General features: G+C 25.9%; 3 protein-coding genes across 9 annotated transcripts in view; 2 read left to right on the plus strand and 1 right to left on the minus strand.

The window, feature by feature from the left end:
• The first annotated feature begins 7613 nt into the window (after window positions 1-7613).
• Window positions 7614-28051, plus strand: LOC117167509 (docking protein 3). Its single transcript, XM_033352507.1, has 4 exons — window positions 7614-8042; window positions 12744-12917; window positions 22154-23061; window positions 26995-28051. The coding sequence occupies exons 1-4, from the start codon at window positions 7971-7973 to the stop codon at window positions 27491-27493; spliced, it is 1653 nt and encodes a 550-aa protein (XP_033208398.1). The 5' UTR covers window positions 7614-7970; the 3' UTR covers window positions 27494-28051.
• On the minus strand, window positions 23194-45632 carry LOC117167510. Of its 2 annotated transcripts, XM_033352508.1 has the most exons (3): window positions 44967-45632; window positions 40505-40654; window positions 23194-23320 (listed from the first exon to the last, which is right to left on the minus strand). In XM_033352508.1, exons 1-2 carry the CDS (start codon window positions 45493-45495, stop codon window positions 40518-40520), a joined length of 666 nt encoding a protein of 221 aa, XP_033208399.1. In that variant the 5' UTR covers window positions 45496-45632; the 3' UTR covers window positions 23194-23320; window positions 40505-40517. The 2 variants fall into 2 exon arrangements, with proteins under 2 accessions (XP_033208399.1, XP_033208400.1); XM_033352509.1 differs by lacking the exon at window positions 23194-23320 and having other exon boundaries at window positions 40139-40654.
• A 3686-nt stretch (window positions 45633-49318) lies between these two features.
• The window catches only part of LOC117166878, a 50650-nt gene continuing 27879 nt past the window's right edge, over window positions 49319-72089 (plus strand). For 3 of the 6 annotated variants that reach the window (XM_033351293.1, XM_033351294.1, XM_033351295.1), the window contains exons 1-3: window positions 49319-49900; window positions 59198-63133; window positions 69441-69612. In XM_033351293.1, coding sequence (XP_033207184.1) covers window positions 49688-49900; window positions 59198-63133; window positions 69441-69612 — 4321 coding nt within the window. In that variant the 5' untranslated portion in view covers window positions 49319-49687. Of the gene's footprint in view, window positions 49901-59197; window positions 63134-69440; window positions 69613-72018; window positions 72068-72089 lie in introns of all 6 variants that reach the window. The other 3 variants (XM_033351292.1, XM_033351297.1, XM_033351296.1) reach the window with 2 other exon arrangements.

A 72089-nucleotide genomic window follows, 5' to 3' on the forward strand; every position in this document is an offset into this window, starting at 1 on the left:
ATTGCTTCAGACACCTATTCTTAATATCCCTATTATAGCTCTACTTATTAGGGGTTTGACTATACGATATCCCTGGTAAATAGAAAATGGTCAAAGATATTCATTTTCGCTAATCCAGAGATTTTTCTTAATTCCTTCGTTCGTTTTCAGCCTAATGTTTGGCTATAATAAGGAATAATGTCCCTGTCACAGCTCAATTTTTGTTACCGTGTAGGTAATTAAAAACCTCCGTCTCTGAGGAATCAATTTAAATCTTTGTTAAAACATCAACTATTACACTATTCATTAAAAATTAATCTCCTCGGTTAAAAATGTTTCTTATATTGAACTGCAACTGTTTAGTTGAAAATTAAAATTTTAAGTATAGATTCAGATATTTTGTAGTAAATTTGTCTTTTTGATTAAATATAACTGTTTTTAATTTAAAACAAAAATATTTTTTGTTTCATATATTAACTATTACATTTTTTATTAAAAATTCACCTATTTTTCTAAAAGTAAATTTTTATGTTTGAAAGATTATTTTTTGGTGAAAACATAATTCTTCGGGTTAGAAACTTATTTCTTCAGTGAAAAATGTATATTTTTGGTTCAGATAATTTTTTCGCTAAAATTATGACAAATTTGATAAAAATTCAACTGTTTGATTGAAAAGTAACCTTATGCTGAAAAATTTATATTGTTGCGATGAAAATTAAACTTTTTGTAGAATACTCGTCCTTTGGCTTAAAATTCAACATTTTCCACAGGTTTTTCCTTTTTTATTGACTGAAAAATATTTCTTATTTGAAAATTCAACTCTTTTTGAAATTTTATCTGTTTGACGTTCGATGTAAAGTTTATCTTTTGTTTTTTCTGTGTTTGATTGCAATTGAATCTCTTTTGGTTGTGGATTCAACTATTTTGTCAAAAGGTCGTCTTATTTTTTTTATTTTTTTGTTTAATTGTACTGTCTTTGGTTCAAACTGATTTTTTTTTAATATTAATCATTGTATTAGTTATTGTGAATTCAGATTTCTTTGGTTGAATATTGAACTACTTGGTTCAAATTTTAACTATTTTCTTCATTCATAAGAATTAGATTTAAACAAACTTCCCCAAAATTGTCTTACGTAATTTTTCGATGACCATTTAATAAATTCACGACAAAAATTTATTCGGCAAAAATTACGTACGTTGTTCAAAATTTCAGAAAGTCGAGGCGTAGCTGAGACGAGACAAGTACTGATATCTATACGAGGCAAAGTGCCACTTAGGGGCCGAATGTGACCCGCTATTTTTTATCACATCAGTCGATGATGAGGTCAAATAGGTTGCCTATAGTCCTAATCTAAAAACACGAGAGGAAATCCAATCTAATTCAATTCAATCCAATTCAATTCCATTTTCGAGGCGAAGGACGAGTACTGCAATATACAAGAGGCAAAGTGTCAATCAGGGGGCGAGTATCACACACTAATTTTTATCAGACCAGTCGATCATAAGTGCAAATAGGTTGCATAGAGTCTTAATCTAAAAACCCGAGAGGGAATCCAATCCAATCCAATTCAATCTAATCAGATCCAATTCGATCCAATTCAATTCCCAATGCGAAGGACGCGTCACACACTATTTTTTATTACACCAGTTAGAGCAAGTTCAGAACGTCTACATGCCAAAGTTGGGGTCACTGCACACATTGCACCATAAAGAACCTACATAAATTTCCGTCAGTCAATCAAGTCACAGTGTCAGCCCCTTTATAGTACGCAGTACCCTATTTACTTCCTTCTCGCTACGTCATCACTTTACCTCGCTAGAGAAGAAAGCGGATTTGAGTTCTTCTTACGTGAGATCGTCCAATGAGCGACGACTTGAGCTTAGCATTCCGAACTATTGCGCATGCGTTCAGCAGAACTGCTATCGAAAGTTACGGGTGACTTTTCATAAATGTCCGTAAATTACCATAAATACCATAAATTTTCATAAACTTCGTAAATTTCCATAAATTTCGAAAAATTTAAAAAATTTTCATAAATTTTCATAAATTTGATAAAATAACAAAAATGTCCATCAATGTAATAAGTCACCATAAATTTCATCAGTCAATTAGATCGTCGCATTTATCCAATAAAAGGACATGTTGTTTTGGGATTAAATAATCACGATTACATAGTGCGAATAGTCATAGCTGAAGTACTTCGTCCAGTACTTGATACTCATCGCCAAATGATTATAATACGCATTCGGGAAAATTTTAAGTTTCAAATAATCCAAGCTTCGCGCTCCTGCCATTCTTGACACAATTACTTAACCCCGTTAATTCAAGTCAAGAAAAGTTTTTTTTTATAATTAAAAGTAGTGCTGAACAGTAAAAATAATTTCCCCAAAGACAATAAGCAATCAGGAGAGAACTTCAATATTTAATAAAATGACGATACGAAGTAATATGGGTGTAATTATTTGTGTTAATTTCATGAGCACTTTGCTTCCTCATTAGAGTGGTCCAAAAATGCATTGGACATTTTTTTCGAGTTTATATGCATGTCGCTAGGAAATTTATTATTTTGTTTTTTAAAAACAAACTATATCGCTATAAATTATGTACTATGGTATGATAAGGAATTTCTTGACTGTGAATTATCATTGTGGGATTTTCCCAGGATGTAAATAGATTCTATTGACCGAATTCATTCCAAATCACAAAGGCAGTCTATGCTCAAGGAACATTCTATGGAATTGCGGAAAAAATTTGTTTCACCAATTTATCAGTATTTAAATTTTTTAAATTTAAATTATGGAAATATTATTCAAAATTATTATCTACAAATGGTCTAAGTTATTGTTTGAAGTGTGATAATTTAGGTTTATCTTTACCTTTCAGATTCTGATTTAATTTCTCGTCCTTTTTCGAAATTCATTGAATTTTTTTTAAAGTTCTCGAGTAATATCTCTTGAATTTTTCGAGATTATGCAAAAATATTGATACACTCCTATAGAATTTATTTTTTTCAACAGCCCAATATTAAAGTGTCATAAAGAACAATAAAGGGCATAATTTAACAGTTGCAACAACTTTTGCATCAAACTTTTTCCTTTAAAGTCGGAATTTTGGAAATAATCGATACTCTGAATTTTTTTACTTACTTTATTATTTCTCCACTAAAAGATTGTCAAAGCTCTTAAATTATTTCCATTTTAGTTTTTCAACGCAACATAACATTGTATTCTTGATAAAACCCAAATTTTAAGGAGTTTATACATATTTTCAGAAAATGCGACGAATCTAGAAAAAATTAAGAAGAAAAAGGTGGGCTTTTTCAATAAATTGACTTTAAATGTTTCCAGAAGAACCGCCGCTATTTTATCACAATTAAACTTTTCTTGAATTTTTGAACGGATTTTGAAAGGGATAAAGATTTCTATCAAAATAAAAAAGAAAGAGTTATGTAACTATATTATATTTAAAAATTACACAACGCTAAAAAAATTGAACCATTCCATGATAATCCGCTTTTTCAATTTTTTAAATTCGAATATTCACAACTTTTCCATGATCATAGATCCTTAAAATTTCGTTAACATTTTTGCTTCATATAAATATTAATAATTTACAAGAATTAACATAATCTTTCAGAAACTTTCCAATAATTTCCATACATTTTCTGGTAAGTTTATAGAAATTTTCGATAAATTTACAAATATTTTTCTAAATTTCTGGTAATTTTTCAGAATTTAATTTTCTTTCTCTCTTATTCGCTGATTTACTAGTTAATTAATAATTTATGGTAACGAGATATTTGTGTGCACATGAAAATTGGCGAGATGTGAAAAAAACTCTTTCATGTCCTAAAAAATCCTAATAATGAAAGAAAGCAGAAGAAAACAGCTTAAAATGTTTTTAAAATATTTTTTTCTACTTTTCTAATTAAAGTTAAAATCATATGCTTACTAAGTTTAGATAGTACTTTGCATGTCTATACAAATGGGAAAATCGAGAAAATAATTTAAAATATTATTACAAAAGAGGTTTCCGAACCTAAAAAGATTTTTAATGGTTTGATTAATGTTTATTAAGAAAATAAAAAAATACTCTTAGTATGTTTTTAATAAATGGTAATTAGGCGACACGTTTATTTTCGATTTGAAAAAAATCTCATTAAGTTACTGATATTTGAATTTTGACAAGGTGATAGCGACTTGTTCCGAATTATAAAATGTCGATTTTCACAAAAAAAAACTTATATTTGTTGCTTACTTTGGTTTAATTTGACCTTCTATATAAAAATTAATCCTGTGAGTTTTATGTAGACTAAACCATTTTTGTGACCAGAGCAATTTTTGTCATAAAATAGAATTACCGCATTTTTCTCAGAAACAATGAAAAATACAAAAAATATAAGAGAAAACTTTGCACACCAAGAAAGATTCGGAATAAAATGCTTCTTGCTCTATTATGATATCTTGAATGGTTTACAAGAAAAATTATATTTTGAGAAAAAATTCTTCAGACTTAGAATGATTTAGCCCAAAACAATGTAGAGTTTTCTAAATAAATCTTCTTTTAATATTTGCAAAAGTCAAAGAATAAAATTTCAATATTTTAATTACATAAACAGAGGAAAATTAAAAAATGATTAGAACTTTATTTCATGCTAGAGAGTTCCAAATTTTTCTTTAATTTTCATGCATATTTTCCGGCAATTTGTTTGAATCCACACAAAAATAAATGCATTTTTTAAATGATATTTAGTGGTAGCACATATTACCCATAAGAAAAAATACGTTTTTGTAAATTTTATTTTTAAGCGTCAATATTAGGTGAATCTAGTTGAAACTCATTAGTTCTTTTTAAAATTTGCCGTGGAATATGAATCAAATTTATTTTTTAAACATCATCACCATAGGTCTGTTTTATATTGTACCAAAAACCCCATTAGTGATCAAAAATTTGATAGAAAATTAGACAGAAAATCGCCTTTTTTAGTTTTTAAACTTATTGACAACTTTTTAGTGAGAGGGAACCAATAATAAATTAAATTTAACATAAATAACTGTTTGAATAATTTATTATTATTTATCACCATATTTAATAAGAATAAGGCTAGAAAGGTGTCGTTTTTACTATCGTTTTCCAATTTTTAGTTATTGTGAAAGAATGAGCAATGCCATTCTGCAAACTCAATTGTTCAAAAAAATAATTGTTTTTTTATAATTATCTTCCCCAGAGTAAGACAAGACAGTTCCATTTTTTCAAAAATCTTAAGTTTTTCATTGACCTTTCAGTTATCATTAACAAATAATAAATTAACATCCACCAGAATCATTTTTAAATAGTAATTTATTTTCCCCAAGGGAATTATTTTCACTATTTTGCCAAGGTAGGTGAAAGGAACAAGTCTATGAATGACTTGTAAAAATTTTGTTCTAAATTACAATAAGAAATTTATTGCAAAGCCTAAACGATAGATTTTAAGTTGCAAACAATAATAATTTATTTAAACAATTAGGTTTGTTAAATTTCATCTTAAGTAAATATCTAGTTATCAGTAGAATTTATTATTTTGATGTATTACACACAATTTCAGTTCAAAAACCATTCAAAAAATCACAATTAGCAATAAAAACTCGTAAAGCTCAATTTTTCACTTATGGGATATTTTTGAGACGCTCTAAAACAGACTTATGGGGGTCATATAATACTGATAATTCTGAATACAATTTACGAAATGGTATTTTTCTTATGGGAAATGCGTCTTAAACTTCATGGGGAACTTCTAATTACAATTTTCTTGTACTTTTTATTTTAAATAAAAAAACAATGCAATTTAAACAAAAGAGACGAATTTTCAAACTAAAACAGATATTTGCTGTAAAGAAAGCAGCAAAATTTTCATCAAATTGTGAAAATTTCTACAAAACAGTTGAATTTGCAATCAGTTTGATGAATTTTGAATAGAGAAAGATTAATTTTTGACAAAACGGTTCAATTTTGTACCAGAAATTATAAGTTTTCAGTAAATTTGTTGAATTTTCATCAAAATAATTAAATTTTCAACCAAACAATTGCATTTTTTACTATAAAAGGTCAACTTTCTGTTAATAAACAAAAATTTAACCATATTGTTGAATTTTCATCAAAACTGTTAATTTTCAACCAAACAGTTGAATTCGCATCCCAGAAAGACAAATTTCCAATTAAAAAATTGAGTTTAAGAAAGTAATTCAACTTTAATCGATATATTTCAATTATCTAATTTGTGAATTTTATTATTGATGTAGGATTTTGACCATGGAAATTAATAAATAATTTTATATGATAATTTTGTTTTTTTACTGGTTTAAATCAATATTTTTAAATTTTTGATTAATCTCAAGATTGACTGAAGGGCCTGGGTTTATATCCCAGCGGAGCTAAAAAGCATTTTTTTAACAATCATAAGATTAATCAATATTTTGATAATATTTATTTGGACCAGTAAGACACACAAAATTAACATCTAAAATTAATAAAAGAATAATATTCAACAAAAAATGTAATAGTTTAATAATTCTATAAAAAATCTTTTAATATTACCCTGGCGGACCGAAAGAACCAAATGGAGCCTCTACAAAGTATCCGTAAAGACCCCATTCGGTTCCTTTTTAAATGACTCGAAAAAACAGCAAAATGAACTTTGAAATTGTTGAAATTCGGATTCTACGTTAAAATTCCCTATATAAGGTCACGGAATAATCGCAATAGTTTTTTTTTGCAACGGTAAAAAGTTTTTAAAAATAAAGACGTATAACGCCTGTCAACTGCTACTTATAGGCGATGCGTTTGAAGTGTAGCAGTCAATAGGCGTTATACGTCTTATATTTTTTTAAACTTTTTATCGTCGCAAAACAAACTTTTACCGTAGAATCCGAATTTCAACAATTTAAAAGTTAATTTTTCTGTTTTTTCGAGTTTTTTAAAAAGGAACCGAATGGGGACCCAATGGAGTCTTTACGGGTACTTTGTAAAGGTTCCATTCGGTTCCTTCGGTCCGCCAGGGATAAATAAAAAAAAACAATTGAATTACACCAAACAAGGTGAGTTTTTAACCAAACACCGCCAAACACATTGACGATTTTGTATAAAATGTACAAAAACGCATTTTTTTCTTATAGGAAATACGTGTTAAACTTCATGAGGCTTGCAATACCTCTTAATATCATTTTTGCACACAAAAAACGCATTTATTTTTTTGTGGATTCGAACTCTAAATTACCATTCGCATTGCTTCGATTATCGTTAGTCATAACAGGTTTATTTGAAAACAGTTTCAAATGAAAAAAACGCGTTACTCTTCACTGGTAACGTCTCACTGACAAAAAATATTTTATTTAGTATTAGTGTATGATTTTAAAAGCCGTTTTTAAACAAAATATCTACTATACGATTCACGAATGCTGCATAGCAATCAAAAACCGATTTATTCCAAATAATAATTCCCTCTCATGTCTACCAACGCTCTCTTCACATTTAAATTGCGCGCCAAAAGATGTCGGAGCCGAAGATTCAACTTTCGTGAAACTTCGGGAATCTTCGTGCGGCAAAGTCAGTTCGGAAGTTAGTCGTGATCACTCGTAAACTATGTGGTATGTGTGTAGATAGAAGGAACGGTTTATTATTTTTTTTAAAGCAAAAATCCACGTAATTAAGAGCTTATGCAGTAGGAATATTTGACTGCTGACCCGAATCAAATTGATTGTGTGCTTCTCTCAAGTTGTCATATTTTTGGAGCTTGCGATGGGTTGAAAATTCGGAAATAGTTGCTCCGAAAAGTGTCAAACCTCTAGGAAGAGAAAGACAGAGAAGAAAGGAAATATGTGCCAGACGAGGAGAGATAAATAGTGACAGGAAAAGGTGGAGTGAAAGTCAAAAAGTTGATTTTCGTCAAAAGAGGGATTTAAAATCATTCCGACAGTGTTGTACATTGGTGTCCTCGTTCTTTTTTTGAACGATGAAAGTCGAAGAACCTGTGCAACAAGGGATGTTGCTTTTTCCACCACAAGGAATGTTAGGCCAGCTCAAGGTTAGCGATATCTTTGAATAGGTGCATGCATGACATTATGGGCTTTTGCTTTTATACTACATACAAAGGAAATTCCTATCTTTCTTTATCTATCAAACGTTCCACAATTAGCATAAGACCAGCTTCATGTTTAACTCAACTTCACGGATTTGATAATAGTGTAATATTTAATTCTCAAATCTTCAAAAGTGTTATTTTTATAATTTAATACAATCTTTTTTTTGTAAGAAAAGGCCTCGGATTCGCCACGATGTTGACATTATTTTACACCTTTTTTGGACAAAATGGGACTATTATACTACTATTTTGAAAAAATTACACTTAAATCAATATTTTCTCAGAACCGTCTGCTAATGCCTCTATTTCTTTACGTTTTCTTAAAAATTATTTCTTTTTCGTTAATTACCTACAAATTTTCTCAATTTTCAACCAAAAAGATATATCCACAAGAAATTAGATAATTTTTATACAAAACAGATGAATTGTCTACAAAGGAATTGAATTTTTGCAAAAAACTTTAATAGTTTATATTTAAAACAAAAAATATTTTTGTCTTAAATAAAAAACAGTTGAATATAACAAAAAAGGGCGAATTTTCAACAAAATACTTGATTCAACTGAAGCAGATTAATTTATAAACTTTTATTATGAATTTAGAAATTTATTAATAAGTTTATAAATTTATAATTTATAAACCAAGAGGATTAATTTTCTACTAAACAAAAAATGGAATAGTTAAATATTTAGTTAAAACAAAAAGGGAGTATGCTCAACAAATTATTTAAGTTTTCAAACAAAGAAGTAAATTTGAACTAAAATAATAAAGCTTCAACCCGAAAAAAATTAGTTTTTAACGAACTTGTTCAAATTTCAAAAAATTAGTTGAATTTCTAAGCCAAAGGGACGAATTCGCGACAAAAGAGTTGTCTTTTCAACGTGAAAATACTAATTTTCAACAACAAATGTTATAGTTGGTATTGAAACTACAAAAGATTTTATTGTTAAATGAAACACAGTTTAACATAACCAAAAAAGACAAATTTTCAACAAAATAATAGAATCCTAAACTAAAAGAGATGAACTTCTAACCGTGCATTGCCTTATTGACAAACAAAAAAAAGTTGATTTTTACAAAAAAAAATACGAATTGTAAATCAATCGAATATATTTTTTATTAAATATAGTTCAATTTTTCACTAAGAAGATTAATCTTCTGTCGAAAATGATGTATTTTTAACAAAATGCATACATTTTCCAAAATATAGTTCAATTTTCTACCAAGAAAATAAAAATGTTCAACGAACGAAATAAATTTTCAGCTAAATCTTTTGAACAAGGAATCTGTTGTTAATCGAAATTTTACTCTATATTTTAGTCCAGGCATAATTTTTGTTTTAAAAATTTGTAACCAAATAATTGAAATTCTAAGCTAAAAAAGATTATTTTTTAACCTAAAATGATGTAGTGTAATTATTATGGAGAAGAAAGAATTTAAATTTAAAAAAAAACGAAACTTGAAGATAACAGCTTAATTTTTTACCAAATATTTGAATTTTCTAAAAAATAGTTAAATTTTAATACAAGTTAATGAATTTTTTACTAAAGATACGAATATTCTACTAAAAAAGATAAATTTCTAACAAAAAATGGAATAATTGAGATGAAAGTTGAGTTAAAATTATGAATCTGCAACCAAAAACATGAATTTTTAAGAAAGTAGTTCAACTTTCGACCAAGTAGTTGAAATTTTAAGCCAAACAGTTGCATTTTTAGCTTGGAAATACTATTTTTCAACACAAAATGTTGCAGTTGATATTTAAACCACAAACTATTTTAATTTTAAATGAAAAACAGTTCAGCATAACAAAAAACATGAATTTTTAACCATAAATTACATTTTTAATATATAAAAAAACGAATCTTAAACATACCTGTTTAATTTTGTACCAAATAGTTGAATTTTCTACCAAAAAATACTAATTATTAACAAAATAGGTATATTTTCTACCAAATAGTTGAATTTTAAACCAAGCGAATCAATTTTTTAATAAAAACAAAAAATTTTAGCAAAAAATTGAATTGTTAAATTTTCAGCTAAAACCATTCATTTTAAAACCAAAAAATGTGAATTTTCAATAAATGAGTAAAGTTTTTAAAAGAATAGATGAATTTTGAACCAGAATTATGTGTCTTCAACCAAAAAATTAGTTTTTAACAAAGTAGTTCAACTTTCGACCAATTAGTTGAATTTTCAAACCAAAAAAGTTTCATTTCCAACCTGGAAATACCAATTACCTGAAAAAAATGTTCTAATTGATATTTAAACAAAAAAATATTTTAGTTTTAAATAATAAACAATTGAATGTAACATAAAAAATGAATTTTCAAATAATTACTTGACTTCTCAACTAAAAAAAATTCTTGTTTTTACCATAAATTGCATTTTTAACAACGAACATTTGACTTTCTACCAAAAACATGTATTTTAAACTATATACATATACTTTGTACCAAATATTGAAATTTTCAAATAAGAAAATTAATTTTTTGCCGGAAAAGATGAGTTTTTAACGAAATACATTCAATTTTAATCAAATTAGTTTAATTTTCTACCATATATTTTGTACCAAATAGTTAAATTTTCAAATAAGAAAATTAATTTTCTGCCGGAGAAGATGAATTTTCAAGAAAATACATAAAATTGTTATCAAAACAGAAGAATCCTGTACTAAAAAATAAGAATTTTCAACAAATTACATACATTTTCAACTAAATATTTTTTATATATTAAAAATGTAACTGTTTGATAAAAATTAATCGGTTCTGGTTGATGATTTTTCTATTTTCATGAAAATTCTTCTTTTTTTATTAAATATTAATTTTTTCATTTCAAATTTAACCTTTTGATTTTTTGTTGAAAAATAATTATATTTTTTTTTTGAAAATAATATTTTTTAGTTAAAAATTCAACTATTTAGTGTAAAATTCCTGTTTTTTAAATATATGACCTGTTTGTAAAAATGTAATCTTCTTGGTTGAAAATTCATCTTTATATTTAAAACTTGAACTTTTTTTAATTGATCTATTTTGTTGAAATTTCTTTTAAATAAAAAAAAGATTTGAAAATGATGGAAAGTTTCCTCGATTGAATTTTTTTACGATTTAAATGTCTTATCGGTTAAATGTAAAAAATTAGTTTTATTTATTTTTTCTTCAATTTTCAACGTTGGAAATCTCAGTTTTAAATTTTATTTTATTTTTAACTGTGGAAGATTCAAAGAAAAAGTGAACTTTGCGTTAAAAGCAAGTCTAAAAATGGTATATTCACATAATTTAATAAAAAGCTTCATAAACATGATATATAGGCGTCCAATTGAAACTTTGTAAACTATTTTCAATTTTTAAATCATTTCAGATTTATAGATCCAGGATCAAAAATTTTTTTTCAATTTCAGATCCTATTCCAATATTGTTTCATTATAAATTATTCCGTTTTTAAGGCATTTAGTGTGAAAAATTTTAATTTAAAAGGACAATTTTTCAGTATTTATAAATGTTTGACTGTTCGTTTGAAATTCGCAATTATAAAATATTAGAAATTGTACTATTTGAAACTGAATTGTTTAAAACAGCCTTAAATCGTTAAAATTTCAGAGTTTTAATTCAAAGTTTGAGCGTTACATTATTAATTGTGCCATTTTTAATTAACATAAAACGACTTTAAATAAAAATACATAATTTGACTTCTAATTTATAAGTTGTTAATTTTTTTTTAATTTCCTATTTTTAAAATGTCGTGCTTAAACTTATATAATTTTGAAAATTATGGCGTGGATTTCCACTTTTTAACCTTTTTATTGCTTTAAATGAACAAATTTTCAGGTATAAAAGTTCGAATTTTTTCATTTCAATGGCCGTAAAACATTTGTGCAAAACGGGAATTTGAAATTGAATTTTTATTTCCATACCAAAAGTGATTATATAAATAAAATGAAATTTTTGTAACCTTATAAATTTTTATTTATAGCTATAATGCAAATTTATGTAGCTCATATAAAGAGAAAAGTATTTTTATGCGATCATTATCTAAAATTTTACTATCGGCACATAAATTTATTGCACACTAAAATCTTAAAAAAGACTTCAAGAAATCATATTTGCATAATACAACGTACCTTTTCCATCAACTAAATTTTATTTTTATCAACTCTTGAATTCTTATAATTTTATGAGAATAAAAAACTGCTAGTAAATCACTTTTTCGACACTTTTTTTCTCAATTTCTCTTTTCCTTTTTTTAAATTTCGATTTAAAGTCTAAAAATTAATAAATTTAAAATGAGTTTTTGTTTTTTTAATTATATTTTTGAAGCGTTTTAAATTCACAACATTTTCAATCGAATTAAAAAAAAATTAAACTTTCAAATTATACTGTTAAAAAATGATTCGAAATTGTATGATTTCAAATTAATAGCCTTAATATTTTTCAATTCAAAGCTTGCAAAATTTAATATCGTAAAATGTTAAAAGTCCCACAATTTTGAATATAAATCATTAAAAATAGTTTCTAAGTTAAATATAATAATTTAAACAAAGATTTCTATGTAAAAATTAAATTAAAATCATTCTTTATATTTAATTAAAATACCTCTTTCAATTTCTGATCTAATTTTTTTAAATATTATTCTTTTCTTATTCACAGAAAAGTTGGCACAAAAGGTTTTGCCAACTATTTAAAGCTAGTAGTTATGGAATCGACAGACTGGAAGTATACGATAACCAAGATGAAGCTTTAACACAACAACTCACTCAGCGAATTATAACATTAGAAGCTTGTGTTAAAATTGCACCAAGCAATCAGCCTAATGTTTTCACCGTAAGTTTCTTCGAGAAATATTCTGATTAATTCTAGCATAAGGAAACGGATTTTCCGAATAATAATTTATTATACAATTAGTTTTTAATGTTTTTAAATAGAACTCAAAGAAAAATATCTAAAGCAATTTTAAGATCTTATTTAATTTTTTTTTTATTAAATGATAATATTTTTTTATATAAACCATTTACGATATTTTTTAAGTCATATTAAAAATAATATCTGTGGCTCGAGTCTGAAAGTATAAAAATTATTTTTTATAGTACAATTAATTAAAGAAATAATAGCCAGAATAGATTTTTTTAATTTTTGAAGCCATTTTTGTTTGAAAGTCAATTTTTTCAAATTGAAAAGTTCAAAAATCATCTCTTTTGATTGAAAATTTAAAAGTTTTGTTAAAACTTCGTATTTTTGGACACAAAATTTCTTCCTTAGGATTGAGAAGTCCATTATTAAATTTTCGGTTAAGAATTCATATTTTTTGGTTAAAAATTTAATTATTTTGTTGAGAATTCAACTATTTTCTTAAACAGTGGCCCTTTTTGGTTGAAAATTTAGCATTTTCAGTTGAAAGTAAATTTTTTTTGTTTGAAAAGTCTACTACTATATTTTTTGTGAATAAATCATCTTTTTGGGTCGAAAATTCAACTACTTATGGTAGAAAAGATATATTTTTGTTTGGAAATTCATCTTTTATAGTTAAAAATTAATTATTTTGTATTAAAAAATCTAATACTATAATTTTGGTCCGGAATTAATCTCTTTTTGTTAAAAATTCTACTGTTTGGCTCAAAATATAATTAATCTGTTGAAAATTCAACTATTTTCTTAAAAAGTTACCCTTTTTGGTTGAAAATTTATCATTTTTGATTCAAAATTAATTTCCGTTGGTTAAAAAATCTACACATTGGATTGAAATTTAATTATCTTTTTAAAAATTCAACTATTTTTTTTGTAAAATCACCTTTTTGGCTTAGAATTCAACTGCTTTAGATAGAAAAATCGTTCTTTTGTATTCATAATTCATCTTTTGTAGAAAAATTTTTCTTTTTGGTTAAAAGTGAATTCTTTTCCATTAAAAAATCTACTTTTAAATTTACAGTCAAGTATTTGGTTGAAAATTGAATTATTTTATTGAAAATTCAAATACATTTGATTAAAAAGTCATTTCTTCTGGTTAAAAGGTAATTTAAAAATTAGAAGCGCAGCTGGGGATACATTTTTCACAACTTATAAAATCTATATTTAAATAAAATTATTTTAATATTGAGACGAGACAATAAATGTAGACCTATATAGGATAAACTTATAATATCTTTAATTATTCAACTTTATCTGGTCAAATACCATTCCATAAAATTCTATATTTTATGTTCATTCTTTTTATTTGAAAAGTCTACGATTACATTTTGAATTAAGAATTGAACTCTTCTTGTAAAAATTCCACTATTTGATGGAAAACTTAATTATTTTGTTAAAAATTCAACTATTTGGTTTAATAAAAATTTATCCTTTTGAGTTGAAAATTAAACGTTTGATAGAACACCAATCTTCTTGTTTTGAAATTCGTCTTTTGTAGTTGAAAGTTAATTTTTTTTTTTTTATTAAAATTCTTCCATTATCATTTTGGCCAAAAAGTAATTTCTTTTGTTAAAAATTCAATGGTTTTGTTGAAAATTCATCTTTTTGGATAGAAAATTTATCCTTTTGGATTGAAAATTAAACATTTGAAAGAACACTAATCTTCTTGTTTTGAAATTCATCTTTTGTAGTTGAAAGTTAATTATTTTTTTATTAAAATTCTTCTATTATAATTTTGGCCAAGAATTAATTTCTTTTTTTTTTTAATTCAACTTTTTAGATAGAAAATGTATCGATTTGGATTGAATAGTCAACTTTTAGTAGAGAAGTAATCTTATTGTTTGTAAATTAATCGTTTATAGTTAAAAGTTAATTATTTTATATTAAAATTCTACTATTATAATTTTGGCCAAGAATTAATTTCCTTTTGTTAAAAATTCAACGGTTTTGTTAAAAATTCATCTTTTTGGATAGAAAATTTAACCTTTTGAATTGAAAATTAAACGTTTGATAGAACAGTTATCTTATTGTTTGGAAATTCATCTTTTTTAGTTGAAAGTTAATTATTTTTTATTAAAATTCTACTATTATAATTTTGGCTAAGAATTAATTTCTTTTTGTTAAAAATTCAATGGTTTTGTTGAAAATTCGTCTTTTTGGATAGAAAATTTATCCTTTTGGATTGAAAGTTAAACGTTTTATAGAACAGTAATCTTCTTGTTTAAAAATGCATCTTTTATAGTTAAAACGTTAATTAATTTTTATTAAAATTCTACTATTATCATTTTGGCCAAGAATTTATTTCTTTTTGTTAAAAATTCAACGGTTTTGTTAAAAATTCATGTATTTGGATAGAAAATTTATCCTTTTGGATTGAAAGTTAAACGTTTGATATAACACTAACCTTCTTGTTTTGAAATTTATCTTTTATAGTTGAAAGTTAATTATTTTTTATAAAATTCTTATATTATAATTTTGGCCAAGAAATAGTTTCTTTTTGTTAAAAATTCAACCGTTTGGTTAAAGATTCATCTTTTTGGATAGAAAATTTATCTTTTTGGATTGAAAATTCCACTTTTGGTAGAAAAGTAGTCTTATTCTTTGGAAATTCATCGTTTATGGTTGAAAGTTAATTTCCTTTTGTTAAAAATTCCACGATTTTGTTAAAAATTCAACGGTGTTTAATTAAAAATTCATCTTTTTGGATAGAAAATTTATCCTTTTGGATCGAAAATTCCAGTTGTGGTAGAAAAGTAATCTTATTGTTTGGAAATTTATCGTTTATAGTTGAAAGTTAATTTCTTTTTGTTAAAAATTTTACTATTGGGCTAAAATTGTAATTATTTTTTTGACAATTCAACTGTTTTCTTAATAATTCCTTTTCTGGTCAAAAATTCATCCTTTTGAATCAAAAATGAATCTTTTGGTAGAAAAGGCATCTTTTCTAGTTGAAAATTGATATTTCATGGTGAGAAATTCAATTATCTTATAAAAGATTCTTCTTTGGCTTGAAAATTCAACTATTTAGTTGAAAAAAAATTTTTGTTTGAAGTTTAATCTTTTTTGTTAGAAAATTTGATCATTTGGTTGAAGATTCATCTTCTTAAGTTGAAAATCGTTTACTATTCATATATTTTCTAAAACTTTCGTCTTTTTATTTTAAAACTAATTTTTTTGTTTCAAATTCGTCTTTTTGAGTTCAAAATTCATATTTATTTGTTGAAAATTACAATATTTAAAAAAAAATATATATATTTTGAAATCTTAGTAGTATTATACGCACATTAATTTGATTTAAAATGATTTATTCCCCAATCATTCCTCTTTTTTAATTATCTAATTTTTCCTGTCTTAAGTTTGAGTAGGAATCCTTATTTGGTTAATTTTTAAAGAAGATATAATAAAAATATTGCATATTTCAATGTTTTTAATTTTTTAAATCAATTTCATAGAAACTTCATCATTACTCTTTTCATATATTTTAAAAATATTGCATATTTCAATGTTTTTAATTTTTTAAATCAATTTCATAGAAACTTCATCGTTACTCTTTTCATATATTTTACAAAAAATATTTTTCTCAGCAGAAAAAGTATTCAACTGTTTCGAAATTTTTTGTTTGAACTTTAAATATATTGCACCATGCAAGCAGAAATTTTCACAATCTTTTTCGTATGAAAATTCGATCATTTGATTGATGATTCATCTTCTTAGATTGAAAATCGTTTACTATTCAGATATTTTCTAACACGTTCGACTTTTTATTTAGAAAACTCAACTCTTTTGTTGAAAATTCGACCTTTTCACTTAAAAATTCATCTTTTTTGTTTGAAAATTCAATATATTTCGACTTAAAATCTTAGCAATATGGTACATTAATTTTATTTAAAATTATTTATTCCCCAATTATTCCTCTTTTTTTATTATCCAATCTCCCCTGTTTTAAAAGCATTTTTGGCCCTGAAGTCTGAAATCACTTTTACAATAATTTACATTACACATTTTTTCTTTGATTTCTATATTTTTTAATTATGTTTAAATTCAATATCATAAAACAATTAATATTGAAGAATTATTATTATAAACTCAACCTGAAAAATTGTAATTTTTGAACGGGAAACCCCGGAAAGATCCTAGAGTCTTTTCTTGAAGTTTGAGTAGAAACCCTGATTTTGTCCATTTTTAAAGACGATATTATAAAAAGATTGCAAAATTTAGATGTTTTAAATTTTTGTAATCTAGTATAATAAACATTTTACAGCGTTACAACAAAAAAATTTTAAAAAATCTTAAAATATATGATTACTCATTTAATATATTTTCCAAACAATATTTCTCTCAGCAGAAAAAGTATTGAAATGTTACTAAATTTGTTGCTTCAACTATAAATATGTTGCACCATGCAAGCGGAATTTTTCACAATAATAATGATAATTTGGTACGATACGATATAAATTTACCTCATAAATTATCCCAAGAATGTTGGAAAAAATTACTGAATCAAATCTCATCTAAATTTTATAAAACATTGAAATTTGCACGATTTTTGCAATATCTTATTTAAAAATTTTACATAATAACCTCACTTTGGCTGGTTGATTCGATAATACCGATAACTTTCAACTGATATATTCAAGAGAAAAGAATCGAAATTTCATAGAATTTACATTAACCGAACTTAAGCAAGCATCGATAAGCAGGCGGTGTCATGCTCGTGGTCGATAAAATATTTACGTTTCGATTAATATTTATCATTTAAGTCTCTGATTGAGGCTAAGTTTGGCGCGTGTAAATACATAATTGCCAAATTTCAAAAAACGTCTTTAAATAGGTAGCCAGAGAAAAATTTGTTCGGGACCAATCCGTGAATTTTAAATTGGCTGCTCGCTATACACCCTAAGTTATCCTAATACTTATTTTTGTCATATTTTAAGGGTGGCCGTACATAACCAGAATCTAGATTAGAAAATTTTTCGAAAATGGGCTTACTGCCTGATAATCCCTAAAAAATCATGCATGTTGCGATAAAAATATGTTTTTGAATTCTCATTTTTGGTTCGGAATTTATATCTTTTGATTTATAATACTACTATTTTGTTGAAAATTTAATTATTTTATTGAAACTTAAACTATTTTACAAAGTCACCTATTTCGTTGGAAAGTTAACTGTTTTTATTTGAAAACTCTATTATTATATTTTGAGTCAGAATGCATCTATTTTGGTTAACATACTACTATTTGGTTAAAAATGTAATTATTTTTCTTGTGATTGAAAGTTAATCCTTTTTAATTGTAAAGTGTACTGCCATATTTTTCGTTAAAAATTCGACTATTTTTTAAAATTCTTTTCTTGAAAATTCAATTACTTTCTTTAAAAAATCGTCCTTTTGGGTTGAAAATTTATCTTTTGGTAGAAAAGTCATCTTTTGGATTGAAAATTTATCTCTTACGATTTAAAGTTAATCCTTTTTAATTGTAAATTCTAGTGTCATACATTTTTTTAATTCTACTATTTTTTAAAAAATTGAATTCTTTTCTTGAAACTTCAACCGTTTTCTTTAAAAAAATGGTCCTTTTGGGTTGAAAATTTATCTTTTTTTTAGAAAAGTCATCTTTTGGATTGAAAATTTATCTTCTACGATTGAATTTTAATACTTTTTAATTGTAAAGTCTACTGTCATATATATATTTTTTAATTCTACTATTTTTTTGAAAATTGAATTCTTTTCTTGAAAATTCAACTACTTTCTTTAAAAAATCGTCCTTTTGGGTTGAAAATTTATCTTTTGGTAGAAAAGTCATCTTTTGAATTGAAAATTGATCTTTTACGATTGAATTTTAATCCTGTTTAATTGTAAAGTCTACTGTCATATATATTTCTTTAATTGTACTATTTTTTTAAAAATTGAATTCTTTTCTTGAAACTTCAACCGTTTTCTTTAAAAAAAAATGGTACTTTTGGGTTGAAAATTTATCTTTTACGATTGAATTTTAATACTTTTTAATTGTAAAGTCTACTGTCATATATATATTTTTTAATTCTACTATTTTTTTGAAAATTGAATTCTTTTCTTGAAAATTCAACCGTTTTCTTTAAAAAATGGTCCTTTTGGGTTGAAAATTTATCTTTTTTTAGAAAAGTCATCTTTTGGGTTGAAAATTTATCTTTCACGATTGAAAGTTAATCCTTTTTAATTGAAAAGTCTACTGTCATATTTTTGGTAAAAAGTCTACTATTTAAAAAAATGGAATCATTTTTTGAAAATTCATCTTTTGCTAGAAACTGAATCGTTTTTGGTTGAAAATTCGTTTTATATGGTTAAAAGTTAATTCTTTTTAATTGAAAAGTCTACTGCGTATGACTTTTCTGTTCAAAATGCTACTTCTTTATTGAAAATTTAATTATCTTATTTAAAATTCAATTATTTTGTTTAAAAGTAATCTATTTTTGCTGTTGTTAGAAAATGCAATTGTTTTGTTGAACATTTGTATGTTTAGCTAGAAATTTCGTCCTTTTTTATTGAAAATTCTTTTTTCTGGATTGAAAATTCATCTTTTTTAATTGGAAAGTCTACTATTACATTCTTGGTCCATAATCTATTTCTTTTAGTGATAAAATCGACGATTTAGTTTAAAAATAAATTATTTTGTTGAAAGTTCGAAAAATTTCTTAATAGTTCATCTTTTTTTGGTCGAAAATTCAACAGTTTTATTGAATATTCGTCTTTTTGGATGCGAAATTCATCTTTCGGTAGAAAATCATAATTTTTTGTTGAAAATGTATCTTTTTTGGTTGAAAATTTAACTGTCTTCTACAATTTTCATCTTTTTGGCTTGAAAATGTTACTTTTTTTGTTTGAAGTTTAATCTTTTTTTATTTCAAAACTCGAGCATTTGATTGAAGATTCATTTTCGTGGTCACAAATTCAACTTTTTTTCTCGAAAACTCACCTTTTTGGATTTAAAACAAAAATATTTTTTCTACAAAATTTAACTTTCAACTAGAAAACTGATCTTTTTGATGGAAAATTCGTCTTTTTTTGGATTTAAAATTCATTTTTTATAGAAAATTCCTCTATTTGGTAGAAAAACCGTCTTTTTGGGTAGAAAATATTCATGTTTTAGTAGAAAAATTGTTTTTTAATTGTTAACAGTGAAGTTATTTTCATGGAAAACTACTCATTATTTTTCGGTTTAGCATTAAAGTTTTTTGGTTAAACATGTTATTATCTGCTTGAAAATTCAACTATTAATTTCTTGGTCCCAATTCAACTATTAATTTCTTGGTCCCAAATTCTACTATTTGGTGAAAATTTTTATTATTTGGTTAAAATTTCAAATGCTTCGTTCAACATTTTACTTTTTTGTTGAAAATGCCTTTTTTCGGGTTTAAATCTCAATTGTTTTCTGGGCTGGGACACCGGGAATTTTATAAGACCGGGGAAAACAGGAAATGACAGTAAATTAATAGTTTATTAAATAATCAGTTGAATTTTTAGTTTTTCAATTATGATATGATTCAGTTTACAAAGCGAAAGTCGAAAATCTTTCACTTACAAATGTTTACGATTCGGATTCAATACAAAATTTAATAAATCCCCGTTTTTTCCAGTTTCCAAACATTTTTCCCCTGTTCGCAAACCTTGTTCCAGTAAATAAAATTAAAAAATTAAAACTCTAAAACTAAAGATTTTTCTATTTTAAATAATAAAAAATAAACTACAAATTAAAGCACTCGAAATGGAACTGTGGAATTTTGAACTTTTAAAATTGAAGTTTAAAAGTTGTGTAATTCTAAAAATTTTTATTCTAATGCTGAATAATTTATGCGTATACAGTAATAACTCTTTTCAAATAAACAATTTTAAAATAAAAAACTTAAAATTAAAATATTAAAAATTTTAATTAAAATTTAAAGCTTCCAAATTTAGAATTTTTAACTTTGATAAGCTATAGAATTCAAAGATTCAATTTCTAAAATATAAAAAAGGTTTTAAAAGATTTACAAAATTGTCGAAAATTACAAAATTTTAAGATTTTTTTTAAATTTAAATTTGATTTTGCATCCTAAAGTTACTTAAGTTTTGTCTACAAATAATAAGTATTCAATTGTTACTTATACATCAAAATTAAACTATTTTATTTACAAATTAAATATTTTTTAAATACACAATTCTATGTCAAACAATTTAGTTTCAAATTTATTAATTTTAAATATTTGTTTTCAGTTTACTTGTCTTAAATAAACAGTCAAATATTGCTAAATAATCAATTTTCTTTTCTTAATTCAAATATTAGAAATTGAGTGGGTTCAAAATTAAATATTTAAGATTGAAAAAATATTTTATAACAAATACACTATTTGAAGTTATTTTTAAGTTTAAAATATTTTATAAAATTTTAATCTGACATTTGAATTTTTTTAATGACTAGGACTGTCGAATTGAAACAGTAAAAATTTTACCGTTAAAATCTGTAAATTATTAAGTTTGAATAGATTTCGAATGTTTTTGTCAAATGAATTATTGTTCCCTTTTAATTTATTATTAATTGTTATTTTCAAGTTGAAGATACTTTTAATTTTTAATTGTTCAAGACTTCGAGACAGCATTTTAAAATTCTTTAAATTAAACATGTAAGCTTCAAAAAAATCAAAAATGGAAAATGTTTCAAGTAAAAGATTTTCGAATTACGCATTTTAAAAAATTGAGAAAGATAACAATTGACGTAATTATTTTTAAAAACTGTAAAAATCTAGCTTCGACACATTTTTCAAATTTTAGGTTCAAAAAGTTGAAAACCTCTAGAAAAAATTTTTATATCATATCAAAATCTTTACTTACGTAGAGTCATCGATTCCAGAACCATATAATGTGTCCTCTGCCTCATCTTCAACCCAAAAAGAGGTAGGGACCCCTACAGAAATTAACACTCTCAAAACCCCTTCACTTTAAATGGTATATCTCCCTAAATAATGCTCGATTCTTTATGAAATTTTCAGAGAATACTTTTGAAATGTTACACTTTTAGAAGATGTAATAAAAAAATCGATTTTTCAAAACCCAACAAGGTGGGGGGGGGGGCCTTAATAAAATTGTTTCAGAGAGACGATTATTAAACTTTTTGATTTTCATCCATACCCTTTTCATGCCCAGGTCGTTACCAAATCGGGTGTCCATCACTTCGGTTGTGTCTCTGAATCCGAGATGACCAATTGGATGAGTGCCTTTCAATCCGTAGCATTTAAAGACAACATTAAAGACAACGCCTCTAGTTTCGAAATAGAGGAAGACAACGACCTGTACTGCACAAGTGGCGAAGGAATTTTTTCCGTAAAACTAGTTGAAACCGATGCCTCGAAACTCTGTGGTCTTGAATCAAAAAACTACACTTTAGTCGTCGCAGCCGCGGAAATTAAACTCCTCGATAATGAAGTTCTCCTCTACACCTGGCCGTACAGGTACATTAGAAAATACGGTTACAAAGACGGATCTTTTACCTTCGAGGCCGGGAGAAAATGCGATTCGGGTGCAGGATCGTTTCACCTAGAGCACAAAAATCGCCAGGAAATTTTCCGATGCATCGAGTCGAAAATGAAGTTCATGAAGAAATTGCTCAGTGGTGAAACGAGTCCAAGTATAGAATGCAATGATGCTCAATTTCACGCCGCCTTATCCATGGAAGCTGGATCTCGATCTCCTTTACCGCCATCTCCAAACTGCTCTGGTCATCTGATCGACATCGATTTTTCCTCGTCATCTCAAAAACATCTGATCTCTTCGACTTCTAGTGTCGCCTCCACCACCTTGTTCAAACATCCGCCGCCAATTCCAAAACAGAAACCGTCAAAGCCACCCCGGAAGGCGATTCTCACACCCTTGGACAAGAAGTATCTTGAAATTGAGTTTCCGGAAGCGTCAACGAGTGGCAAATACAGAAGGTTACATTCAATCGCAACTCCGGATCACGACAATTCCAGCAGCACAACTTCCAAGGATGAGAACAACTCTTATGATCTCGTTGAAGTGAGAAGTGATGCCTGGAGGACTCATGGAATTGATAGGTGAGGAGATGATTTTATTTCTATTTATATGGGGTTACACCACTCTAGAGCACGAAAAAATAGGCATATTTCTGGAATTTTTTTTTTTTTGCTCAATAAAGAGATTAAACGAAATTTTGTAAAATGGGATTTATAATACTTGTAAAAAAAGTACAAAAGTTTTTTTTTTCAAATTCGTTCATGAAACAATGGCGGCTGCGCAACGGCGACTTTTTTTTAAGGGTCCACAGCCGGAAACCTAACTCCCGCAAGTTTTGACCTGGAATAAAAAAAAAAAAATTACACATGGTGCACTTTTGAAGAAAAAGTTTCAATTTTCATGAAAAAATCGTTATAAAATTGTTTATAAAAAAAACTATGCAATGTAAAAAAAATCCTACGTACATCGATGAAGAAAGAAACAGGGTGGCCGCTGGATCGGAAAACCGGGAAATGAGAGGGAATTGTTTTTTACCGGGAATTTGACAAATTTGTAGAAGAAAAATCTATCCACGTTATATTTCAGCAGTTTTTGCATAATTAGTTGCATTGTTATGTTTTTTAATTATGCTATTATTTAGCTTATAATACCTAATTCAAAATTTTTCATAACTCTTAAACTTCGATTTCAAAAGTTTAAAATTCAAGAGTTCCACATTGAGTGCTTTAATTCGTAGTTTATTTTTTATTACTTTTAATAGAAAAATGTTTAGCTAGAGAGTTCCAATTTTTTCTATTATTTTTTTTAAACTCTTCTCTACAAATAATAAGTGTTCAGTTGTTATTTATAGATGGAAATTCAACAATTTTCACTTTTTTTTTAATTTATATTTTGGCGTTGAAAAATAAACTGAAATCTTTTTTGGATGAAAGTTCAACTCATACAAAAAGTTGTCGTTTTTTATTAAAAATTCATCTGTTTTAGTAAAAAATTTAATATTTTTTGGATAAGAATGCAACTATTTAGTAGAGAATTCAACTATTTTGTTAAAAATTCATCCTTTTTGGTTGAAAAAATTCGTTTTTTTTTTTTATTGAAAATTCAATTTTTGTCATAGAAGCTTATTTTTCTGTTACAAAATTTCCGTTTTTAATCTTACAGAGAACTGGAATCTTTTGTGAATGAAAACTCAACTTTGTTTTTGTGATTAAAAACTCTTTAGATTTAAAATAAATTTCATATTTTTTGATAAAAATACAGCTATTGGGTAGGGAATTTAAAAATGTTATTAAAAATTCATCTTTTTCGATTAAAAATTGTGGAAAATTATTTCTTGTTTAAAAATTAATATTTTGATCGTGAAAACTCGACTAAAATTTTGTTCGACAGAAAAGTCAACTATTTTTGTGAAAATTTATCTTTTTTATTAAAAACTTCATCTGTTATAGAATAAATTTCATTTTTTAATGAAAATTCAACTTTTTGGTTAAAATTAATTCTTCTTTGGTTGAGTATTCAACTAATTTGTTTGAAACATTTGGTTGAATCGTTTTGTTAAGAAATCACTTTTTTGTTAAAGATTTATATTTTAAGTTGAAAATTCATCTCTTTTGTTGAAAGTTTAATTATTTTGTTGAAAATTAATCTTTTTTAATTGAAAATTAAACTACTGGGGTAAAAATTAAACCACATTGTTAAATATATATTTTCTTATTGAAGGCTTATGCCTGGTTGAAAATGTAACTGTTTAATGTAAAATACTTTTTTTTCGTTTGTTTAAAATTCCTTTTTTTCACTTGGAGTACTTTAATTTGCAGCTCAGTTTTTTATTATTTATAATGGAAAAATTGTTAACTTTAGAGTTTCATTTTTTAAACTTCACTGACTGTGAAAAAAGTTTGCGAACCGGGTAAAAACCGAGAAATTTTGTCTTTGATTAGAAGCGTCACCCTGTAAAGTGAATCAGAGAATTTTCGAAAAAAAATTCTCGTCAAGATCTCTTTTTTTATTTAACATCTGAATACAGGTCAAAATATCTCAAGTGTGCCAATTTTAAATCGATAGTTCTATTTTCAATGAATTTATACAGTTTTTGATTCGTTTTTATATCAAAATATCTCCCCTAAAATATTTCTGCAAAAAATGTATTTTTTAAAAAGTTAATAACAATCAAAATTCTTGATCATTTTTTTTCAAAAATAGATTACTCGCAAACGATTCATCGAAATTCAATAATTGAGTTATACAAGTTTTTGTTGCGAAGTATAATTTACGCTAAAAAATTTTTCGGTGTAAAAAACATTCTTTTTTGTTTAAATAATCGTTTGTTTTAAACAATTTAAAATTAATTACAAAGTATGGTGAAATTTTGATCCTAGAAGATTAATTTTCTGCCAAAAAAGTATTTTTTTTTAAATCGGTTGAAACTTTTAACCTAGTAGTTGAATTTTAAACCAAAAAAGATGAATTTTCAAGAAAAAAGTTTGTAGTTGGTATTTGAAATAATGATTTAAAAAATAATTTAAATTGAAAATCTCCATTATTTGAAATACCAACTACTAAATTTTTTAAATTGAAAATTAATCTTTTTTGGTTTAAAACTCAACTACTAGGTTGAATGTTTGAACCGCTTTGTTAAAAAAATACTTTTTCGGTAGAAAATTAATCTTTTTGATTAAAAATGTCGCTATAATCTGTTGAAGATTAAACTATTTTATTAAAAATTTAGTTCTTGGGTAGGAGTTTCATTAGTTCAGTTAAAAATTCATTTTTTTTTTGTTGGAAGAATTAGTTTTTTCGTTGAAAATTATTATTTTTTTATTCAAAACTAATCTTTTCAATGATAATTTGACTATTCAATTTTCCTTTGGAAATTCACATTTTTTTATACAAAATTCAACTACGTGATTGAATACTTAACCACTCTCTTAAAAAACAACATTTTAGGTTGAAGATTCCTTTTTTTCGTAGAAAATTTATCTATGCTTAATTGAAAATTAAACCACCTTATTCTTTTTTAGTAGAAAATTAATCTTCTTGGTTGAAAATTCATCTTTTCGACAAAAAAAACTATACCTGATAGAAAGTTGACCCGCTGGATTAAAAATTCATTTTATTCAACATAATTACTACCCAATTGTTCCCCAATTTCTTGGCTTAAAGTTGATTCACTTTATTAAAAAATTAATTTTTTTAAATGATGCTTCATTCTTTTAATTGAAAATTCATCTATTTTGTGGAAAAGTGAACTATTTTGATAATATTATTATTTTCTTAAATTAATCTTTTTAACTGAAAACTTAACCATTCAACTTTTGTTTGAAACTCAATTTTTTTAGTTAATAATGGATCTATTTTGTTGAAAATTCATTTTTTTTAGTAGTCACAAAAAAATCAATAAATTTTGAACTACTGCAAAAGACAAATTTTTTTCACCAAAATTTTCGAAATAGATTGTAGAACATATTGGAACGTGGAAGAATTCTTTCACAGGCAGAGAAGTTTAATTAATTTTCAATTGTTTAAAACAAACGATTATTTAAACAATAAAAAAAGGTTTTATTACCACCGAACAATTTTTTAACGTAAATTATACTACTTAACAAAAATTTTCATAACGCAATTATTAAATTTCGATGAACCAGTCGCAAATAATCCATTCTTGAAGACAAAAAATTATCAAGAACTGTGATTAAAAATAGAACTATAGATTTAAAATTGGCATACTTGAGATATTTTTACCCATACACATTTATTGAATTAAAAAACTGTCAATTTTCAATTTCAAAAGTTTAAAATTCAAGAGTTCCACTTGGGTTGCTTTCATTTGAAGCTCAGTTTTTTCTACTTCAAATGGAAAAATGGTTAGTTTTAGATTTCGACTTTTTAATTGACCGTGAAAAATACTGTTCCGAACCGGCAATTGTTGCCTTTGATTAAAACGGCCAGCCTCTAAATTGGATCAGAGAATTCCCAAAAAAAAAAAATTCTAATCCAGGTCTCCTGTTTCAAAGGGTTCCACACATGGAGAGATTGAATTCAGGGTCAGGCGAAGCGAAGAAAGAAAATGAGGATTCGCAGTACGAAACCGTGACGCCTCTTCCTCTCAGTACTCAGAGTTCAATCAGAAGTCAGATAAGTAGAGAACTTCCCACTCCAACTTCACCAATAATCCACAATACCCTCCCAAATAAAACCGACGAATCGGACTATGATAAGCTCCAGTATTTTGGAACTATTCACAAATCCGAACATAATCCTGCATACAGAACTCCAAATATTAATGTACCTCCCAAATCATTGGCACTTCCGCCCCCTGCCGAGGTGAGTCCGAATCAAAAACTGAGTGACTATGATATAGTCGATGACATGTATGCTGTGAGACTTGCGGATGACAGTCATTTAGGGTATGGAGTAATTAGGAAAAAAACGACAAACAGTAACGCAGAACCAGAACACAAGGTCTATAACGACTCTGAATATGCGATTGTCTCAAAACCTAAGAGAGTTTAAAACGCCGTTTTGTCCAAAAACGGTGTCTTCTTAAACCAATTCCAATGATTTATATTTTTATACAGTTTTTCTTTTTATCAAGTTCGATTTTCTTTCCTCGTACGAAAGCGAGGGAATGAAATAGAATTGTTAGGAATCTTTCTAGTTTTAGTTCTTTCCATGGTTTATTCTAAGGGATCGTTTATATTTTTATGATATTTTTTTTTAATTCTTCACGTTGATTATTCATTTTTAAAGGTTTTGCAACTTGAAATAGCGTTTTTCAATTTGAACATTTTGAATCTTAATGTATGGAATTTAAGGATGGCGACTTGGCCAGGAAATGACCAGAAATTAAATTTAAAAACCGTGAATTTACTTCTGATCGTAGCAAAATACGAGTTTTCATTATTTTAATAATTTTGGTCAATTCAGAAAAGTAACTTCTACTTTATTTACTTTTGCAGTATATATGAGTGAAAAATAATTATAGTTTATTTATTTTAGGACTGGGAAATATAATTTCTCTTGGAACAGGGAATTTTTGGCTTGGAAGGGGAATTTTTCAAAAGAATTAAAACTGGGATTTAGAAGAAAAGAATTTAAAAAATCCCTGTTTCAAGTCGAAATTTGTCACAATTTAAAAGTTCCTTCTTCCAAATTTTAGGAAAAGAAAGTACTTCAAGTAGTTAAAAGTTAATCTCTTTTTTTTTAATCCATTTTCGTTCGCTAGTAGATTAATAATTTTAATTGAAAATTCATCGTTTTTAAAAAATGTAACTACTTTGTTGAGAATCAATTTTTTGAAATAAAAATTTAACTATTTCAGTAGAAAATTAAACTATTTTTCTGAAAATCCAATTTTTTTGTTTGTTAAGAATTGTATTTTTAATGGAAAATTCAACTATTTGGTTGAAATACAATATTTTTTATTTAAAAGTTAAACTATTTTTTTTAATTCATGTAATTTGTGGAAAACTCGTTTTTTTTTGTAAAAAATTCATCTGATTTTTTGAAAATTAATCTTTTTGGCAGATATAAAATTAAACTATTCCAGTTAAGATTCATCGTTTCAGTTGAAAATGAATCAGTTTGGTTGAAAGTTATTTTGTTACTACTCAAAATTTAATCCCTCCACTTTAAGATGAAAATGGATCTTTTCTAATTTAAAATGTACCAATTTATATGTAAATTTGTCTTTTTTAATTAAAAATGCATTTGTTTCATTGAGCATTCACATATTTTGATTTTTTTAAAACGGCTTTTTGATAGAAAATCTATTAATCTTTTTATTGAACATTCATCGTTTTAATTAAAAATTCATTTCTTTAGTTGAAAAGTGAGCCTTTTGATTAAAAACTTGTTTCATCTTTCGTGAAAAGGATTTTTTTTACCACAAATTAAAATGCTATTCCAGTTGAATATTCCATAATTTTAGTTGAAAATTCATTTTTTGTTTTTTGACCGTAATGTTAATTATTCAATTTTTCATTGCAAAATGGTATTTTTTCGTTGAAAATTCGTCCTTTTTGGTTCAACATTGCTTTTCTTAACTTAAAACTTAATTACTTAAGTTTTTGTTGAAAATTTATATTTTTTCAGTAAAAATTATATTTTTTCGTTGGTTGAAAGTTTAACTATTTTAGTTGAAGATTCTTCATTTTAGTTGAAAATTCATCATTTAAGATGAAAAATACTTTGTTTTACCACAAATGTAATTTCCATTTTCTGTTGAAAATTGATTTTTTTATGGTTCAAAATTCAACTATCTGGTTAAAAATTTGTCTCCTTTCATTGAAAATTTAACTATTTCGTTAAAATTCATATTTTGTTTACAAATTCATCTTTTTGATAAAAAATTAAAGTAATTCAGTTAAATATTCATCATTTTAGTGGAAAATTCATCTGTTTGGTTTAATGCATAAATTGTCTTTTGCGACATATATGAATGTTACTTTTAGTTGACCGAGAAAATGGAAAAACTTGACCGGGAAAAAACTGGGAATTTTAAATTGTCCGCCAAATCGCCACCCTGAATTTGAAACATATAAAAACTTTTGAGTTTGAAACTTATTTATAGCCTTTCCAAGTTCAAACTTACAGTATTGTATACTTTTTTTTTTAATTGTGCGAATTCAGAAATTTGCATGCCTTCATTTTGAATATATGAAATTCAAAAAACGATGCATAAACAACGAGGTCTTGACTCACTGAAATCTACGTCCATACTGTTAGTTTTCTTTAATTGGAAAATGCATCCGCGGTAGCGCTTAAATCAGATTTCGAATTTATATTTTTATTTATTTTTTCTAAAATATAAAGTAGTATTTAGTATAAAGTTTCTATTAAATAAATAATACTTTATACTTTATTCTATACAATTTTAAAGACATGAAAGTAAATTTTGTTTAAATAATTATACATAAACATTGAATTACTTTTGTAAAGTTTTATCATTAACATAGATTTTTTAAACCTATTAGTTTAATGATTTTAAATAAAAAAATGTTACGTAACATTTTTAAACGTAATGATTATTAGAAGAATATTAAAATAATAAGTGCGAAAGTTGACTCTTTTTAAAGTTTTAAATATATACAAAAACTTGGATGAGTTTAAAAATTATTGCGATTTTATTGTGTGTACAGATTTCGAATATAAATAATAATATAATCATATTTTAAAAAAATTATATAAATTTAGAATTTTTCGAGGTACCAACAAAAATTAAGTTTTTTTGTATTTTTTTTTAAACTTGAAACAAATTTTTAATATACTTCTTGGGCGACTTCAAAATAGTCAAAAAATGCAAAATTGACGCCAGAAAACGTTGTAGAGCTTCTTTAAAGACAACGAGGAAATTACGTGTAAGACATTTTTTTTTAATTTGAAATCAATATTCAATTAATTAAATCTAAAAAAATATAATTAATTTTTTTGATATTTCAAAAACTTATAACTTTATCAGAAACTATTTAGTCTAAAACATGATTCTTATATAATATATTATCGAAAAGTGTACACATAAAAAATTGTCCAAACATCGTTTTAAGAAGAGTTACGTAATATATGAACGACGCCCAAAGATACAAAAGTCTTATCTTCAAATTTCCATAATTTTAATTCCATAAAGTAGCTTAATAGCTGATTTTTTCAGAGTTTTAATAGGTTTTCAAGTTAAAACGTTTAACAGTTTTATTAAAAATTTATGCTAGAGAAGGATTTTTTTAAATTGCTTCAGCATACATTTTATCTATTCGATTAGTGACAAGTTTGTAAGTATTTTTAAACAAATTTCGAATTATTTAAACTCTTTTTTTCCCTGCCAGATCATGAAAAGTTTGTATTTTCAGGAATTAATTACACAATTCATGAATGTTAGGAGGAATATTTTTTTAAATAGATACTGTAATTATTTAAACAATTGCTATACATTGTTAGAATAATTGAAAAATTCTTCAAACAAAAACATTATTCTCAACATTCACTTACTGTGTAATTAATCACAAAAAAGAATAATTATTTAAACAATTTAAAATTATTTAAAAAATATTCGCAAAAGTGTCACGTACAGAATACAATAAATTAATGTTGAGGTATTTAAAAAAATCCCGTCTTTGTTCTAAATTTCATGTGAAACTACTAATTTACATTTTTCGGGTAATTTTCCGGGCACAATACACAAAAAAAGGTTGCTGTGCCAAATTTAAAAGTTATGGAGTGGAAATTATTTCTGCCGATGCTTTATTTTAATTTGTTTACTTAAAGATTGTTCAAATCTCAATTTAAAGAAGCTCAATTATGAAAGTTCCCTTAGAATATTCCCTCTTCTTTATATTTATAATCATATCAAGACGAGTATTTTTCTTCAGTTTTACTTACGGAGGTTGAAGCTCGGAAAATGAACTTACGAAGAATCATTTTTCCTTTCGTCAGTTTACGAACGATGATAAGAACGACTGATCTAAACTCAAATCTAGTGCCTTAACTACGAGTTGTAATATTAAAGAGAAGGAACGCTTTGTGCAAAATATGTAAATGTAAAGTTTATTTAAAAAATGCAAAAGTACTGATTTAATTTAAATCGACAAATTTCCGTTTTTTTTTTTTATTAGGGACCGTTCAAAAACTGCATCACACTACCAGGAGGATGGGGATATCAGATTTTATGAAAAGAAATTTTCGAAATGCTTGAAAAAATTAAAGTTTAGTTATTTTTATTTATTTGTTTTTTTTTTTTTTTGACAAGTATAATTTAATTTTTAATTTCAATTTAATTTAAGTTTCAAATCTACATACAGACTTCACACGCTTTCTCCGTTTTCAAAAATTTCTCTTTTCCACTTGTTTTAAAGGCTCGAATCCCAGCGGAGTTAGAGATAATTTTTTTCACAATTTTAGAAATAAATATTTAAAAAATATTGATTCTAGGTCAGTAGACTAAAAAATTATCCCGAAGAAAATCCAACTATTTTTCGCTGAATGTTAATTATTTTTCATTAAAAACTCTTTTATCAAAAATTAATTTTTTTTAACTGAAAACTTAACTTCCGACTTTGATTGAAAATTGTTCGTTTTTAATTGAGATCTATCTATTAAATTTTTTATTGGGAATTCATCTGAAAATTTGACTATTCTATGATTTGTGACAAATTGATCATTTTGAGTTTAAAATTCAACTATTTGATTGAAATTGTATGTATTGTATTGTAAATTCGTATTTTTTAGTAGAAAGTTAATATTCTCGATTGAAAATTCAATTGCTTTTTTGAACTACTTTTTTAATCATTCTTTTTTTCTAAATTTATTTATTTATTTTTTTAATTCGGTTCTTGTTTTGTACAATTTTTTTTAACTGAAAATTTAACTTGTCGACTGTTTCCCGAAAATTGATTATTTTTAGCTAAAAATTCAATTTATGGTAGAAAGTTGATGTATTTTGTTGTAAATTCGTGTTTTTTAGTACCAAATTAATCTTCTTGATTCAAATTTCATATTTGGTGGAAAGTTGAAATGCTTTGTTAAAAATTCAGTTTTTTAGTTGAAGATCCATCTATTTTGTTACAAATTCAATTCGTCTTTTTGGCTTGAAACTTAAACAATTTGGTAGAAAATTAAAACTATTTGTTCCGAAAATTCATATTTTCGGTTTAAAAATTCCATTCTCGAGAAAATTCGTCTTTTTATTTTAAAAAATTTAACTATTTGGTTGAAAATTTATGTAAGTTTCATTGTACATTCATATTTTTGAGTAGAAAATCAATCTTAATGATTAAAAATTCTACTGCTTGGTTTAAAGTTGAACTACTTTGTTAAAAATTCAGTTTATTTGGAGATCCATCAATTTTCATAGAAATTTGTCTTCTTTCCTCGAAAATTCAACAATTTGATATAAAAATTATATTTTCGGATTAAAAAATTCAAATATTTTGCAGAAAATTTGTCTTTTTAGCATGAAAATTTAATGTTTTTGTTAAAAATTCGTCTCTTTGGATTGATAATTCCATTATTTTGGTATTATTTTGGTTAAATTGTTTTTTGGAAAAATTCGACTTTATTTTGATTTAAATTTAAAATATTTTTTTGGTTAAAATATCCAATTCTATATTTTTTGTACAGAATTAATATTTTTTTATTAAAAATTCCACTATTTGGTTGCCACCTGAGCTTCTTTTTTTAAAAGTTCATTTCTTTTTTTGAAAATGTAATTATTTTGTAAAAAAAAAAAGCTATTTTTGTGGAGAATTCGTCATTTTAGCTCAAAATCACGAAAATTTAGTTGATATTATTATCTCTCCTAAATGAAAAATCTTTCTTAGTTGAAAATTCATGTTTTTTCGTCGAAATTTTATCTTTTTTGGTTCAAAGTACAACTTGGCGATTAAAAATTAATCTGCTTTAGTTGAGGATTCAATTTTTTGGGGGAAATTATTCTTTTTTGGTTGAATTCAAATATTTTTCATTTAAAATTAAAATCGCTTGTTGAAATATTAATTATTACATTTCTTTCGTTGAGAATTAATATTTTTTGGAAAGATTCAACTGTATTTTGATTTAAAGTTAAAATATTTTTTGGTTAAAATATCCCATGCTATATTTTTTGTATAGAATTATTTTTTTTATTAAAAATTCATCTATTTGGTTCACAATTCAACAATTTTTTCGAAAATGTAATTGTTTTGTAAAAAGAAATAAACTATTTTAATCAAAAATCATCTCTTTTGGTGAAAAATGTAACTGTTTTGTTAAAAATTTGTCTTTTTTTTTTAAATGTAAAATTTGCTCTTTTGGATTTAAAATTCAACCACGTGGTTAAAATTTTTTTGTAAATTCGTCATTATGCACACAAAATTCGTTTCTCTGGATTGAAAATTCATATTTTTTTGGTAGAAAATTTCCAGATTGAAAATTCAAATTAAAAAATGCACAAAATTCGTTTCATCGTTTAAAAAATTTCACTATTTCATTAAAAATTCACCTCGTTCGCTTAAAAATTCAACTGTTTTATTAATTTCATTTTTAAAAAATGTATTCCCTTCTTATTAGGCTTTGAAGTCTGTAAAAAAATTATTATGGATAACGAAAGTTTTCAAAATCGCGTGACGTAGTTTTTGAACGCCCCCTTAAGTATTAAGCAAGTGCCTATATTTTTCGCAGAAAAAAAAGTTAGTTTCAAAAATTATCACTTTTTATAGCATCTACTTAAAACAATAATTAAGTGAGTATTCCCTGCGCAAAACTTCCATACTCTAACTATTACTTTAAGTGATGATTTAAACCAAATTCTACGAAATCCTATTTGATTCCGTGACTTTTCAGAAGTCGCTTTGCGTACTTAGTAAATTTCTTATAAATATTGTTGTTAATTGTTATAGAAATTCTGGTCTTAAGTATTATTATATCCCCTATCATGTAAAAAAAAACATTAATATGCAGTGCATAATGTATATATTATATATGTACGAAAACTATTCCTTTTTTTAATATAAACGCCCCATAATTTTGAATACCAGTTACTGAATTTAATCAAAGATTGGTGCATCACGTACATATTTTATTAAGTTAGAAATACTGGAATAGGTTTCAGGAACGACCAAAGAATGATTTCTAGGAATATCACCTTTGTAACACAAACAGCAGATGTTATAAATTAGTTGGATTCAAATTGAAATCGATTTCTCAATCTGTATTTTCGTCTTCTCCATAAGTAAATTAACAGCAGTGTCCTTTTAGTCCGGGCATATTGCCCGGACAATTTTTATGTGGATTTGCTCAAATTTCTAAGCGATATGCAATAAAATTCGAGAGAAAAAATTCCAATGCATTTTTGGGCCACCCCAATGTGCAGCCTGTTGGGAATGATGGTTTACCATTTCACCACCTGGTGTCGAAGACAGCAACTAGAAAGAGCAGGTACAATTTTAAAGATGTATTTTAATTTTGCATAAAAGTGTTTTTACGATTGTTTTCCTAAGTATAAAACAATGGATGATTACTAAAAACAAACCTTCAGACAAAAAATAGTCTTAGATAAAATTTTCATCTTATACAGTGAAAAAAACACATTTTTGTCAAATAGTTTAGAAAAAAAACAATTATTTCACTGCTTCATGTAAGTTTCAATGCTTTAATAAACTTTGATTAATGCATGTAGCCACAAATTTTATACAGATTATGCTAAGAATACGAATAATAGACGATTTTAATTTAAATACGAATTCTAACCTAACTTTTAGATCAGATTCTTAAATAGTTCATGTATAAATTAATAAAAATTTACTTTAAGTTCATTTTTGCTTCATAAAAAGTCCATTTAAGTTTATAAACTTTTGAAAATCAAAATGAATAAAATAATAATTATTTTGTTTCTTTGTTAGAAAAATATTTCTGCCAAAAATTTGTTTTTTCACTGTATAATATCTAAATTCCATCCAAAACGTTTCGTTTCCGATAAGGATTTATTTTTATTGTCCAATAAATACTTTAAACTCCACACCAAAAAATTGTTCAAATACTTTTATGCACAAATTAAAATGCATCTTTAAAATCGTACCTATTATTTCTAGTTCGGATTTTTGTCACCAGGTGGCGTATCACAGTGTAACCATGCGGAATAATGTGACTTAATAATTTCACTTTTCTTTTACTAAATTAACTTAAATTCTTTTGAAATATTTTATAGTATTTTTAAAGACACCGAGAAATTTTGAGTACATTTCAATAATCTAAAGAAATTTTTAAGATTTTAAGGTATTTTTAAAACTTGTGAGGAATTTTCAAGAGCTTTTAATTTGAAATATTTTTTAGGCAATTAAAGAAAATTCAAAGTAGTTTTTAAATTATTTAATTAACTTGAAGGGATTTCAAAGTGTTAGAAATATTTTAAGATGAAGAATTTTCTCGATTTTCAGAAGATATAGAACGACTTTACAGGAGCTATAATATTTTTAAATATTTTTAAGGATTTCACAGGGTTTTATAAAATTTCCCAGGATTTCAATGATTATAAGGGTTTTTAAAGCTCTCAATATACTTTGATACATTTTCCAGGAAATTTCGTCGGATTTCAAAGGATTTAAAACATTTGAAGAAATCTTAATAGATTCAAAGGAATTTTGAATTGATTTCAATAACTTGAAGGGATTTCAAAGCATTTGAAATATTTTAGGATATCGAATTTTCTAGATTTTCGGAAGATGTGGAACGATTTTACAGGATTGTAAAGTTTTGAGATATTTTCAAAGATTTTAACAGATTTTCGAGCATTTAAATTATTTTAAGGGACTTTAAAGCTTTTTCACTACATTTTCCAGAATTTCAAGAAATATCCTCATAGAAATTCACTGGATTTGAAAATATTTTAGTAGATTGCAAAGAATTTATTCACGATGATTAAGGTATTTTGCAGGGTTTTAAAGATTTGAAGATGTTTGAAATTCATTTTTGCAATTCACTCTGCATCATTATTAATTTATCCTGATTTTTTTTTTAATTCTTCGGAATTTTTTTAATTCACTTGAATGCTTCAAAATTTACTCAATGGTATTTAATTGACGATGAGGATCAATTGATCAAATAAATCAAGTATTTGAAATATCTTAATGTATTTTAAAACATTACAAAGAAATATTTGACTGATTTCAGTAATTTAATAACATTTCATCAAAGGAATAGAAATATGTGCGGGTATTTTAAAAGTTCGATTTTAAAGAATTCCCTAGAATTTTTTTCAAGCAATTTTAAATGAAATCTCTTAGAACTTTGCAGCACGTTATAATATTTTAATGGATTTCATAGAATGTATTCACAAAAAGTGAGGAATTTCATAGAGTTTCAAAGATTTCAGAATACTTTTTCATATTTTTTTTGCAATTCGTTTGAAATTCGTTTTTAATGTATCCCGAACTCACGTCAATCCTTTTGAATTTTTCTAAATTTACCCACTTTTATTTAATTCAAGGTATTTTTTAAAAGTTTTGATTTAATTCATCTTGAAGTCTTTTAAACTCACCTTAAATTTGTAGGCATTTCATCAAATTCTTTTAAATGCCATTTTAATTTTTCTAAACTCATTTCAAACTTTCTCAATTGAATACATTTTTGCATTTATTTAAATTGTTTTGAATTAACTTCATTACTTTTTGAAATTAATCTAAATTGACTCAAATTTTACTGAAATCAGTGGAATTTTTTCGATTCAAATTTTGTTTTGCAATTCCTTTGAATTCTTTTGAATTTACCTTGAATGTTCGTTAGTTTTTTTAAAAGAAATTACTAGGGTTTCAAAGATTTACAATTATTTCTTAGAATTCACCCTGAATTGTTATTAATTGGCCCTGAATTCTTATAAATTCTTCCGAATTCTCTTCAATTTTGTTAATTAACTAAAATATTTCTAAATTTACTCAATTTTACTTAATTCAACGTGGTTTTTAAAAAAAAAATTTTAAGTTTTTCTTTAATTGATCTTAAAGTCTTTTAACATCACCTTGAATTCTTAAGCATTTCATCAAATTCTTTTAAATTTTAGATTTTACTGAAATCAGTGTTTGTTTTTTTTAAATTATATTTTTTTCCAATTCTTTTGAATTCCTTTGAATTAAAATTTTTTTTTTATTCATTCGTTACTTTTTTGAAAAGAAATTAATATAGTTTAAGATATTTGAAGATATTTAAAATTATTTCTTGGAATTCACCCATACTTGTTATTAATTGACCCTTAGTTCTTATAATTTTTTTCGAATTCTCTTGAATTTTTTTAATTAACTTGAATGCTTCTGAATTTACTCAAATCTACTTAATTTAATGGATTTTTAAATATTTTTTGAAAGTTTTTATTTAATTGATTGATTAAAAATTTCATCCAATTCTTTTAGATTCCTGTGAATTTTTCTAAGCGAAAGTTACTGAATTCAATTACGGTTTTGCACATTTTTAAATTATTTTTCATTCATTTAATTTTTTTAATTCACCTTGAATATTGATCAATTTTATCAAATTCTTCTCGTTTGCCTTACATTCCTCTAAAATCATTTGAATTTTACGGAAATCAATGGAATTTCTTCTACGAAATTTGTTTCCAATTCTTCAGAATTTTAAAAAATTCTTTTGAATTTCAATTAAAATTTTTTGGAGTAATTCGTTACTATAAAAACAAATTTTTATTTTTTCAAAGATTTAAGGAGATTTAAAATTATTTCTTGGAATTTACCTTGAATTGTTATTAACATACCCTAAATTCTTTCGAACATTCTTGAATTTTTTTAATTAACTTGAATTATTCTGAATTTTCTCAAATCCACTTAATTCAATTGAGTTTATTTAATTTTTGAAAGTTTTTTTTAGTTAACCTTGAATTTGTATAAATTTCAACGAATTCTTCTCGTTTACCACACATTCCTCTAAAATCATTCCAATTTTACTGAAATCGGGGGAATTTTTTCGATTACATTTTTTTCCAATTCTTTTGAATTTAAGTTCAATTTTTTTTATTGTAATTCGTTAATTTGAAAAAAATTACTAGTCTTTTAAAGATTTGAAGAGATTTAAAATTATTTCTTGGAATTTACCCTGTATTCTTATAAATTCTTTCGAATTATCTTGGATTTTTTTAATTAACTTGAATATTTCCTAATGTAATCAACTCTACTTAATTCAATGGGGTTTGTTAATTTTTGTAAGTTTTTATTTAATTAGTCCTGAAGTATTTGAACGTACTTTAATTTTTTTATTCATCTTGAATTTTTATAAATTTTATCGAATTCTTCTAGTTTGCCTTACACTCCTCTAAAATCATTTAAATTTGACTGAAATCAATGGCATTTTTTCGATTAAATATGTTTCCAATTCTTTTGAATTTAAGTTAAATTTTTTCTAGTAATTCGTTACTTTTTAAAAAAAAAAAATCACTATGGTTTAAAATATTCAGAGGTTTAAAATTATTTTTTGGAATTCACCCTGAATTATTATTAATTTACTCTAAATTCTTTTGGATTTCCTTCAATCTTTCTGAGCTAAAGTTACTGAATTCAGCTAGGTTTTTGCATATTTCAAAATTATTTTCAATTCATTTGATTTTTTTTTAATTCGCCTTCAATTTTTATCAATTTCATCGAATTCTTCTCGTTTTCCTTACATTCCTCTGAAATCATTCAATTTTTGCGCAAATCAATGGATTTTTTTTTAATTTTAAAATTGTCTTCAATTCATTTGAATTACTTTTAATCCAACATGAATTGTTTGGAAATCTTATGTATTTATCCTCAGTTTTTCACCCTTTGGCCGCGAAAGAAATATCCTATGGGACTGTTAGGCCTGCTTTAGGTAAAAAATTCGAAAATTAATTTTTTAAACGCTGCTGTTTGTATTACACAGGAATTCGTCGAAAGGAATAAAGTCAAATAATGTGAATCGTATTATCAGATAATTATCTCAAATAGTTATATTTAATTTGTGACTGTATATCTTATATTTTAATTTTCTTTTGGTCACAAATTAAGTTAGTTGCTGTGCCAAAAGTCAGATATCGGAAAAAAATAGTTTTTCTCTAATTTTAAGGATCAAAATATTATAAATGATGTCATTTCAAATCAAAAAAACACATTATTTTTTATGAAAAATATTAAAATTCAAATAAAACCACTTAACCATGTTTTTTTTGCAATTGAATTTTTTCTGACCGTCGCTTCTTACCAATTTTTGAAAAATGATTGCATTTTAATGTCGGGATACCATTCTCTACAACTCTACTGTTTCCAATTTTGTAAGTAAATTTTTCTAAACATTTTTTTGACGATTTAGAGCCATTGAAGAAGCCATAGAAAAATTTACTTTGAAAATTGGAAACAGTAGAGTTGCAGGGAATGTTTTCCCGGAAAAACTGAACCGTCATTTACTAAAATGCAAAAAACATGGTTATAAAAAATATTTTTTATTTGGAATGGCATCGATTATAATATTTTGATTCTTAAAATCGTAGAAAAACTACTTTTTTCAGTCATCTGACTTTTGGCACGACAACTGCTTTAAAATAAACTATGGCAGAATATGAAAAGTTAAAACGCTCAAGATTTACGTTACATTTCTAAAGTTCTGTCGTTTATTTGCCAATGATATCGCCATATATTCGATTTAACGAAAAATAATTTACTTTATCTTAGTTTAGAATAGACTTGAAAATTATTATTTATTATAAGTCCCTTACTTTGAACATCTTTCTTCAATTATCTTCTTTGTCAATTTACGTAACCAGTGAATTTATTATTTATTGGGTGAACGGGCAAGTAAATCAAAAATGAAAAGGTGGTGCTATTTCGAACCTAAAATAATTTTCATTTAAGGTCCAATGTACCGATAATCAGACTTTGAATATTTTGAATATAAGATCGAAGAATCGAGTAAAAAAATCTAATAGATATATCCAAAACTTTGCTGAATACTGTACAATCTATTTTACTTAAGTTTATGTACAAGAGAATTTACATTGCGAACTTTTGTATGTTGTATAAAAAAAATTTTAATAAATTTTTATACCATTCTCAAAAGACTAGTTTTCATTATTTCCTATATTTTTCCGTCTCGAAATTTCTTCCTTTTCTTGTTTTCCAGACTTATCGATTTCCTGCTGCTTCAGTTTGAATTCAAACTTAAGTTTTTCCAGTGATACAGAGAGCTGTTCAGTATCTAAACAAACAAAAATGTAGATGCTTAGTTAAATTTTTTATTTATCATTTGTTATTTGACTATTACTCAAATCCTGCACGAAAATTCCCTGAAAATTCCAGGTTTTTTTTCAGATATCTCAAGTTTTGTCCAGGTATAATTTTTCAGAGTAAGAAGCCATTAAAATATTTCCCACCATTTAAAATAATGAACTCAGAAAATATATGCAGTTATGGGAGTTTGTCATAAATAATGGTTTTTTTCAGCTTTTGATGATTTAATTATTATGTTTAATTTATAAAGCTTTTATAATACGTACCAAATAAATCAATCTTAACCAGTATCAATTATCAAAAACATATGTGCATTTTTAACATAAAAAATAGCACTTTTCAAACAAAAATGGAATAGTTAAATTTTTGAGTTAAAATAATAAATTTTGCACACAAAAAAAACAACAAATTTTCAATCAAAGTGATGAGTTTTTAATTTTTACATCTTTAACAAACGAACTTTCAAACAATTAGTTTTATTTTCAACTGAACAGATCAATTTTCAAATAAAATGATAAATAGTTAACTGGAATAGTTGAATTTTGAATGAAAAAGATGATTTTTCAAACGAGCAGATTAATTTTGTACAAAAAATACCATTTTTCAACAAAATACATTAATTTTCAACAAAACTGTTGAATTCGGAACTAAAAAAAAATCATTTTTTAACCATAAATAAAATAGTTCAATTTGCAATTAAGAAAAGAACTAAATTTTAAACGACAAAAAAAAAATTTCCAAACAAAATAGTTAAATTTTCAATCAAAGTGATGAATTTTCAAACTAAATTGATGAATCTTTGACTGGAATAGTTAAATTACAAACGAAAAAAATTAATTTTCAACCAAAATTATGAAAATGTAATAAGTGCATTTTCAAGCAGATTGAATTGAAAAAAAAAATTCAAACAAGAAGATTAATTTCGAACAAAAATGCGATTTTTCAACTAAAAGAGATGAATTTTCAAATAAAATGATAGAATATTCAATTGTAATAGTCAAATTTTCAGGTGAAAAATTAGGAATTGTCAAAAAAATAATAGTAAAAAAGTTCCATTTTTAGACAATGTGATGAAATTTCAATTAAAATGATTCATATTCAAGTGCAACAGATACATGTTAAACCAAAAACATGAATTTTTAACAAAAGAGTTTAACTTTTAATCGAGTAGTTTTATTTTTAACCAAAAAAATCAATTTTCAAATAAAATGATAAATAGTTAACTGGAATACTTAAATTTTGAACGAAAATGATGATTTTTCAAACAAGAAGATGAATTTTCTACCAAAAAAGCCAATTTTTCAAGAAAATATATTAATTTTGCAACGAAAGTGTTGAATTCAGAACTAAAAAGATCAATTTTTTAAATTTCAATCAATTTTAAATAAAATTTAATTATTAAACCAAAAATATAAAATTTCAACTAAAATCACGAGAATATAATAGGCGAATTTTCAAGAAAATTGATTTGACACAAAAACTCAAACAAGAAGATTAATTTCAACCAAAAATGCGATTTTTCAACCAAAAGAGATGAATTTTCAAATAAAATGATAGAATATTCAATTGGAATGGTTAAATTTTCAGGTGAAAAATTAGGAATTTTCAAAAAAATAATAGTAAAAAAGTTCCATTTTTAAACAATGTGATGAAATTTCAATTAAAATGATTAATCTTCAAGTGCCATAGATACATTTTAAACCAAAAACATGAATCCAATCAAACTACTTGGTTAAAATTTCGTCTAAATTGTCAAAAATTCAATTTCTTTTTTGAAGATCATCTATTTGTTTAAAAATAAATTTCTTATACTAAAAATGCATCTAATCCAGTTTTGTTTGTAAATATATCTTTTGCAGTTCAAAATGCAATTTTTTGGATGAAAATCAGTTAATTTAGGTTGAAGAATCAACTATTTCGTTGAAAAATTGTCGTTTTCATTAGTGGAATTCAACGGTTCTTTATTTGAAATTAAAATCTTTTTTAGTAGCAAATTCAACTACTTAGTTGAAAGTTGAATTACTTTGTTCAAAATTAATACTTTATGTTGAAAATGTATCAGTTTAGTAGAAAATTAAACTAATTTATGAACATTCGTTTTTTTTAACTAATAATTTTAATTGAAATTAAAAAAAACTTCCATTTGTGGTTGAAAGATGATCTTTTTTAGTCGAAAATTCAAATATTTGCTTAAAAACTCATGTATCTGATTGAAAGTTCATTTTTTGGTGGAAATTTAATTTTTTAAGATTAAAAATACAAATATTTTGTTAAAAAATTTTGGCCGAAAACTTAACCAGTTGCTGAAAGTTTCAAATAATTTGTTCAAAATTCAGTTTTTTGGCTGGACTCATCATTTAGGTTTAAAATTCAACTTTTTGGTCGTAAACTAACTTTTTTGTAGAAAATCAGCATTTTTGGATTGGAAATTTTGGTTGAAAATTGATCTTGTTTAGTTGAAAATGTACCTTTTTGGTTAAAAAATAATTTGTTTAGGTTAAAGATGTAAATACTTTGTTAACAATTCGTCGCTTTAGTATAATTCACCTGCTTTTTTTATTGAAAATAAAAATATTTTTTAGATGAAAATTAAATTACTTTAGTTGAAAATTGATCCCATTGTTTGATAATATAATTATTTCGTTGAAAATTCGCTTTTCTTTTGGTCGAAAATTAAATTTTTAACTGAAAATGTAACTACTCCATTTTTTTCTAAAAAAGGTAATTTTTCAGTTCAAAATATAACTTTCTGGTTGAAAATAAGGAATTCAGACTGGAGATACAACTATTTTATTAAAAATTGGTCATTTTAGTAGAATTCAACTGTTTTGTCTTTGAAATTAAAACATTTTTTTAAATGAAAACTTAATTACTCCATTTTTTGTAAAAAAATATTATCTTAAATGTATTTTGTTGAAAATTCGCCTTTTAGGTTTGAAAATTCATCTGCTCTAGTAAAAATTAAATTTTTTGTTTAAAAATGAAACTACTTAGTTAAAAATGAACCTTTTTTGTTGAGAATTCAAGTATTTTGTTAAAAATTCGTCACTTTTTTATAGAATTCAACTTTTTTTATTCAAAATTAAAATTTTGTTTAGATGAAACATCAACTATTCCTTTTTCCATTGTGTGTATCTTCTTTGGTTAAAAGTTGAAATAATTGATTAAAAACCAGTTTTTTGTTGGAAAATTAAAAATTTTGGTAGAAAATCTAACCTATTTTTTTTTAATGTACATTTTTGTTAAAAATTAATATTTTTGGTCGAAATTGTTGAAAATTCTTTTGTTTCTCTGTTAAAAATGTATTTTGTTTAGTTAAAAGTGAAACTGTTTGATTAAAAATTAATTAATTTAGATTGAGTATTCAACTACTCTGTTCAAAATTTGTCGCTTTAGTAGAATTAAATTATTTTTTATTTAAAATTACAATCTTTTATGGTTGAATATTGAATTACTGAGTTTAAAGTTGAATTACTTTGTCGAACATTTAGTGTTTTGGTTGAAAACTTTCTTTATTGCAAATTCCTTTTTTTTTTAATTAATTCTTTAAACTGCAAATTTAACTATTCCATTTTTTTGTAAATTGCTTTTTTAAATGAAAATTCACCTATTTTATTGAAAATTGTTTTTTTCTGAGTTGGAAATTTAAACCAAAAATTAAATTATTCTATTTTCGGTCTAAAATTCATTCTTTCAAGTTGAAAATTCATCTATTTGGCTACTATTCATTTATTTCATATTGGCAAAATGTTAAAAATCCGTCTTTTAGGTTTAAAAATTCATGTTTTGGTATAAATTAATTCTTTTTTTTGCTAAAAATGCAAGTGTTTGGTTAAAAATTAATCTTACATTTACCATTGAGAATTAATCGTTTTTAGTTGAAAACTCAACCAATTGATTGAAAGTTAAACTAATTTGTTAAAAATTAATTTTTTTGGTTCAAAATTTATCATTTTAGTAAAAATTCACCTCTTGAAAATTATTGTTCGATTTTTAAATTAATTATTTAATCTAAATTAATATTTTGTCAACTCAATACGTTTTTTATAACAAAATTTCAATCTAAAAAGCTTTTAATTTTGAATTATTTGCGTGTTCAATTGTTATTGTAGTTCTTATGCACATTTACGATTTTCAGAGAATTTCCTGCGTAATTAAAAAATTGTATTTTAAAATATCCTATATTTAATGAAAAGGGGGTAAGTTTTTCAAAAATCTTAAAGGATTCGTGTCAAAATTGCAAAAATAATTAATTTATTAAATCATTTAAAATCTGTTACCCGGCTCTGATGATTCATTTGATTTTTGCTGCTGCTGAACATCGAGGAGAACTTCATTCGTGATAATCTCCAAATAACCTTCAACGTCATCCCGTATTCTGCGAACATGTTCGCCTTTATCCTTAAGAATTTTTTCGATGTTCGTTGTGCCTTTCTTATCACAAAACCAGCCTAAATTGTCAGCAATCAGATGATTGTTTTTGCACCCATCGCAACGCACGATCACAACACCCTTTTCATAACCTAACTTTGAAATGGTTTTACTGTTCCTCGTTTTACATTTTTTGCACGTGAAGGATAATTTTAATCTTCCTTGTATTTGAGCTAGGGGCTGTTTTTTACACGTATTCTCCTCGGTTTCTAGACTAGGTTGCTGTTGCAGCCTCGAACCACACAATCTTTGTTGACTAAAAGTTATGCCACGAGAGAATAGAGTTGAATCAATTTTTCTGGGATTTGTACACTGTTTTTTAATCAGCTTCGAGGCTAGACTTCCTCTCAGTGAGAAAACTCTCCGAATAAGGAACATTATGTACTTTTATTTAGGTGTAACACTTTTTATTTGAGGAGAAAAGAGTAATTTTGCTGAGATAACATAACCTCTTAGATGAATAAAACTTTGATGGCTGCCAGAGCTCTCCGCAGGTCACAGGATCATGGACACAAGCAAGTCGGTGACACAAGCATACACGGAAGCACCCCACCATCGGACCCACGACGCATGCACGCATTCGCAGTTCATTCCTTTTGAGAATTTTTGCAAACAAATATGCTTCAACTTTATAAAATTTAATTAATAATCAATAATTAAAATAAATATTAAAATAGCTCTAAAGATCTTCATAGAATTTTTATTCAAGTTAAATTCGATTTTCAATTTTAACACTGTAAAATTCGGGAATAATCAAGTTCCCGAATAATCAAATTCCGAGAAAAATTCCCGAATGCAAGCAATCAAAAAATTTTTTTTATAAATAAAAAATTGTAATATAATTTTTATTATAATAATTTAATTAATTTTATGAACAAAAATTAATTGTTTAAATTTGGGAATTTTCTAGTTTGGAATGGATATTATATAATTTGGCAATTTTCTCTAAAGAATTTTATTATCCGACAATTTTCAAATTCAATTATATAATAAACTGTTAGGAATTTATTATTCTGGAATTTTCGAATTCGGCAATTTTATATTTCATGATTTTGCAGTCGTCCCTTAATTAAAATTTTTTATTTTAATTTAAGATCAATGTTTTTAACTTAAATTTGTAATCGACATTCTGTATTTCTGAGTCTTACGGATATCGGGATATCTTATATATAAATATTTTTAATTTATGTATGAAGGTTTGTGTATGTTTTTTATGTTAAATTTTTAAAAATCATAATCGAAAATTCTTTAATTTTCAAAAGCGCATAAATAAAAATTCTCCTAATTGCAGTTACAGAAGTTCCAAATTGAATAAATTTCACATGTAATCAATCAAAATTATGCAAAAGTCTTACTGAAACTTAACAAAATTTAAAAAATTCTAATTTTTAAAATTTTAAATTAACATAACCTTAAATTGTTTCAAAAATATAAACCTTTCTTAAACTCTTTAAAATCCCTATTGAAAAACACTAGCTTAACCTACAATTGTACCGAAAAATATAATGTTTTTTTTTAATCTAATGATTTTTTACGAAAAATTGTGATTCCGGGTGAAAATACCAACATAACCTCAAATAGTTGAAACATTAAGAATCTTCTTTGAAATCTAATTGCAGTTACAGAAGTTCCAAATTGAATAAATTTCACATCTAATTAATCAAAATTATACAAAAGTTTTATTGAAACTTAACAAAATTTAAAAAATTTTAATTTTTAAGATTTAAATTTAAAGTCTTCAATTTTCACGATTTGTAAGTTTAAATTCTTCAGTTTTGAATATTTACAATTAAAAACTGTGGAATTTTAGAGATGTGTGAATCAAAATCTTTAAATTTGTATGTTTTTGTAAGTAAAAACTCAAGTTTTCAATGATAAATTTTCTAAATTTAAGAAGTTTCTAATTTGAAAGCATTAAAATTACAAATATCTACTTATAAAACTTATGGCTTGCCTAATTTTTGATTATACATTTTCATAATTAAAAACACTTCAATTTAAACGATTCAAATTCAAAGTTCTACAATCTTGAAGAGTTAATATTAAAAACTTTTCAATTTTAATTATTTACAATTGAAAGTTCTATAATTTTGATGAGTTACAATTTAAAATTTTCGAATTTAAAAAATATATAATTGAAAACTATTCAATTTTAAACATTTAAATTTTAAATGAATGTAATTTGAAACACAAATTTATTTGACTGTAAATTTTCAAAATTAATAACTCTTCAAATTTAAAGATTAACGATTCAAAGTTCTACAATTTATGAATTAGAATTGAAAATTGTTGAATTTTGAAAACATGGAATTGCACATTATTTCAGTTTCAAGATTTATATTTTAACATCATGTAATTTGAGAAACAACTTTTTTAATTGTTTTATTTTGTAGATTTGCAAATGAAATTCTTAAATGTTAACGATTTAAAATTCAATGATCTGCAACTTTGAAGAGTTACTATTAACTATTGAAATCTCTTTAATTTGAAAGATTAACAATTTAAGGTTCTACGAATTTTTAGATTTACAATGGAAAATTCTTAAATTCTAAGTATTTCGAGTTTAAAATTCATTCAGTTTATAGATGTATAAATAAAAATTCTGAATTTGTGATGATCTTCATGTTTTTTAATATCAAAAATCAAGTGGTTACATTGATAAAATTTCAAATGAAAAATCATAAAGTTACCGAATTTTTATTTTAAAGCTTAAAACTTGCATATTTTTTCACTGTAAGGTTTCGAAATTAAAAAATCTTCACTTTGAAAGATAAACAATTTAAAGCTCTACAATGTTGAAGATTTACAATTCAAAATTCTGCTTTATAGTTTAACATTATTTTGTTTTAAATATATAGTACATAAATAAAAATTCTTAAATTTTAATGATTTTGAAAATCAAAAGTCAAGTTTTCGATTCAGAATCTTCTAAACTGAAGAGATTTCAAATGAAAATCATCAAGATTGAAGAATTTTTCATTGTAAATCTTAAAACTTGCATATTTTTTAATTTTAAGATTTTAAAATTAAAACCTTTATAATTTGAAATAGTTAGAATTTAATCTTCTACAGCTTTGAGGATTTACAATTGAGCATTCTTAAATTTTAACTATTTGTAGTTTAAAATTCTTTAGTTTTAAATACGCATAAATAATCATTTTTAAGTTTGGACGCTTTTGAAGATCAAAAGTTAAGTTTTCATTTCTTAAAATTCAGAACTGAAGAAAATTCGAATGCAAATCATCAAAATGGCATATTTTCGAATTGTAAAATTATGAGCTGTAAATTTTCAAAATTGGAAACTATTCAATTTTAATGATTTACAATGCAAAATTCTAGAATTTTGTAGAGATATAATTGAAACTTTTTGAATTTTTAAAATACATAATTGAAAATTATAATTATTTAATTTTCAAAGTAATTATTATTATACGCCTTCAAGATGTATTAAACATTTTAAATTTATATAATTAAATAAATTTCAATTGTAAATCTTCAAAATTGAATTATTCCAAAAAACTTGCAAAATTGCATCATTTTCTATCGTTCACATTACATTTTTTTTAAATCTTCAAATAATAATGTACTCATAATGGAAGAATTTAAAACTGCAAAATTTTTCAAATTAAAAAACGTTTAATGTTGTAAATTTTGAAAATAAGACTATTAAAAAACGATCAAATTAACATACCTGTAACAATTTAAAATTTTTATTTCTTTAATTTTTAATTATTGAAATTGAAGACTTTTCAATATTTAATATGTATAATATAAAATGATGCAATTTTGCATTTTTTAAATAGTTTAATTGTGTAGATTTAAAATTGAAATTTATTGAATTTTATACAATAAAAACTTTTAATTCATCTTGAAGATTGGTTTGAAAAAAAATTAATTTCTCAGTTCTTTTGTATTGTTTTGCCTGTAAGTCTTAGAATAAATAATTATGTCAATATTCATACAAGAATCAGAATTAGTTATCCTATCCTGAAATAATCAAGTGAACCATAAAAAATAAAAAAAATGTTCCCACAAAACAACAATACAAATTCTACACGAGAATATTCCCCGATCTAAAATTCTCGAGAATTTAAAAACTCTTGAATGAATGCGTGAGTGCGTAGGCGAGTCACGTGACAAGTTTTCCCGCCGTCGCCATTTTACGATTTTACGCCGTTTACGCATCGAGTTATTCAACATGTAAACAACGGTTTGAATCTTTTTCAAAACTGTCAAGCATTCGAGAAAATTGGGATTGTCAAAATGAACAAGTGTGGTACACCGTGTCAAGTAACGGCTTCTTTACCTGTCGTTTCGTGCTATTTTATTCCGTTGACAGGCGAATAATCGAAATTACGCGTCGGACTTAGTGAGCAGCGTCCTAACCTCTAATTGTTATATCATTCGAGAAAAGGGCAATTTGCAAATTTCGAGGGGAGCAGATTGTTTTTGGGTATGTTCCTCAATTTGTTGAATATCGGCATTCGTCAGAAAGATTTTTTTTTGACTTTTTTCGCGCAAAAGGGGTGTCAAATATGTGATTCTCGGAGGGTCTACTGCATCCCTAAAAATGGAATACGACTCGGAATCAAGCTGTGAGGATCGTTTGCGGGATTTGGAAGCATCGGAGGAGCTTCCAAGTCTTCAAAGGAGTCAGAAAAATGAGCAAGAGCAGGCCTCGGGATCTGCTCCTTGGCATCCTCTGGAGGGAGCTTCATTCCAACCAAAGGTACCTTTTGGAGTCGTCAACAGGTCTCTTTCATCTCAGGTGAAGGATATAAAGGTTACTATATTTCGTAATAATCATGCTGTTTTTAAATTCAAAATTATATAGTAATGTTGCATTTTTATTTTCACTTGGGGCCAATTCTACGCTAACGTGAAGGGGCCTCATAAAGCTATACCTACGCGAAGAACTAAACTCTTTTTTTTAAATCCATCTTTTTTTGTAACACGAGAATCCAACATGTTTAGAGGCCTTTTAGGCATCCTCTTCGGCGAAATTTTAATAGGAAACTAATAGGAAATATTTGTATGGTATACTAATATTAATTATAAAGCAGAATTGAATTTGAATTTATTTATTAAGGAATTATTAACACCGTTGACATTTTTATATATAATATTTCTAAGAATTCATTGTTTCTTTTTTAAAAAATTATCTTTAATTAATATTTCAATCAAACAATCTTGAGCGCTTATTGGACTGTTAATCAGTTTAAAATATCTGATGAAATCAAAACCAAGAAAGCATCAATTTCAATCTGTGATATATACTAATATTTTTGTAATTTTCTCCTCAAATTCAGTAAAAGGTGTAATTTCTTCTTTCCAAAAATTATTCCTAATCACATTGAACAAAATATAATGTGATATATATTGTAAAATAAGTTTTTCAACAATTTCATATTGAGCAAAGACAGCTATCATTTTAGTAATATCGCTTTAATGAAGATTTTCCAGCAAACATTGAACAAATTTATTTTAAATCAATGTTTTCAGAAACATTAAAGATTATTTTTATAAGTAATAAAGTAAAATTCATAAATAATTTCAATGCAATGTAGTAGTTTTTAGTCTAGAATCCGTATTTTCGGAAGAAATATTTCTTAATTGTAATAGAAAATTTGGTTACATTGTTCCTTGCGAATTCATATTTTTTTAGTGACAAAAATTCAACTAATTAGATCAAAGTTAAACTCTTTCGTTAGAAATTATTTTGTTGTTGTTAAAGGTTCATCATTTTCACTGTAAATTCATCTCTGGTTAAAAATTTAACTATTTTGTTAAAAATAATTTTTTTTCAATAAAAAATGTAACTATTTTAATGGAAAGTTAAATTGTTTTTTCGACAAAACATTCTTTTTCTTGGTGAAAAATGAAATTCTTAACAAAAAATTTAACCATTCTATTTTTAGTTAAAAATGTATATTTATTTAAAAATTAAACTATTCGTTTGAAAATATATGTACTTTGTGGGAAATTCGTCATTTTGTAGAAAATTAATCTTTATAGTTGAAAATTATCTTTTTCTTTACAAGTTAATCTTGTTCAGAAACTCTTCTTTTCCTTAAAAATTGAAGTATTCCAGTGAAATATTTATAATTTTGGTTGAAAATTCATTTCTTCTTTGGATGAAAAGTATTTTTTCCCCAGAAAATTTAAATTTTCCTGAAATTTTTTTCTCATTGATTTGAAAATTATTTTTATTTTAAACTGAAAATGGAACTATTATTTCAAATGGATATTCCATAATTTTAATTGAAAATTCATGTCATTGTTTAAACATTCATTTTTGAATGAAAATGTAATTACTTAATATGTGGTTAAAAATTATCTTTTTTTGTTGAAAACTCGTATTTTTTGGTATAAATTAATCTTCTTGTTTGAAAATTCATCTTTTTGGTGAAAAATGCACTCTTTCTGTTTTAAAAATCAACAATTCTAATTAAAGATATACAATTTTAGTTGAAAATTCATCACTTTGTGTGAAAATGCAATTATTTTGTTAAATTTAGTTTTTTTGATTGAAAGTTGTTTTTTTTCTGGAAAGTAATTTTTAAACTGAAAATTTAATTTTTGTAACTTTGGTTAACAATTTATCTTTTTTAGTAAAAATTAATTTTGTTCTCAAAAATTCGATTATTGCAGTTGAAGATTCATAATTTTAGTAGCAAATTCTGCAGACACTAACACAGCGTAATTTTTGCTTAATCATATTATTTTCGAAAAAATCGATTTTTCTCAATTTTTTGCATGAATTGAAATGTTTATTTTTTAAATTACAATGCGAAATTATATGAATATTACATTTTTAACCCTTATTCTTAATACAAAATTCTCTTTATTCTTGAAATTTCAATAGTTCAGAATGGAGTATTCAATTTTCATCTTTTTTCAACAGGTTAAATTTTGAACTATTGATAACTGAAAATTGAATTTACAACAGTTAACAATTAAATTGATCATTTTCTTCCATTTTCAATTTTCTCCTTTTTTTAATAATGGTTGAAAATTCAATTCTTTCTGACGAAAAACACTAACATAATCCAAGATTGTTAAAAGATTCTATAACTTTTTCAATTTATGATGTTTTTTTTAAAGTACTAATTTTTAATCAAAAATTTCAATGTAACTTCAAATTTTTAACAAATTCTGAATCTATGAAATATAATATCTGTTCAAGCTTGGAAATTTTAGTATATTAAACAAAAACAATTGAATTTAATTCTAATGATTTTCCTTTAAAAATGCCGATTTCACGTTAAACACATCAAAATAAACTAGTTTTAAAAATTGCACATACTCTTTGAAATCGATTTTTTTTTAATATAGTGGACCCCCCACGGACCCTGTACGCTACCCCTCGCGTCAGTGGCTGACCAATTAAAAAAGAGGCCCGAAGAGCAGGAAGCCCTCGTTGGTTTGAATTGAGTATTCTAGCATGGCGTCATTTTTAGTGACGTCATAAGACTTTTTCGAGAAAATATTCTAAACGTTTAAGTCAGAAATGTACGAATAATAATATTTCTCAAGTGTAGAATCTACTTTTTAGTCATGTACGATGCTTTTGTCGATTGACGACCTTTCAGTTTCACAAAATAAAATATCCTAAATCTCAGGTTACTGCTCAAGTTACTTAGCTTTTTTCACACAAATTAGTAATAAAAGTTTATATTCATTCGTGAAATAGAGTTAGTGTTCCTCATTCAGTTTGCATAGTTCTTAATTTCACAAATATAACATTATTGTTTAATGAAAAAACGTTTCAAATTACATGTTTTCAAAAGTTTTCTATTTTTGTTAGCGAAAACATTTTTAAAAAAATTTTTAAATTATAAAACCAATTGTTTTTTTTTATTCAAGTTTAATCAGTTGAAGTTCTTTTTTGTTTGAAACAATACATGAATAGTTGAAAATTCGGCCCTTTTGGTTGAATGGACGGGTTTTTATTAAAACCTACCATTTTTTGTTAAAAATTCGCCTCTTTTAGTTTAAAAATAAACCATTTGGATGCAAAATTCATGTATTTGATTGAAATTTATTTGTTTTTATTTTCTTGAAAATTAATCTAAGTAGTTGAGAATCCAAATATGTATTTGAAAATTATGTTTTTTTAGAAAACTATTCTTTTTGTTTGTATAAGGCATCTATTTTTGTTATAAAATCATTTCTTTTATTAAAAATTTAGCTACTCTGTTAAAAATGCATCTGGTTGGTTGAAAAATTATTAAATTTTGTTGAAAATTGAAGTATTTTGTTCAAATCTCCTTTCTTCCGTTGAATTTTTTTTTATCTGAAAATTGACCTCTTTCATTTTTTGTTACAAATTTCTTTCTTCTGATAAAAACTTCACTATTTTATTGATTTTTTTATTCATTTTTGAAACTATTTAATTTTTCTTTAAAAATGCATAAAAGTAATTTTTTGGTTGAAGACTCATTACTTTAGTTGAAAATTCTGTTCTAGGGCTACAAATTTAACTATTTTACTTACACATTCGCTCTTTTTTTGGGGAAAAATTAATTTTGTTTTGAAAAGAAAATGATTCTATTCCATTTTGTATTGAAAATGTTTTCGGTTTCGGTTCTAGATTTACTTCTTTGACTACAAATTGAACTATATCGTTGGAAATTAAATTTTTTAATGTGAAAATTGTATTATTCCATTTTTGGTTACAAACAATTTTTTTATTTCAAAATCTAACAAGTTTGTTGTAAATTCGTTTTCTTTTATTAGAAAATTTTTGCCCTTTTTAGTTAGAAATTCAAATACTCAGTTTGAAAATTTGTCTTCATAGAACAAATTTAATCTGCTGTAAAATCTCATATTTGTGGTTGATAATTGAACTATTTCATTTTTGGTTCGAAATTTATCTTTATTAGTTGAAAATTCTACTATTTGGCATTAAAAATAGCGAATGTTGTCAAAACACGTATTTTGATTTTTTTTCTGTAGACAATAATGTTACGTTTGTAAAATTTAGAACTGCGTAAGAAATACTAACCAGTAATTAAAATATTAAATTTTTTCTCTTCATACTGAATGACTTACTCCTTTACTTTATTTTATAAATAAACCATAAACTTTAATTAATTCACTCTGGTGAACAGTAAAGTCGCTAATTTGATAGTCGCGAAAAAGGGGTGGGGGGGCTCTAGCGCGGAAATAAACAAATCCTTTCATTTCAAGGCCGGAAAAATAGGAGAGACTTTACTGTGCCAAGAATTCCCGACGAAAAACACTAATATAGCGTAAGAATCAATTGTTCTAAATTGTAAATATTCTTTGGAATTTAATGACTTGTTGAAAATAACCGATTTCATGTAAAAAAAAAGTTAACACATAACCTTAAATTGTTTCAAAAATATAAACTTTTTGTAAATTCTTTAAAATCCCTATTGAAAAACACTAGCTTAACCTAAAAATGTACCGAAAAATGTAATGTTTTTTTTAATCTAATGATTTTTTACGAAAAATTGTGATGCCTGGTGAAAATGCCAACATAACCTGAAATAGTTGAAAAATTATGAATCTTCTTTGAAATCTAAGTTTACAAATATCAACTTTCAATTAAAAGCACTATTATAAAGCAAAGATGTTAAAAGATTAAAAATCTTATTCAAATTATAATTTATTTTGTTTGAAAAATGTAAATTTTGAACGAAAAACACTGACATAATCTTTAATTTTTGAAGCTTGTAACTTTTTATAAAAAAGAAACAAACATAGGATTTAATTGCAACGATTTATCTATTTTTTTTAAATGTCAATAATTACTGATGAAAAGCATAAAACTGTAAATATCCTTAAAAATTTAATGACTTTTCTTAAAAATAACCAATATCATGCAAAAAAATTTCGCCTAACCTTAAATTGTTTTTAAATTATAAATCTTCTTTGAAATATATATTAAAAACCGCTTGTTAAACCTAAAATGATACAAAAACAAATTTTTTAATCTAATAATTTTACTAATAATGCCGTTTATACTGAAAAATTCCAACATAGCCTAAAATTGTTACAAAGTTGTGAATATTCTTTGAAATCTATAGATTTTTAAAATAAAAATACTAATAATTTAAAAAAAATAACATTAAATAGTTTTGAATTGAAAACCCTCTTTGAAATATTACACATTCTCTCATTTATAAAATTTGATGGAAATTATTCCTTAAATATTTTGAATTATTAAGGGTTTTCATCCCAAATTGTTTAATTCAGAACAATTTATGGAAAGAATAGAGTCTCTAATTTTTATATTTTTAACTGTGATATTTATTGTTGTAAATTTATATTCGGTCAATTTTTAAAAGTCTGTTTTTAAAATTTTTCAATTCTGAATTATTTAAATTAGAACATATCAGTTTTGATTTTTTTTTAATATGAAATTATTCCAATTTTAATATTTTCTATTTTACAAGTGTTTATCTATAAAGGATTTTAAATTGTACAATTTTAAACAAGATAAATTTAAAACTTCGCGTAAGTTTAGTTTTGGGAAATCATTTCACGTTAGTGTAAGTACCAGGCTATTAGGTATTTTCACTTCAGTCATCACACTGTAAAAAAATTTTTTTGTAAATATCCACTACGTTTTTGTAATTGTACCAAAACCTGTAAAATAACTGTGTTCAAAATAGTGAACTTCCAAATGTAAAAAGTAAAAACACCACATATTTTGCTAATATCTTCGTAAAAACTATTTTTTTCTTTATAGGTGTATTTGAAAAATAGTTTTCATTTCTTAGGGACTATGCAATGAAATAACAACATGATCATTATTATTATTCCTTACAAAGGTATTACAACAATAAAGTTTTGTCCCATGAATTTGGTCCGTTGTTTTCCCCTCAGCAATCAACGAAGTGATGTTAAAAAAAATGAATTTTTTATGGACTAACTTCGTAAATGTCGCTCCTAAGTGTAGATTTTCCAAATAATAAAAAAAATTAACTATAAAAAAAGGATCTTATCGATATTTATTACGTTCAGAAGCAATCGACAAATAAATAAATACTTTTAACTTAACAATTTCGACATTCTGCAATTCCAGGCGCTTACAAATTTCTATTATTTACTTTTAAAAACTTAGAATTTGACTTTACACCATTTGAAATGTTTTAAATCGAATTATTTTTTAGTTTTATATTCAATATAGAAACCTTTTCCGATTTGAAATTATAAAATATTGAACGCTGATCTATTTTTTAGTTCTGTTTTAAGTACTTCAAAATTAAAATGTTTTAGAGTTTGAATTTCAAAATTTGTACGACGGGATAATTGATTTAAAAACCGGAAAATGATCGAAAACTTTATCTGAAATTTGAGTGGACAGTCTATGTATTGTTTTAGAAATAGTGAATTTAATTAATTTTGTTACGATTTTTTTACGTTTGGAACTTCTTCACTCGTGTACGTGATTTTTGCAAATTCGCAAAATTTTTCTCCCGAAGATAATCTTTTTAGTTATAAATTTTATTATTTGGTTAAAAACATAAGAATTTTCTTTAAAAAACATCCTTTTTTGTTGCAAACTCAACTGTTTTATTTAAAATTCATACTTTTTTTAAAATGAAAATTCATCTCTTTTTTCAAAATTTGTCTCTTAAATTTAAAAATTCACCTGTTTTTTGTAAAATTTTATTTTTTTTGTTGACAAAAATGCAACTGTTTTATTGAAAATTTAAAAATCTTGTTAAAAAGTCATACTTTTTGGTTAAAAAGGACTATTTAGCAGAAAAATAACGTATTGTTTATAATTCTTATTTTTGTGTTAAAAAGTGAAGTGTAATCGTCTTTGTATTAAAATCTATTTTTTTATTGATCTGTTTTAAAAGAAAATTTTTGAAAATTAAACTATTTTGTTAAAAACTTATACTTACTGATTGAAAATTCTGTTTTGTTGTAAATTTAATTATTTCTTAAAATTTTACTTTTTGTTTCAAATTTATGTTTTGGCGTTGAAAAATAAAGTAAAATCTTCTCTGGATGAAAATTCAACTATTAAAAAAATTTTTTTTTAAATAAAAATTCATCTGTATTCAGAGCAATTTCATCCTTTTTGGATAAAAACACAACTATTTGGTAGAAAATTCAACTATTTTATTAAAAAGTTATCCTTTTTGTTCAAAATTCGTTTTTTTTTTTAATTGAAAATTCAATTTTTATCGTAGAAACTTATTTCTTGTTTTAGAAATTCATATTTGATCCTGAAAAATGAAAATGCAGCTTTTTGCCTAAAAGTTATTCTTCTTTGTTTAAGTATTCAACTAATTTGTTTAAAAATTTGGGTCAATCACTTTTGAAGCATCTTTGGTTGAAAATTTAACTGTTTAGTGGAAAAGTCTTTTTTTAGAGGTAATTTTTAAACTGAAAATGTAACTTTTCTATTTTTTTTAGATAAATTTTTGTTCAGTTGGAAATTCACTTTTTTTGATGAGAAAAAAATTTTCTTTGTTTGAAATTTCTCTTTTGGCTTGAAGGATCAATAATTTATATAAAATTTAATTTATTTTTTGAGTGAAAAATTGTTATTTGTTGAAAATTCAATTTTTGGCTTTAAAATTCTTTTTCTTGTGTATACATTTAATATTTTTCGATTGAAATATAAACCATGAAACTTTTTTGTTGAGAATTTATCTTTTAAGGTTGAAAATTCAACTATTAAAGAGAAAATTTAATTCTTTTGTTCAAAATTCAAGTATTTTCTTGAAAAAGTCATATTTTATAGAAGACATTTTTTTGCTTAAATTAAATTAATAAATTTGAAAGTGTTTAATTTGTTTCTGAAATACTGTTTTATTCCGTTTATAAAAGATTCTATGTTAAAAATATCACAAGACTAAAATGCTCGTATTTGAATATTATTGATCGAGGAATATGATTAATTTGTCATGGAAAAATCAGGGACACCCTAATTCCACTCGCAATTGGGAATGGTTAAACTGCGATACGCTACCTGGTGACAAAAATTCGAACTAGAAATTGTGCATAAAAGTGTTTTAACAATTGTTTTATGGAGTGTAAAGTATTTATTGGGTAATAAAAATAATTATTTAACAAAAATATTTTACAGTGTTTTTATACAGTTTTTTATATTATACAGTGAAAACCCGCACTTTTTGACAGAATTATTTGTCTAAAAAAAACAATTATTGTTCTCTTTATTGTGATTTTCAAATGACTATAAATTTAAATGGACTTATTTTGAAGCAAAAATGAACTCAAAGTAAATTTTTATTAATTTATACATGAAATATTTACTGTTTAAAAATCTGATCTAAAAGTTTGGTTAGAACTCGTATTTAAATTCCATTCGTCTATTATTTGTATTCTTGGCATAATATGGGTAAACATACATACATTAATTAAAGTTTATTTGAGTTTACAATGCATTGAAACTCACATTAAATATTGAAATAATTGTTGTTTTTTTAAAAACCTATTTCACAAAAATTTGTTTTTTAACTGTATAAGATGGAAATTCTATCTAAAATTATTTGTTTTTTTTTATGATTATTTGTTATTAGTATTTAATCGTTGTTTTATACTTCACAAAACAATCGTAACAGTACTTTTATGCAAAAATTAAAATACATGTTTAAAATTGTACCTACTCTTTTTAGTTCCATTTTTCGGCACCATGTTGCGAAATGGTAAACCACCATTTCCAATATCTAGCAAAAAATTTCTGGGAGCTACAAATTATATACAGTAGAAGGGGGGCGGGCAGAAATATTTTGTTACAGTTTGTTACAGAAGGAAGGGGCGGTCTAAGAGAGGACCTATAATCCATTACGTAATTGCAGTTCGGCCCCTTATTCATAAACTTTTTTTTAGATCTTCAGATTAAATATCTAACTTCGATTACTCATAAATCAAGAAAAAATTAAACAATCGTAACTTAAATAACAATCTATACTCTAAAAAGTAAAAAAAAAACTTCTTCGTACTCAAACTAATTAGAATTGAAAAGACTACACTATTATTATTATTATTATTATTATTATTATTATTATTATTATTATGATAAAAGTATTTCTGGGTTGTATCTGATGAAATGCCTAACCCCTTTCAGGTAATGGAATATTACCGCAAGTACTCGCAAAATTCCAACCTGGAGCAGTACTTTTCTTTACCCACAACAAGTGCCTCTTCCGAGGGCATAAAATATTACTATAGCCTCTACGAGTTGAATCCCAAACCGGGCGACAACGGGCAATGCTACAAAGATTTTAATTTAAAATCCTACGTTCCAAAGGAGAGGCGAAGATGGGTGAGGCCTCCATTGGTAGGCCAGTCATGTGGTACTGATTCTTCTGGAATCTACGCGCGTCCTCTAGCAGATCCAAGTTCACCTTCACCCGAACTGAAAAGAGCAACTCCAGAAACCATCCCCGAGGAAAAAAGCGAGTGCCACGATACGCCAGACATTACCGAAAGAAAAGCGCCGTCCCCCACTTCAAGTGTAGCATCTCACAGACGTCTAGAATGGGACAGTGGAGCCGATGTTGGATATTATGCTGCGACTCCTCACAATAAACAAGAAAGTAAAAAACTGAGCACTATTGAGAGAATGGCATTAGCAAGAGGTTGTTCAGCAGCTTTGAGACTTGACCCCGAAGGCACCACTGAATCCGCGAAGATGCAAACCGGACGATTGTCTTCTAAATCCATCATGAGGCCCGATGCAAACTCCACATCTTTGAAGGAAACCATCTCAGGCTCGGAGAGTGAAGTTGAGATCACACCGATTGTCAAAAATCACTTGTCTGGAGTGATTACGGGGAGCGATATCAAGTCTGAGGAAAGGAAAAGTTCCCGGCTTGCCAGTCAGCTGTCTGTCCCTCCGAGTTCAAACATCAGTGAATCAATTTTTGAAACGCCCAAATCATCCGGAGTGTTTAAAGTTCCCGTCGGTTCACCCGTAAAATACGCGACCGAAGGTAGAAGAATAAAAGCGAGAAATTTAAACGCGTGTACTTCCCCGCTTAAGAAGAGCAGTTCCATGAATATTTTAGCAATGCCAACGACAAAAGTACCGCTTAAGAGAAGTCAAAGCGACTTGAATCTCGATGCCAGGGACAAGAGCAAAGTTCTCCCTCGATTGATTTTCAATTCCACGTCTTCTATTGCCACTGTGGTAAATAAGCCCACAACTTGCGACAAGGTCATTCAAACCTCGTTCAATGTTTGTAGTCAGGAATCAGTGGGTGTTCAAGTTTCGGCCCTCGAGGAAGAGAAGCCACCATTGCCAAAGAGGGGAACTAGTTTAACTCAAAGGTCCTTGCACTCGATTCTGAAAAACTCGAGAAATACTTATAAGGTGCAGCCAAAAAGAAACGAACACAGTCAAAAAGTTTCTTCTAAATTAAGTGCCGAGGAGCAGAGCGAGGTGGATGAAACTCGGAATAGTAGTTTAGAAACAGGGACTGATTCTTCACCAGTAACACCTCAGCCTGATGATACAGAGAACATAACTGGCAGGGCGAATAGCTTCGAATATTTTCCAGGTCATATTTACGAAAACGTGCCAAATGGGAGTGCGAGTCATGTTTCTTCGGTTGACACTGGTAGATCGAATTCAACGATGCCCAACACTAGTTCCAGTGTCGATGAGAAACTTTGGGGAGAGTCGGATAGTCTCGTGAGAGATTTGGAAAGGAGTGTGAATATTTTAAAGAGTCTGGTTGATGCCAACAAGTATGACAAGGATGTTAAGAAGAGGTTGATTCACCACGTGGTCAAGAGACTCGTGACTACAAAATACACAGACGACAGAATAGAACATAATCTAGAGGAAAATGTACCCTGGAATCCTGACGATGCGAGGAAAAAGGTCTACAGGTCTGAAATTATTCAGGCTCTCGCCAAAAAACATAACACGACCGACTCCTCGGATGATTGGAAGCCGCAGAAGAAGAAGATCGAGAGCAGCAATAGCGATAAATTTGATAGGAATACGGACAGAACTGAAATGGATGGGAGGAAAGCGAGGATGGGTTTGAGAACGGATGACTGTGGACGAAGCAGTAATACGCCCACTGATCCAAACAAAAGCGAGAGTTCTGAGTGTTTCATGCCGCAGCGGAATTACAAATCCAGCAAGATAAAGAATATATTCTGCATGAAGAAAAAGTGCGAAGTACCTCACGGAGAAACTACAACTTCGAATAGTTCAGCTGCAGACCAAAATAGAGTTCTACTCGATGCTGCCATCAACAGTAGAAGAAGTCCGGAAGATTCCAGCAATCAGAGAGTAAATGACGACTGGCGATTACCGACAACTGTTTCTGAGAGGCAGTTTGAGTTAAGAAGATGCAGCAATTCGGATTCGGGAGATTCGAAACTTGTGAGTTATGCCGAAATGGAGAAGAAGAACCAACTGATTTGGATCACAAATGAAATCAGTCATCTTTCTAATCTGAAGAAGTTGTTGGAACAGCCGAAAAAATTGGATCGGCCTAAGCAATCTCCGAGGAAATCTCAGCCAGTTTACAAAAGGCCACTCACAGTTCCCACTTGTATGCCTGACACATCTCCTAATCCTGACAGTACTCCAACTCCAGACGTGACTGAAAATTCGTGGTCGTCTCACTGCAATTTGGCCTCTTGTCATAATATTGTCAACTCAACGGCTACCAATTTGAAGCAGATGAAACAAGTGAAGAAACGTAACAGTTTTACGCAAACATCGACGGAAACTGCAGATGCGCACTCAAAAACTGGTGGAGTTATTGTCTCTTCGAAGGATCAGAATCATGTGCAGCTAGCGAATGCTTATGTTCAAACGTTACAAGTTTCTTCTAATCAGGTGTTTAATTCTGCAGGTCCAGTTGTGTGTCCTGTTCATCAGTCTTTCCAGCAGGTTCAAAATTGCAGATGTGGAGAACAAACCTTTCAGTGTCAGAAACAAGTTCAAAATACACAGCACTGTGGTCATCGGGTGAAAAATCCAAGTTTGCACAATTCTCCAAAAGGTCGTCATCAGAAGTTGCAACGTTTCCATCGAAAAGAGGATCGATCGGTGAATTCGGTGTCTATATCTCCTAGTCCATCGAATGATATTAGTACGGATTTCTCTAGGCTAAGTTTAGATCGGCCTGGTACAGATGATAATAACCTGAAACAGAAAGATGCCAAAAATCATGCGAATACTACCAGATCAAGGTTTGCTCGAGTCGATCCAAATTGCAGATGTGTATTACGATTGGAAGATGAAAAGGCAGAGAAATATAAAAAGTCGTTAGATAGAATCTGTGACTTGTGTAGTAGATGTGATGTTTGCAAATATGATAAATCCTGCGAATGTTTAAATAATAAGTTTGAAAATAAAGAAGACGATTCACAAGACTCGAGAGAATCTTCTAGTGAGAAATCCGAAGTGGTTTGTCAAGAGATGGCTGAAAATGGACATCTAACTTCTCGTAAAACCTGTAAGAAGACTAAAAAGTTCTGTGGTTGTTCAGGAGATTGCAATTGTGAATTTAAAGTGGATGAAGCGAAGAAAAGTTGTAGAGACTGTGGAGAGAAAATGAGATCTTGTCATTTGACGAATTCAAACGAGGATAAATGTTCTCGAAAGAAGGAACCAAATAATGTGAAATGTAAGTGCGATAAGGACTGTGTCTGTTCTGGTAAATTCAAGGATGCTGAGGAACGAATAAATTGTCAAAAATATGCGCCACGAAAAGAATTTATGAATGGAGAGAAGCTGAAGAGTCCGGAAAAAAGCTGCAAATGCTGTCGCACTTGTGGCACTGCTTATCAGAAAAATCGGAAATGCGAGTGTCGAATCAGTTATCCGCAACCTGTGGCTTACGAATTGTCGTTTGTGGAGAACAACAGAGAGAGAAAAAGTTCCTCGAAGTCGGAAAATGCGGAGGCTGGGACACTTGGAAAAGTGTCGTCTTCTAATTCTTTGCCACTTACTGCAAGATCGGCTACCTGTTCGTGCGAGGACGTCAAATTACAAAAGCAGACGAAGTGCAGCGAGAAAAAGAATTCTCTTCAGGTAAGAGTCTTCAATTATAATTCAAAATATTTGTTTCCTAGTGCATTTTATCGTATAATTTAGTTTTAACCCTTAAAGTGCATTGTGGGTATTCGACACCCCGAGAAATTTTCGAACTCTTATAAACCATACTTAATTCGAAAAAATTGAGTAAGTGTCGCCATCTAGCTTTAGTTGGAGACACTAACTGTAAGTAAAGTCGTTTAGCATACTGCGTCAAGCGTGAAGCGTCTGTCTGCTGAAAGTGGAGGTAAAAAAATCGTGGGGTGCAAATAAATATCTTTTTTTAAAGCACCCATGCTGCAATATTTTATTACAAAAGTACTCTATTTAAAAATATAGTCATAAATTTTCAGGTTAAAATAATTAAAATTGCGTGAGTTATGAATTTTTAAGTAAAAAACCCATTTTTTCAAATTTTTTTCAATAATTTTTTTTAACAAATTTAAAATAAATAAATGGCTATAAAATCAACTCTACCTTATAAAAGATACCTCAAACTATATCAGGTAATTTTATTGTCACATAATATTAAATAGGGGTTAAGCAATGCATGATTAAATACGCTGGGGTGTTCAACACCCACGATGCACTTTACCGTGATTTTTACCATGTATGCACTTTGAAAATGCACCTTGAAAATCTGGAATTATCCTTGAATTTTTTTCTTCAAATAATTCAATTTTAATCGAATAAATAAATTGCACAAACAAAGATTTAAGAAAAATTTTACAAATATTTCAAAAGATTAAAAATATTTCATAAAGATTGCAAGGATTTCAAAGATTTCAAAGATTAAAAATATTTTAAAATATGTATTGTAATATTATATTTCTAAGATTTCAAAAGATTTTGTCAGATTACAAACATTTTAATTATTTGAAATAATTAAAACAAGATTTAAAATAGATTTCGCGAAGATTTTAAAAATTTCAAAAACGTTACAGTACACCATAATTCAAAGATTTTAAAACAATTCGAAGATTTTAAACGTTTTGAAAAACTTCCAAACTTTTTTAAAAATTTGAAGACTTTACTAAGATTTCAAGTAATTCAGAAATTTCAGTGAATTAAAAAGATTTCACAAACAAAGATTCAAGAAAAATCTCACAAATATTTCAAAGATTTGGAACATTTCACAAAAGTTGGAAGCATTTCAAAGATTTGAAAGGTTTGAAAAATGTTTAATATGTATTGTAAACATATTTCTAAGATTTTGACAGATTTCAAATATTTCAAAAGTTTCATAAAAATTTTATAAAGATTTTAAAAGCATAGAAGAATTCAGAAAATTTCAAAAAGGTTACAGCACATAAGATTTCAAAGATTTTAAAACAATTCGACGATTTGAAATTATTTCAAAACTTCTCAAAACTTTTTTTAACAAATAAAAAAGATTCACAAACAAAGATTTAAGAAAACTTTTTAAAATATTTCAAATGATGTGACAAAGATTTCAAAGGTTTCACAACAATTTCCCAAAGATTTCGAACATTTCATAAAGATTGCAGGATTTAAAAAATGTCGAACTTTTCCGAAGATTTTAAAACTTTCAAAAGATTTCAAACATTTTGAATTTTTAAAAAGTTAAGCCAGATTTCTAAAATTGTAAAAGATTTTACATTTTGTAAAATATTTTAATAATTTCAAATTAATACAAAAGATTTAAGTAAGATTTTACAAACATTTCAAAGATTTCATAAAACTTGCATAGAGATTTCAAAAGAATACAAGAATTTCAAAAAGGGCACATTTCGAAAATAGAAAACGATTGTAGAAGGTTTCAAAACATTTTAGAAGATTAGAAAAGATATCACGAAGATTTCAAATAATTCAATGATTTCAAAGAATTAAAAAAAAAAGTTAGGGTATTTTTTTTTGAATTGCCGGAAATTTTCAAGGAATTTCTATGGATTTGAAATATTTTATGGTATTTTCAGAAATTTCAGGGAATTTTGAAGAGTTTTACCAAATTTCAAGGGGTTTCACAAAAATTTAAAGGATTTGAAATATCTTGAGTAGTTTAAATATATTTCGAATAATTTAAAATGATTCCAAAGGATTTAAATATTTTTTAGGGTATTTTGAAAACTTTCGGGGAGTTTTCAAGATGAATTTTCAAGACGTTTCAAAGGATTTTCTATATTTTATATTATTTTGAGAAATTTGAAGGAATTTTCAAGAGCTTTACCAACATTTGAAAGGGTTCTGAACAAATTTTTAAGGTTTTGAAATAGCTTATGTTATATTAAAAGTTCCAAGAAGTGATCAAGATCTCTAAAAAGTTTCAAGAAATTTCAAAGGATTTGAAGTATTTTAGGATATTTTCAAAAATTCAAAGGAATTTTCAAGAGCTTTAACAAATTTCAAGGAATTTAACTGATTTTTAAGGGTTTCAAATGTTTTAGGTTTTTTAAGATTCCAATGGAATTTCAATTAATTTCAATAATTTAAAGGGATTTAAAAGAATTTGGAACATTTTAGGTTTTTTTGTTTAATTCCAAGGAATTTGCAAAGCCATTACAATATTTTCAATGAATTGCGAAATATATTTAAGGATTTATGGGTATTTTTCAAAATTCCAAGGAGTTTTCATGAGCTTTAAAAAGTTTCAAGGAGATTTAAAAGATTTAAAATATTTTAGCGTATTTTTAAAAATTCCAAGAAATTTTCAAGTTCTTTAACTTTCGAGGGATTTTAACATATATTGCAAAGAGTTTTAAATGTTTTACGGCATTTTAACCCTTTAAAGGTCAAGCCTTGAACCGGTCAAATAAAAAATCTGAAAAAATTCAGGAACAAGGTATGATCGTTTTCTGATCGCTTTTTGCAAAAGAAATTCTTCTAATTTTTATCATTTTCTCGGTTTCTATTGCGTATACTTTGATATAGTGCACGCTTTGATTTTGCGGAATTCGAAGCTTGTTGCCTGCAAATTAAAAAAATCAAAAATAGTGCACAGCTGCAACATTGGGTGTTAAAGGGCTAAAAGATTCCAATGAATTTTTTATTGATTTCTGTAATTTAATCGGATTTCAAAGGATTTTAAGTATGTTAGGGTATTTTAAAAAATTAGAAAGGATTTTTAAGATCTTTAAAGTGTCAAGAGATTTGAATAAATTACAAAGGATCTGAAATACTTTTGGAAATTGAAAATATATCATGAAATTTTTTATTAATTTCAAGGGATTTCAAAGGATTTTAAATATTTTAGGATATTTTAAAAGATTCCAAGGCATTTTCAAGATATTTAAAAACATTTGTATGTGTTTCTAAGATATTTAAAAAGATTCCAATAGGTTTTATAAGATTTCCAAAAATTGCAATAATATTAAGGGCTTTTAAAAGCTCTCAAGACACATTAATAAATTTTCCAGGATATAAGATAATATCAGATTTGATAGAATGTCACTGGATTTTACAATATTTTAATCGATTTTGAAGAACGTATTCACAAGATGTGAGGGATTTCGTAGGGCTTCAAATATTTGAAGATATTTTAGAATGTTTTTTACAATTCATTTGAATTAATTTGAAATTTATCCTGAATTCTTATTAATTTGTTTTGAATTGCTACTCATTCTTTTTGAATTGTTTGAATTCCCTTAAATTTGTATGCATTTGATCGATTCTTTTAATTTTCCTTAAGTTTCTTGAAATTTACTCTAATCTGACTGAAAAAAATGGGATTGATTTCAAGCCATTTACGTTTCTTAAAATTATTTTAAATTCAAAAGAGCCTTAATCACGTTAATAATGCACACTAGTTTCTTTTTCGGTTTTAATTAATGCCATTTGTAAAGTAAATTAAGCAGTGGTGCCCGTGAGAATATTAAAATTAACTGTTTGATTGATTTCATTAGAGAATAAGTATTTTCGTCATCCTAGTTTCTATTAAGTTGATCGATTATTGATTTTGAATCTTTCATTTATAATTAGATATCCTGTTAAATTATTGGCTAATATTTGTATATATTTTTAATGTATCTCTGTGTCCGATTCATGATTACTTAATTTGTTTAAAACCTTTTGCACTTAAGGCTGATGCAATATTTCACATAATGATCAACTTTTTATTAGAGAATACTGTTTTTGAGAGACATTTTTTCTGATAATTTCAATTAGACAAGTCATTAGAAATCTTAGTAGAAATCTTAAACAACTTCTGATTCATTTACGACTTTACCCTTGGTGTTTGATGAAATGTAAAATTCTTTAGCCCAATTACTAACGTGAATGATTATATTTATTTGATTTATTACACTTAATTTTAAACTGTTACCGGAAGTTAATTACTTGAAGAGATTATAATTATAATAATAATATAATAATTTATAATCATAATTATAATTTGAAATCTGATGTTAAATCTTTTAATGGTACAAATTTAATACGATATCGAAGTAAAAAGTTATGTAAATATATGAATACAGGGTGTCTACCCTACCTGGTACACTTGGAAAATCTGAAATTTTCATCGCATTTTTTATATCTGGAAAAACCTATTTTTTAAAAATTTTAATGTAAAATTTAATAACAATGATTTTATATTTGTAAAAGTAGCTTTACGTTACTCTATTTAACTATTTTATTGAAAATTCTCTTTTATTTTTATTTTAAATTAATTTTTTTCACTGAACATTCAACTATTCTATTTTTTGTTGAAAGTTTATCTTTTTTGGTTGAAAATTCCACTATCTGTTTGAAAATTTATGTATTGTAATGAAAATTCGTCTTTTTGGTAGAAAATTAATCTCCTTGGTTGAAAATTCATCTTTTTAATTGAAAATTGAACAGTTTATTTGTCATTTTTTTCTCTAAAAACATCGTTTTAGTTGAAAATTCAACTCATGTTGATGAATCTTATTTTTTGGTTGAATTTAACTGTTTTTTTGTTGTTTTTTTTTTTTAATTAAAATAAAAATCTTTTTGGCTGAAATATCGGCTACTATATTTTTCATTCAGAATTGATCTTTTATGAAATAAACATTTAATTACTTGGTTAGAAATTAGAATTTTTTGTTACAATTAATTTTTTAAGCTCAAGATTTATGATATGAATTTAAAATTCATCTTTTTGAGTTGAAACATGAGATATTTTGTTGAAAATTCGTTTTTACCTAACCTGAAAATTTAATTATTATGTTGACATTTTTTAAAATGAAAATTACTTCCTTTCTAACTAAAAATATAACGATTCAAGTTAAATATTCTATAATTTCAGTTAAAAATTCATCTCTTTCGTTGAAGATTTTTTTTTAACTGAAAATTTAACTATTCAATTTTTGGTTGACAATTTCTCTTATGTAGTTGGAAAATTCACATATTTTGTTGAAAATTGGTAATTTTTCTGGTAGAAAATAATCTTACTGGTTTGCAGTTCATCTGTTTGGTTGAAAATTCAACTATTCCAGTTTAAGATTCATCGTTTTAGGTAAAAATTCATTTTTTTGTTTAAAATTCAGCTATATTAGTTTAAAGATTCATAATTTTGTTGACTGGAAATTCGTCTTACATTTTTAGATGAAAGTTTATCTTTTTTCATTAAAAATTCAACTGTGGTTGAAAATTCAACTGTTTTGTCGAAAAATCATTTTTTTTCCGAAGATTAATCTTTGTGTTTAAAAATTAATCTTCTAGTTTCAGAATTGATCATTTTAGTCGAAAATTCATCTTTTTGGTTTAAAATTCATCTATTCCAATTGAAGATTTATCATTTTAGTTGAAAATTCATCACTTTAGTTGCAGGTTTGTTTTTTTTCTTTTGACATAGAAATAATTTCATTCTTAGTTATAAACTCAGTTAAATTGATATTTTTTAGTTAAAAATTCATCAATCTTGTTTAAAATACAATATTTTTACTTGAAAAGTTAGAAATTTGAAGCTGTTTCAATTAAATTAAATTTAATTTAATATAGAGCCCACATTAATTTTACCTAAATATGCACCGAATTTTAAATATAAGAAGATACAATTTTTTTTTAAATTATTATTCAAATTCATGGTCTTTAAAGAATAATTCAGCAAATGATTAATTATGTTTTTAGTATTATTTCATTATTTCATTATTCGATGATGCTGATATATTTAAGACTACCTTGTAATATAATTTTTCAAAGGTTTCTAAGTTCAGCATGTTAATTGAATCCCTAGAAACTGAAAAAAAAACATTATTAATAATAAACCCCCGAAAATATATTTATATTGCGAGTAAATTGTTTTTAAAAATGCGAAATATTTAAATGACTCCTTACTATGAAAAATTCAACTAAAATGAATTTATGTATTTTTGATTAATTTTTTTAGGAATATTTAATATCAAATAGGCCCCAATTTCTTGAAGACATGGAGACTCGTCGACACTACTTGAATGAAATTTCTCAACTTCGGGAGCTGAGAAAAGAAAAGCGTGTACAATTAATAGCTATGGCGAGTTCATCTAGCCTTTTCAAACCAACAGTGCCAACTAAAACGCCAAGTGAGTGTTTTATATTTATTTTTTATTATTTTAGGTTTATTTGAACAGCGTTGTTACAGGTCAGGGAATTTTGAAAAGTCAGGAAAAGTTAGGGAATTTAAAATTGGTCAGGGAAAGTCATGGAAAACCTGAGTCCAAAAAATTTTGATAAACCAGGGCTTGGATCTTGCGAATTTTTCATTTTTTTTTACTTTCTTGAAAAATTGCGAATAATCGAATTTTTTCTTTTTTCTCACAAGTTCGGTATACTTGGTTTAAATTTAAATCATAATTAAATCGTTTTAATGAGGAATATTAAAAACTGAATAATTTCTCATTAAAGTTTTACACCTAGAAATTTTTTTAATTAATACTTAATACTTTTTCCCGTTTTATCTTCGCTTTACTTAAATACGAACTGAATTAATAAAAAGCTATAAGAAAATCCAACTATTTTTAGAACGTTCATTCCGTTTAGTTAAAAATTTAATTATTTGGTTGAAAATTTAATTATTTTGTTGAAAATTCGTCTTTTTGTCAGAAAGTCAAACTATTTAGTGGTCGGAAATTAATATTTGTTGTTCAAAATTGAATTATTTGGCTAAGAATTAATCTTTCTTGTTTGAAAAAGATCTATTTGCTGAAAATTCAATTTTGCTGGCAGATAATAATTAAACTTTCTTCTAAAAAAATCGTCCTTTTGGCTTGAAAATTTAACTATTTACTTGAAAATACATGTTTTTGGTTGAGGTTGAACCTCTTTTATTTGAGAATTTGAATATTTGATTGAAATTTCAATTATTTTGTTCAAAATTCATCTTGTGTCGTTTTAATAAAAAATTTGTTCTTGTGTCTATTTTCGTAAGGATAAACTATTTTTTTCTTAATTTTACTATTTTTTTTAAATTAATTTTTAATTAATTGGTTAAATATTCATCTTTGTAGGTTAAACGTTCAACTGTTTGGCTAAGACTTTAATTACTTTATTCAAAATTCGTCTCTTGTGCTTGAGAATTCTCAATTTTAAAAAAAAATTTGTTAAAATTCAATTATTGGATTAAAAATTAATCTTTTGGATTAAAAGCGAACTGTTTTTAAACCATTTTACTTTTCAACTTGATAATTCTTCTTTAGGTTGAAAAATTGGCCTCTTTGGTTTGCAATTTCAACAATTTGATTGTAAATGCAACAATTTAATTAAAAATTAATTTTTTCGACGTTGAAATTTAAACTATTTGGTTAAGAATTCATCTTTTTTGGTTGGAAAAATCTATTTGTTGAAAATTGAACTTTTTATGGTGATAATTCAACTGTTCTAAAAAATTTGTGTTTTTATCTTGAAAATGCAACTCATTGGTTGAAAATGATATTTCTTTGGTTGAGGCTTAATATCTTTTATTTGAAAATTCGATCATTTTGTTGAAGTCACCTTTTTTGTTAAAAAAAAAGTTAAAATGTTTAATTGAATATTAATTTTTTATAGAAAATTTGTCCTCGTGGCTTGAAAATTCAAATGTCTTATAAAAAATTATATTTTTGCGTACAAATAAATTGCTTTTTTAAAATTGAACTATTTATGTGAAAATTTATATTTTTAGTTTGAAAATTTGACTAGTTCATTAAAAATTTATTTTTTAGGATGAAAACTTAACTATTTGGCTAAAATTTAATTACTTTGTTGAAAATTCTATATTCTTGAAAGTTCTCAACTGTTTGGTTGAAAATTAATCTTTTAGATGTTAAAGTCAACTTTTTTCTGAACGATTTGACTTTTTAACTTGAAAACTTAACTTTAAAAAAAATTGTATTTGGGTTAAAAATGTTAGTTACATTTTAAAAAGAAACTACTTCAACAATAGTTTTTGTAATTTTATTCTTTCTTACTGTCGCTGCTTACCAATTTATTAAAAATGGTTTAATTTTATTAAATTATGGTCCTTTGTTCGGGAAAAATATTTCCAACAAATCGATTGATTTCAATTCCAAAAATACGTAATTAATCTTCAAATATAACTATTTGTTTACAATTTTTTCTAGAGATTTTAGCCATAGAAAAATTTACTTTCGAAATTGTAAACAGTAGAGTTGCATAGAATGTTTCGTTTGAAAAATAAGTCATCCCTTTCAAAATTCAACCATCTTTTTAAAATTGTTAAGAAGAAATAACAAGCAAAGATTTAATTCCGAAAAAATTTGTGAAGTTAAATGTGTTTTATAAGTCTTAAAATGTTTTCATTAAAATAGAATTTTTTTATTCATTCAAAATGAGATAATTTTTAACATTATTTTGATTCTTTAAAGCATAAGAGAACTTTTTTTCAGAGCTCTGATTTTTAGCACGAAAATTACTGTAATTCTGCAGAAGAAGATTATTAAAAATTTTAAATGCTTTAAAGGTGGAAACTCGAAATTAACAATTTTTTAAAGTTGCAGGCTTCAAAGTTGAAACTCGCAAGTCGGAAACACCAAATTTTCGGTAATTATGCAGTTTAGTAATA

The sequence above is a fragment of the Belonocnema kinseyi genome, chromosome 2 (genome assembly GCF_010883055.1).
Source record: "Belonocnema kinseyi isolate 2016_QV_RU_SX_M_011 chromosome 2, B_treatae_v1, whole genome shotgun sequence".
In the NCBI taxonomy this organism is placed as follows: Eukaryota; Metazoa; Arthropoda; class Insecta; order Hymenoptera; family Cynipidae; genus Belonocnema; species Belonocnema kinseyi.

Excerpts from the sequence above, each read along its gene's own strand:
- LOC117167509 (XM_033352507.1), top strand. The coding sequence starts at position 7,971 with ATGAAAGTCGAAGAACCTGTGCAACAAGGGATGTTGCTTTTTCCACCA. Across the intron at positions 12,918-22,153 it reads ATCAGCCTAATGTTTTCACC|GTCGTTACCAAATCGGGTGT; the intron begins GTAAGTTTCTTC and ends TTTCATGCCCAG. Across the intron at positions 23,062-26,994 it reads AGGACTCATGGAATTGATAG|GGTTCCACACATGGAGAGAT; the intron begins GTGAGGAGATGA and ends CCTGTTTCAAAG.
- LOC117167510 (XM_033352508.1), bottom strand. The coding sequence starts at position 45,495 with ATGTTCCTTATTCGGAGAGTTTTCTCACTGAGAGGAAGTCTAGCCTCG. Across the intron at positions 40,655-44,966 it reads AAATGAATCATCAGAGCCGG|ATACTGAACAGCTCTCTGTA; the intron begins GTAACAGATTTT and ends TTGTTTGTTTAG.